We start from the raw sequence: 72,089 nt of genomic DNA, 5'->3' as shown, positions 1-72,089 counted from the left end.
TAAGGTAACCCTTTCTTGAGTCAGAATTACTCTTCCCTGATAGCCTTTGGATAGAAACACTGGTTTTGCTCCTGCCCTTGGTCTTGAGCTGAAACCTCAGCTCTCTCTGGGTCCCCTGCCTAAAGGCCTTCAGAATAGAGCTACACCATTGGGTCTCCTGGCTCCCAGGCTTTCAGGTCATAACTGCAACTACACCATCAACTCTCCTGATTCTCAGTCCTTTCAACTTGATCTGAAACTAAACTACCAGATTTCCAGCATGTTCACTGTGCCAGCTCGTGCTGCAGACCTTAGAAACTGCTAGCCTTCACAATCACATGAGCCCATTCTTTATGATAAATCTCTTTATGTAAATTTACACAGCCTCTTTGTTCACTTTCTCTGGAAAAACTCCAGGACAGCTTTTGATAGTGAGAGTGGTGGAAGAGAAACAGAATTTTAAGGATGTGTCTTCTGAATTGGTTCTGGGATTCCTAGAATTGGCTCTCTAATATGATTAGATAAGACACTAATGACCATTTTCAGCAGAAACTAGAACACTGGTAGTTCACAGTATGACTTGCAGTGCAGATAAGAAGCAAGTATAAGAATGACTGATTATATGATCCTTATGAATATTTTCATCCAACTAAGATGGATAATAAAACTGGTCAGTTGCTCCTAATGTTACAGGCAAAGTGAAGAAAGAAAGGTCTGACCTCAAGGATTAAAGTTCCCATACCATGTACTATATAATTGACCTTCTATGTATGTCCTGGAGTAGAATCTTTTCTCCTGTGGCCAAAGGGCTGAGATTGCTGAAAACTGAATCCTGAATCCCTCATTACTACTGGCTGGATCACAATGCAAGATGGACACCCAGCCTCACAGGTATCTACTCTTAAAGCAGGGACACGACTCTGAATGTTGGAATATGGGGTGTGTGGAAAGACTCCAGTGTGTCTAAATTGGGATGAGCCAGCAAGCTGCTTTTAGAGACTAAAATGCTGATGCTATATCAGCATCTGGAGAATTCTTTCCTTTTTCTTATTCTTCCTACCTTGTGGGTCCTTGATGTTAGAGAGTCCATTAATCAAGATGGCCCCAAACCATGTGCCTCTTGGGTATGTCAGATTTGCCCCTGTGATATCAGCTCACTCCTAAGCTCTGTCTCATAATATTGTGCTCAGATTTTGTATGGAGAGCCCTGCTCTATTTCAAATATTGTGTGATTTGTGACTCCTCTTTTTTTTATTATCAGAATTAGCCAATTAGTTTTGAGTTCTATTCTGCATCTGGTGCATTATTGAAACCATTGCTCATGCTGTATCGTTCTGTTCTGATGATTTATTTATATTTTCTTCTCTTATAATATAGAGATTCCTTGAGGAAAAATAAAGATAGTGACCTATTTATTTCTGAATTCTCCAGGTAACAACATAATGTCCACTTCATAGATGATTTCTTCCAAGGTGGTAGAATTTCTACAGTGGTGGTAGAATTTCTTCAACATTGTTGTACCAATAGATACATAAAGAGCAAATTCAGTGGCTTCATTTAGCACCGTTCACTTGTTACCTTGTTAAAGATAAACATATAAAATGGACAATTTTATAAATCCCAGCCTGGTCATAAAGGGGATCATGATGATCTGACTGTAAAAAAAAAATAAAATACACTCTGTTCATCTCAACAATAAGGAGAGGCTTTCCTAAAGAATAGAATGAGTTTGGACCAGTTTAAAGAAGGACTTTTCTCATGAATTTAACATCTGTTGATTTTCATCCATGCCCTCCATCCAGGTAGGAAGCCATCACTGACCCATCCTTGGCCTAGTGGACCCCATAATATTTTTTTTATTTTTTTATTTTTTTATTGGATGTTCAAAACATTACAAAGCTCTTGACATATCATATTTCATACATTTGATTTAAGTGGGTTATGAACTCCCATTTTTACCCCGTATACAGATTGCAGAATCACATCGGTTATACATCCACGTTTTTACGTAATCCCATAATATTTTAACTGACCCACTCGATCAACTTATGCCCTTCTCCAGCCTGCTGCTTGCTCTGTAGTCCCAAGAGTATTCCCAGCACATTGCTCTAGTCATTGCAAACACACTTCTCTCTGTCTGTAGAATGGCACAGTCCTCTTGGTCTGTGGCTGTCCAGGACTACTCTCAGAACACCAGCTACACTTGTTTCTTTTTGTTTTTTCTCCAGGGCCCCCATCCTTGCTGATCCATCTACTGTGAATCCTCTTCTTCCCAGTTCAACTGTACTAACTTGTGCTTATTCAGAATATCTCAACTCTCTCAGGAAAACATACCTGATATTGCTGGGTAGCCGTGACTCTTAGAGATTAATATCTCGTGTCCTATATGTACAGCATCCATGATGGCAACTCTGAGGTTTCCTCCTGATGCAAACAAAGGACGTGCACACCCTGGGAACCTAGTGAGTATGTGTTCAAGGGAAGAAAGGAAAACAGAAGGAAGTAAGGGGAAAAGGAAGGGAGGAAGGAAGGGAGGGAGGGAAGAAGGGAGATGTTAAAATGAATAAATTGAGGATTCACTTATAACTTTCTACATCTTTCTACTACATCATATCACAGCTCTAACACATCACATCTCTTTTGAAGAGGTGAAGCTACATATAAATGGCTAAACTCAATTGAGCTTGGGTTGCAAAAGAGTCTCCCAGAGTCCTGTTTTGTTGGTGCTTCCCAGAACTTTCCCTTGATCCATGCTGATTCCGACTCTCAAAGGGTTGGTTCTATGATGCAACTGGAGAACAAATCTGGACATTCCTCAAAAAATATGCAGGGAAAGAACAAAAAGCTCATGTGATGGGGGTGTAAACCAAACCAAGCCCTAAAAGAAAAGACAGTTTGAATCCAAGTAAAACAGAACAGCATCTGCCATCGCTGAGAGAAAAAGCAGATGGATTTATCTGGAGGGCAGGGACACACTGAAGTATGAAATCTGGTATCTCAGAAAAGGGTTCAAACATCAGCATCACACAAACAGGAGACCCCAGAGAGTGGAAACCACCATGACCTCATGCTTCTGCCAGTAATTGCTAGATTCTCAGTAACCTTAGTGAAACATTATGTAATATTTGCTTTTGGCATGGATATGATATTGCTTTAAAATAAACAAGACAGTGTATTAGAATAAATCTGTTCAAAATTACCCTGTCAAGACAAGCTGTAGAAAATGAAAGCAAAAGTAAAACATATTGGGGAACAAGGAATATACTTCTGGATCTGCTCAACACCAATCTAATAATTCATAAGGTCCAGTTGATAATATATCCATTCATCCACCCCTGTCTCTTCCCCTCTAGTCTGAATTCACACTCCTGGGGGATGGTCAGATGGGGTAGACCAATGGCCTGTGGGCTCCACAACAAATTTATGAGAGTGGAATGTGAATGGCCCAAGGTGGACTAAGCAAGGGAAGACATGTCCAAAAAAACCTATGACTGAATAAAAACACCAGACCCAAAGGAGAAAATACAGAAGAATAATGAAGTCCTATGGAAATATCCCAACACCCATGAGTGTTTGACTTCACTTTAACTATCACATACATGGTATTTGATGTCAAGTGGCTTCAAACTCCTTAAAATACATGTGTGTGGTGGGTGAACTTATTACCCAATATGCAGCCATCTTCCCACATTTCCACATGTGCAGCCATCCATTTAGTCCTATAAGATTAGGAGACATGGGCCAGAGGCCAAGCAAGGGGCCACTGACCCAGCCCTGTTCACCTGTATCCATGCCGGACACACCACTGAAAACCTAGGAAAAGACCAGCCATTTTGTACTGTGGTATTAGCTCTATTCTGGTCATCTGCTGCATAAGATCATTTGCTGAAGGAAGGAAATTTTTTCGTGGTAGCTAGGTTAGGCAGTGTAATTGAATCGCAACAATACATTGGTTTGAAGCCACAAAGTCCTTTGGAATGAATTCCTACCTCTCTTTCGCCACTGTCCCAGCTTAGATCTCATATTTTCCCATCTGGACAAGCCACTTAAATGAACTCCATGGAGTTAGATCCATTTTTCTCTAGTGCATTCATTTCTGAATGCACTAGAGAAAATGAAACTTGGCCGTTCCACTTCCAAAGTGTTTAGTGATTCCCCAGAGTCTCCTCAGTGAATGAAGCTCTTCAACCTGAGAGTAGCCCACAGGCTCTGCCTGGGTACTGTCCCTCATCAGCTTGCTTTCTCAGGGCTCCTATACTCAAAAGATTTTAAGCTTTTCAAATTCTGTGTCATACTTCTTTTCATTTTTAAAGTTTGCTTCACCATTTAAACAGGATTTTTGGGAGATGTAAGGTTGTCCACACCCAGGCCTTAATGAATTCCATCTAGCCTACACTGGGCCAAAGGCTTGCTGCTATGACACGATTTGAGAAGCAAAAGAAAACAAGGTGCAGGTAACTTTCCACGTAGAAGGCTAACTGAGATTCTCCTCCACACCTCAAAGCCCACTTTAGCAGTTAAAGCATCCTGAGAAAGTCTCAAGGTAAGAACTGACCCTATAATGAACATTTTTGCTATAATGTACATTTCAGTCCTGGCAGCAGTATGTGAGGGTGGAGATTCCCAAAGAGTGGAGCCACAGTTTTTCTAGAAAGTACTCCACCCATGTGCCCTATCACAGCCTGCAAGAAGCTATGCTGTCTGATCAATGCATCTGTGAAACCTCATTCCTATTGATTCTTTATTAGTATTATTATTATTGCCACTCAGTATTTATTTTTAATTTTTTTCCAAGTTTTACAACTAGTTTTATTTTTTTTCTCTTAGCTTGGTCCAAAGTCTTCCTCTGTCTCTTAATAACTGTGTGGCCTTGGGCAGTTGCTTAACTTTCCTGAGATTCTATTTTCTCATGGCAAAATGAAGATAATCATAGTTTGGTCCATAATTTGCTTTCTCTTTAGTCCTTCCTTCAGAATCCTGCCTCCTGATCTTCTTGCCTACAGCATCTCTCTGTAAGCTCTACATAAAAGGAACCCCTTTCTCCTCTCTCTAATACATTAAGCAATTCTAGAGGACTAGTCCCCTGATGGTTCTGAGAGTGTTCTCCACCACAAAAAGAGGGGGGGGGGAGTTGGACTCCAAAACCAATGGGATGGATTCAAACACAAATGATCTCTGGGGCCCCTCATGTGCCTAAGTTTTGTGTCAAGCATATTTACATTTTGTAGTTAAACCACATTTAATTTAATTTAAGCCCTCCCATCAGATTAGTGTTATTGTACCCACGCAAGGGGAAATGAAGGCTTCAAGAGGTGAGTGGCAGTTCAAATAAGTGAAATATGAAATGTGCTCACTTTGAAGAGAAACTTGGGTTCAAAATCTTCCTGTCTCTTAATAACTGTGTAGCCTTGGGCAGTTGCTTAACTTTCCTGAGATTTATTTTCTCCTGAGAAAATGAAGATAATCATATCCATCTCAGAAAATGTGACCATCAGCGCATGCGTATGCAGGGCAGGAGCCCAGCCCCTCGCAGCCGCTCTATCCATCTCCGGCTGCAGTGCTTGTGTTGGGATTTATTTCTCAGTTTCACAACCCAATAGATGATACATCAATGAAAATTGAAAATCTAACAAGAGAAAGATGAGGACAAAGACTTCATGGAATAAATAATGTGATGCTTGACATCTCTCGATGGTTTTCTGGGAAAATGTCATGCTGGGGTTAAGGGAGCTGTTAAAGGGCTCCCTGGTTTATGGAGAGGGAAACAGCTTAGCAGCCACACCTGTGTTCCAAAAGCCCTCAGGAGACTCTGGCCGCTGACTCTGTAACTAGAGAAGCTTCAATCTAAAAACTCTGTGTAGGTTCTGAAAGCAAAAGTCTTGGTGTTTCCACCTGTCCTAGCAACAGGGTGTTCACAGCACACGTTGATGCCAGAACACCAGCGCTTCTGTCACCATGGTGTTCTCAGGTGTCTGCCACAGAGCTCCATGATGGAGGTCCAGTGCTGAGTCTTGGAGTCTGCATGAAGGAGGCTTCTGAGGTTTGTATTGAAAGAATTTATCCTAGGGAACAGCCCTGGAATGAAAAAGCATGGCCTCACACCAGGAGGTGAATGAATAAGATAAAAGACTCCCGTGATTCTTCCCTACCCCATCCCTCTCCTCCATACCATTCTCACAATCTGGTGAATGGTCTGAGACTAAAACGTGGCATGAACCAAAGACCAATCTCAATAAAATCCCTTTTAGGACTAAGTAGGGAATGCATACTCTTTTACTTTACAGTGTGAGAACAGAGAGGCCCAGGAGACTGTTCTAGGGGAAACCATTGTTGACTCTCCTGTAATGAATGAGCAGAGTCTGAGATGAAGGAGGACTGCAGCCCAGCTTGAAGTCATGCTGTAGCAGTGATACGAAGGTGAGAGTGTCTGAATTACCAGCGTGTCTTCAGGTAGGAAATGTTGTTGTGCGTCTGTAGTTATTTTTTGCTTGTTTGTTTGTTTTAAATCTCTGGGCCAGGTACATTTCCAAGGCACTGACATGTGAATTGTTGGACGATTTGCAGATGGAATTTTATCCAGCCATGAAGTGGCAACTCTGTAGAAGTGTCTGCTCACTTAGTAAAATAAATACTTAGGACAAATTGTTGGCGGCTGAGTCGTGAGTTTGAGTAAAGCTCCCTAGAGGGAAAGTAGGGACTGAAATCACACTGGGAGATGAACTGCTGCTCTTCTATGAAACTGGGTGCCTGGGCCTTTAAATAAATCCCTTGCAGAATTAGTCAGCTTTGCATCACTGTGACCAAAATACCCAACAAGACCAACACAGAGGAGGAAAGTTGATTTTGGCTTATGGTTCCAGAGGGTCAGTTCATACTTGGTCAAGTCCATTGCTCTGGACTCAAGGTGCATGGTGAGGAGTGCAGCTCCATTCGCAGCAGCCAGGAAGCAGAGAGGAAGGGGAAGGGACCATTGGCTGGATGCCCCCCTCCAGGGCATGTTCCCAGTACCTACCTCCTCCAGCCCCAACCCACCTGCCTGTAGTTATCGCCTAGTCGGTTCATTCACATTAGCCTGGACTGCTTAGGTTACAGCTCTTACAGTCCAATTATTCTACCTCTGAACATTCTTTCCTTAATGGGAGTTTTAGGGGACACCTCACATGAAAACCAAAACAGTGTCCAGCACTCCACATTCTCCTGAGTAAAGGTGGACCACTTTTCATCTCTGTCATGCTATCCTGGTGGCTGAGTGCTCCAATCTCTTTCTTATGTTTTATTTTTTATTGCCAGATTGAAAACCTGACTCTCATTCAAGACTTGGACTCCGTTATCTTCTCAACTAGATTCTCTGTGGCTTATGCCCTGACGCCTAGAAACTGACTTGGCTTCAGTGTTCGTCTGTGACTGATTCCTAGTTGTTGATGTTTGCCTACAACCCAGGTGGAACAGCAACCACTGGATTCCCCTGTATCTTTACTCCTCTGCATTTGAAGCTCATCCCTTGCATGCACATTCAATTTCATGTTATCTAAAAATCACAGGATGAAAAGAAACTCAACATTCTATATTTCTCTTCAAGATGTCCCTCTTTGACTTCTTTCTCTTTTAAGACTAATGACAAATAGTCTGTGCTATAGTATAGATATAAGGTGTCCTCCTAAAACTCATGTGTAGACAATGCAAGAAAGTTTGTAGGTGAAATGATTGGATTACAAGGGCCTTAACTTACATCAATCCACTGTTAGGATTTAACTGGGTGGTAACTGTAGGCAGGTAGGAAGTGACTGGAGGAGTTGGATCACTGTGGGACATGCTTTGGGGTTTATATTTTGTCCCTGTGGTGGGCAAAGTTATTTTTGTCTCTCTGCTTCCTGATTGTCATGTCCTGGACTGCTCTCCTCCTCCACACACTTCTGCCATGATGTTCTGCCTCGTCTCTGGTCTAGAGCAACGGAATTAGCCATCTATGGACTGAGACCTCTAAAATTATGAGCCCCAAATAAACTTCCTCTCCTCTAATTGTTCTTGTCAGTTTTTCTGGTCACAGTGACAAAAAATAAAATAAAATAATAAAATAAAATAGAAAAATCTACTGAAATGGTCTGTGTTGACCTATCTTACAACACAAAATTGGAGAAAAGTGGGGATGGCATGGTTTTTGCTGAGAAAAGAACATCCTGAAGAGTAATTCTATTAATGAGATCTGATCAGCACACCTTCAGAAAGTGGGGAGATTTGATCAGTTTTCAAGGCAGAGGAAACCAAAACAGTGTGGGAGAAAATGAATGGGATGTGGGAAATCTCATTGACTTGGTCTAGGGTAGACTCTGCTACGTCTGTCTAGGTGTCTCTCCTAAGCAAGGCAGCTGGCCCCAGAGGATGGCCCCAGAGGATACCCACAAGTACACACAGCTCAGAAGGCAGTTGGGGTCTTCTTGGATGAACAATGCCCACTGCTAGCCAGCGAAGAACCAGTTTCAATCATGTCTGAAACCTTTAGTTTTCCCACCTAAACAATAGAAACAGACATTTGTATACATGTCTGAAAGCCCTGAAACCAAGCATGGTATGTTATTAATAGTTATGGAAAAAAAAACAGTGGGGTTTCCAGTGAACCAAGGAACACTTTAAAGAAGACTAAAGACCTAAGAGAGGTTTCAAGGTGCTCGTATTTCACTTCCAAGTCTCCCAGGAGCACCAATAATCCTCAGTCCATTTCAAGCTATTTCCTCAACTATTACTTCTCTACAGTCTATAAAAACACTCTTTCCTCTCACCTAATATCCTTATTGCAATTGATTTATGTCTCAACAAATTAAATGGAGTTGGCATCTGACTCTTTTCTTAGGAAAGCCAGGGTCACGTGGAACATCTGGCGGTGCCTTTGCAAAGGGGACATTAAATACGTGGTTATAGTAGCTGTTAAGAGCTCTGTGAGGGAGGCTGTAAAATTCTCTCTCTCCTGATCCTCATCCCACAGGCTGTAAACAATTTTCCATGATAAACAAACATTTTTTAAGTGATAGGGCCTAATATAAATTTTCTTTAAATGTCAAGGCAGCTTTAGAGATTAGATTGAGGTTTCCAAAAAAGATAGGGCATTCTTTCTGAATCAAATTGCTTAGAGGCTGTGAAAGCCAGAATGAGCTAAACAGAACATTTACACCAGTGTTTTAAATTTTTTTTAGAGTTTTTACTAAGGAGAAAATGAGGCTCATGCACACTATAGTATTTACATATCATTGTGTTGAAAAAAGTTTGAACAACTGATGCTTCAGATAATACAGATAAAAAAAGACATTCTTACTTTTTCAGATCGACCCTTAGGTTATTTTATGATGTCTATTCCCTCTAGTGGCTGGAACATCCTATACGCATATTCATATATATGCATTAGTCATCAAGTGAAAATTTTATTTATTTCTTATGCATTTGCTCAACATGAATCTGTAAGACCTGAATACTTAATTTGGGCAAGACTTGGTTTTTCCAGCACTCCAATAGGTTGTTTGTTGGGAGCAGTCCATGGGTTACCTGTGGGTCACTGCTTATGGAAGCTTCATGAATACAGACATCTGGTGTCTGGGACTGACCAGTGGACAGTTCCTCTGGTCAATTGCCCAGGGACTGTGTGAATCTCTTTCCCACTCTTCTGTGGCCCACACAGCACCTGAGATGGGTGTGACCTGCCAAAATGTCAATCAATCTGCTGATGGCAAGGCATCATAGAGCAAGATTTTGCCCTTGAAAGCTTATCCCTGCCTTTGATGTACCCCCTTAAATAAACCACCAGAGCCATTTTGGTTTTTGTCCAGTTCCAGAACTAGATCTATCAGGGGCTTCACATTCTGTAAATATATTTGTGAGTATTTGTGCTTTGTTACTTACTAATTATCTGAGATTGTAAGTTTTAGAATAGCTAAATGAGACACTGGCCATCAGCACCCCCCGCCCATAGTTGTTGGTTTGTTACTTTGCTTATTTTAATTCAAAACCAGTATGTCTCTAAAGCAGTCTCTGATCTAAAAGCTCATTCTGTCTCTGTCTTCTGTACCTTGTCTAGTGGCACCCAGTGTTCTCTGCTCACTCCAACACAAAGAAGGATACTTTGAATTCATTTTGATTTGAAAACTTATTTCTTTCATGCATTCTCAACCAGAAGAAGATCAATATTTCTTTTTTCTAAATTGAAAACATAAATAGCAGGACAATGACATTTCCAGTCTTCCTATCATACATTGCTATGACCCACACTCAATCACCCACAACTGGAATTCAGGATGATTCCATTTCAACATGTACTGCCATGTATGTTAGATAGAACTCATATCATTATACCAAAAATCAACTCACTACATGTGTGCATATATATATATATATAATTATTTCTGTAACTTCCTCCTATTTCTCTTCCTTTCTTCAGTTTTTAATATTTTCCCCAACAATGTGCTGTTTTAGTTTTTTTGTTTTTAAAATTTTCAAAACACAAGTTAGATGCAGAATTCTAAGTTCAGAGTTTTTTCAGGGATTTAAAGATAACTTTTTATTTTCTTCTGGTTTGCCTACTATTTTATGATTGTATCTTGGTTTAAATATAGGTTATGTATCTGGCTTTTTGTAAGATATATTCCTATGAATTATTTTCTAAAATTTTATTATGATGTTCAGTATGATTTTATCTGTTCTATTCGTCTATCTTGAGGTTCATTGAGTCTCTTGAAAGTGTGGGCTTATCGCTGGGCCTGGTGGCTGAGGTCTATAATCTCAGTGGCTCAGGAGCCAGAGGCAGAAGGATCTCAAGTTAAAGGCCAGACTTAGCAACTTAGTGAGGCCTTAAGCAATTTAGTGAGACCCTGTCTCAAATTAAAATAAATAAATAGACTAATAAAAAGGGCTGGGGATGTGGCTCAGTGGTTAATCACCCCTATGTTCAATCCCCAGGACTCAAAAAACAATAACAACAAAAGTGTAGACTTGTAAATTCTATTTAATTAGAATAATGTTTGTCTATTATTTTAATATCTTTCATTTTACAATACCAGCCATCTAGATCTCATATTAGCCCCTTCCAACTTTTTATTCCACTATTCATCTCATGTGAAATGGTTTTCATTTCTAGCATTCCATTTGATTGTTTTTTTTGCCTTCTATTTAGTCCCCCTTTTTTATTTAAATAATATGACATAGTATCTCATTATGCATTTTAACATCTTTACTATTAGTTTCATTTTTCTTTCATTTCTTTGTCTGCTTCTGTTGACTATTGTTTCTCCACATTGTGGTTTATTCATTTCTGCTTTTCTAAATGTTTAGTAATTTTGACATCCATACAAATCTCTCAGGAAAATAAAAAGTAAATACAATAAAAAACAGAACCCCTCTCTCCATTCTGTCTCTTTGGCCATCAGCCCATAGGATGTGGTCATAACTTCAAAATTGTGTGTTTCTGTTTCCTCATCCTTAACTTTATCCCCTATAATAATAATAAGTGTTATCATTATTTTGAAGTATGGACGATTGAATGTGGTGCCTCATGCATTGTAGGTAAGCACTCTACTCCTGAGCTATATCCCCTGTCCTTCACCTCCAATTATTTACCCTTGTAATGTAAAGTAATCAAGCCTTTGAATCTGGAGCACTTTTTTCTTCTCTTATTTAAAATTGTTCTAATTTGTGAAATAGCTGTGATTGATAGGATGCCAATGATGTCAACTTTTACAGGTGGAAATCACCTTTTACAGGTGAAGTGAGATCACAGTGTATCACACAAAGGCATCTTGCATCCTTCACTTTACACTCAGTCCACGCCCCAACACTGTCCCACACCTCATCTTCCAGATCCAAGCCTCTGTCCCACCTCCATAATTTTTTTCCTTTCTGTTCCCTCAACCAGGAATTCTCTAGGGAGAAGTGCTGGGTTAGATGTTCTTCTTGTGCTTTTCTATATTTTACTTGTTACAATGTAATAAGTTTAGCAAGCACTTACAGGGTTGCTATTATGTACATTTGTATAGGTACATTTCCAGCTATGTATTTATTTTGTTTTCTAGTCACTGAGTTTCTATGAGTAGTATATTCTCCTTATTCACCATAAGACTTTTAGTTTTTCTTCTAAGTTTATATTTGGTACACCTCACCTGATTTCTGGACCCAGGGTTTCACAAATATTTATCAATTGAATGTATGTGTAAACACCTTAATAGTTTATAATGAAGGCCTAACATGAGTCAACAGGTGGAACACAGTTACAAGTAAATATCAAGCCCTCAAAATACCTATCAAAGTTTAATACTATCCACTTGACATGGAAACCGAGTCTAAACAAACCTTGATAACTTCTCTATTTTGTTTGCTTGGAGTTATGTATATAACTATGACAATGGGTAGTAAGTAGGCCCTCATTCTTATTTTCTTTGTTTGCCTTCTGGTCATTTCCTTAATAATAACTGACCAAACATCAATGGTATGTATTTTTCCAGGTGTGTAAGTGTCTCCTATCTCCAGCATGAGATTTTAAGTTTGTCTTATCCACAGCATAGTGTTGTCAGTTTTATTCACTGATGCGTAACCAACACCTGGTATCCCACACAAGCAAGTGCTCAGGATCAATGCAAATTCTATTTGTCCCTTCTTCAATTTTTCCACTTTCTAAACACAATTCTATTTTTAGAATGAAAGGGAGCCCGATGCAAAGGGCAGAGGCCTTTAAACCAAACTGAGCCCAGAGAGCTTTTCCACCAATTTCACCAATGGCTCTGAGTAAGGCATTGAATCTCACACTTTTCTTCTATGAAAATGATCCTAACCAAGCCTACTAGTGTGCTGGTATGAGAAATTTATTCAATCCACACACAGAAAGTAATTAGTCTAGGTTCCAGAAAATCTTGTATTCCAATCCCTTGTAGGATCTTTAATACCCCGTACAAAGGATATGTCACATAAATTGTGAAAACAAAATAGTTATATTAAGGATAAAAGAATGCCAATGAAAATTACCTGAAAGAATTTTGAGTCTTTAAGCTGATTTCATGAAATGAACATTTACACATCCCTCTGCCTGCATTCTTGCCAGAATTAGTGAAGAGAGGGACATTTTTAAAAAAGAGAGGGAAAAAACCCAAAACATCCCAGCTGGCCTAGATTTATAAGTTGAAGGAATTGCATGCCAAGAAGCATATGGCAATTCATTTAGCAAACACTTACGGGACATCTATTATGTGCATGGTGCTATAATGCGAACCGAAGAGGAAAGCAGATGATGAATTGTCTCTGATTCAAGGATGCTTGTCATGTCTTCGAAAAAGATTGGACTTTACAATTACTTTCTACAAGCTTTGGGGCAAATGTGTGCATTCTATTGTCTTTAACTTTTTGCATTTGTAAGAAAGAGAAAAAGAAGAAAAAATGCTTTCCCAGTCACCTTCACAATAGTGTGGAGGAATCCAAAGGAGATGTATGTGAAAGAGCCCTTCATCCATCCATCCAATAAATATAAGCTCAGGACCATCTATGTTCTAGGTTGGCAATAAAAAGGCTCATGAAGCCTACAAGCCCCTATCTTCACTGGGTTTATATGCTTTATGATCTGGAATGCACTTGGTGAATCATAAATACTTCAACAAAGTTTCAAGGTCCTGGAAGAATTTATCATGGAAGTGAGAGCAGCAATGGTAGTTCATTTGCTCATAATGTTACATTGAGGACCCACAATGAAACAACTTTGAATTGGATAGAAATTTTAACAAAACAGTTCTCTAAGAAAGTAGGATTAAATTCTTTTTTTAAAAAAATATTGTTCTTTATTGCAGATGCACACAATGACTTTATTTTATTTATTTATTTTTATGTGGTGCTAAGAATTGAATCCAGTGCCTCAGACATGCTAGGCGAGCACTCTAGCACTGAGTCACAACTATTTAAGTGTTTTTTTGTATAGTCCAAGCTCCAATGAACTGGTCTAACATCTGGGATGGATAGAATGAGATTTTATAGATTCAAAATATCCTTAAGAATTGTTCCGAACTAATAAGACCATTAGTTCTGACTTTATTTTAGCAGAAAATAAATCTTTGGTGTTGACTAGGGTGATTTAAATATATTTTTCCAGGCCTGAGGTTTTTTTTTTTTTTTCATGATTAGTGACTAATATGCTTCTGGCTATTAGTATTAAACTGAGACTTAAATTATTTATCAATTACACTCTAAACAGAGCTTCTGAATTTAAACTTCAGTTAATTTTGTCTTTTAACAGATGGTTCTGTGAATCAGCAATACAGCCATTAACAATTGCTCTGCACATTTCACACTGACTCATTTCCACATAGACAAAATTTCATCTCCACTGTAGTTATTACAAGGCGGTTACAAGAAGACCTTCTATGGAATTTATCCTATCTCTTGCATTCTGTGTTTCCACAAATGTATTTTAAACTCACAAAATTAATCCCACTGTATTCTAATCATCTATTATTAATGTCTGTCATTCAAAACTTTATCTCCATTATGGACCACCTGTGCAATCTCTTATACCATAGCAGGAATGATATGTGTCCCTCAGGCTTGTGACTGTGAAATAAAGTATAAAGTGCCCAATCACAGAGTGATCACGTAGCCATCTCTTTTGTTCATGTTGTTTTTATTGTGCCACAAAATTTTGACTTTTGCTAAAGCCTGTCTTTCTGCAAAAGATAGCTCTGCTGCCCTACAATGGGCTGGCCCCTGCAGGTAGCCAGGGTTGCTTATGGGATCAGTGTTCAAGCTCAAGGATTCTTAATATAAACAGGAGGAGCCAGGTCTTTGGAACTGCACTAGGTTGTGAGAGTTTTGGGTCCTGAAATGTGTCTGTTCACTCTCAAGTCTCAGTTTAGGATAAGCCTGGCACATAACTCAATAAATATTTGTTAAAGGATTTTAATGAATAATACAAGATAAAACAAAATGTAACTGCAATGGCTATTTTTGTAAATTTAAGATGCTATATTTGAGAAACTAGGTTATTCTGGTAAATTCTCTTTGTTACATAGCAATTTGCAGTTTACCAAAACCAAGTTCATTTTGTCTATAAACTTCATTGTGTAGGACCAAGTTTAAAACTTTTTGTATGTTTTGTCTTATAGTTGGAAGTCAACACATGTTCATTCTCTCTCTCTCTCTCTCTCTCTCTCTCTCTCTCTCTCTCTCTCTCTCTCACACACACACACACACACACACACACACACACCCCTAAGTTAATTTTATTAATTTTCCAGAAAAAATCCTGGACTTACTGTTAAACCTGGGTGTGAAGTCCGTTCATTTGCCAAGTGCTTCTTGACAAGTTCTTTGGAAGAAGAGAAATAGAGAAGGGGAATTTGGGTTTCGTATTTAGGAAGGATAAGAATCAAATTTTCTTAAGTGACAGGTTCCTCATTTGTAAATGCCATTTCTAATTCCTGCCTCATAGGGTTACTAGAAGGATTAAATAAAATAATGTCTTGTGAAATGCAATTGACACCAAATAATTTATCTCTCTAAGAGGAATTTTCTCCATTTATAAAATGGAGTTAATATTTGTATTATAGCATGATAGGAATTGAAGCAATATATCTGAAATACCTTTTAAATAATAAATTGATATTGAAATATGCCATCATTAAAACCGAAATTATTAATAAGGCTAAAAATTTTTTATTCCAAATATTTTAAAGACCTCATTTATGGTATGCTGAAAAATTATTTTGACAAAAATGGATTTGCTTTAAAAATTGAAAATAAAAGCAGTCTGGAATTAGATTCCTTGCACTATTTTAGAGCTTGTAAAATACATGTTCTGATCAACAATGTGGGCACCATCTTCCTACCTGATAAAATGATGACTTCTCACTTTGAAGTCCTACACAGGGACAGGTTTTACTTCTGAGTTAATGACCCCTGACTTATCAATAGAACTCTGCTGAGAGAACAGAAATCTGTTTTTTTTTTTTTCATTTTCCTACCACACGGGCAAGGGCTTTATTTAACAAATCAACCTTTTAGTACTCAACTTAGTAGAAGCCTGAAGAGTTGACCACTTCCCCAGTCACGGAGTAGTCTTTTGGGCGCAAGTGAGCTCTATTCTACAGTGCATCACATTTCCACATCACTGGTCTATTTGACAAGAGCTGATTTTGACAACTACTGAACGCTATCCTTTCAACTAAGCTTGGTTAACTCTTTGGTGGAAACTAAGGAAGTTTAGTGTCTCTCCACTGTTAAGGGAAGCGCTACAGTTGTCGTGAACTGTTGAGTTTCTGGTGTCTTCCTGGGTGTCCATGTGAAAGACTATGTGCCTGATCCAAAGGGCCCCAGATCGCTGCATCTCTTTCTGGTGACTGGATCCTGTTCTCGTCGGGTTTTCCTGTCTTAGCTCTGTAGGCCCCATATCCTGGGAAAACCTTCCATGTGACATTAGAAGAAGTAGATCAAGGTGTAAGCCACCAAGCAGCAAAACTGAGAGCAGAGCTGGTTAGAAGCCATTGTAATGGAGGAGAGAATAGAAATCAAATGGGTGACTGGAGGCCTCCTCACAGGCAGGATTAATGAGTTTTGTCACATGGATTTTCCATAATTTTAAAGCCATATTCTGTCTCTCTCTGAATTGTCAGCTCATTCATGAATGGTCACAATTACCTTACGTAGCATTTTTCTCTCTCTGTTGAGTAAATATGGTCTAAGCCGTGTTTTCACAATAACAACTGGTTTAAGAGTTTTTTTTTTTTTAAACAATCAGCCCATAGAAGGAATGACATTGGGATTTTTAATTGGAATCACATTGAATCTGTATAGCGCTTTGGGTAGTATGGCCTTTTGGACAATATTAAGTTTCTCTATCCAAGAACATGGGAGAGCTTTCCATCTTCTAAGGTTTTCTTCAATTTCTTTCTTTAGTGTTCTGTCATTTTTATAGTAGAGGTCTTTCACCTCTTTTGTTAAGTTGATTCCCAAGTATTTTATTTTTTTTGAGGTTATTGTGAATGGTGTAGTTTTCCTAATGTTTCTTTCAGTAGATTCATCACTGATATATAGAAATGCATTTGATTTATGGGTATTGATTTTATATCCTGCTACTTTGCTGAATTAATTAATTAATTATAGAAGTTTTCTGGTGGTGGTTTTTGGATCCTGTAAGTATAGAATCATGTCATCAACAAATAATGATAGTTTGAGTTCTACTTTTCCTATCTGAATCCCTTTAATTTCTTTCATCTGTCTAATTGCTCTGGCTAGAGTTTCAAGGACTATGTAAATAGAAGTGGTGAAAGAGGGCATCCCTGTCTTATTCCACTTTTTGGAGGGAATGGTTCCAATTTTTCTTCATGTAGAATGATGCTGGCTTTAGGTGTAGCATATATAGCTTTTACAATGTTGAGGTATTTTCCTACTATCCCTAGTGTTTTTTTCCAGTGTTTTGAATAGGAAAGAGTCCAGTGTCTAAGATTTTTATAGACACATAACTCAACATCATTTGGTATCTGTTGAACGGATGATGAATAAATGAATCCATGAACAGAAGTTTTGAGATAAACTTACCTGTAGAGTAAATTCTATAGATTGCTGTGGTTGAGGGAAATCATGATTCTGGCCTTTTCGTTGGGGATGCTGAGAAGGAAAATACAAGCACAGATGGACAGATGCACATATAGCATTAGGCAATGGCTCTGCCTCTAGCCTCTCATGTGCCATGCTTGATGCTCAGCATCATTGGACTGTAGGAAGACTCTGCCTGCCTGGCTCACCTCACAGTGCTGCCATCTGGGGAGGTAGGACAATGAGTGGAAAGGGGACTTGATGACGCAAAGGGTTGCATAAGAGGATATTATTTTCAGATGAAATGTGATAGCATTCTGTGTTTTCAGAGTCCTCCCAATGAGGTAGACATGGTCCAGGTGCAGGAGGAAAATACTATAGTCTTTCAGTTTAAGTGTTTATTTCATACCTTTGTAATTACTGTTTTAATGTTTAGTTTACACTGTATGTTCTGTATAAATTAAGTTGTATCTATCTCTCTCTCTCTCTCTCTCTCTCTCTATATATATATATATATATATATATATATATAATATATATATATATATATATATATATATATAGAGAGAGAGAGAGAGAGAGAGAGAGAGAGATTAGAAAATGCATTTGTGGAATCTAAAGGTACATATATAGATTAAAAATATATATGTGGAACATGTTTAGAAAATTTTTTCTTGATGAATGTACAAACAATAAATCTCAGAAAGCATCATTTTTAGCCATAATTAGTATTAATTAAGCAGTGTGTTTCTGCTTCAACTAACTGCAAATTTTATGTAATTAATAGTAAATGCTGGGCTGGGGATGTGGCTCAAGCGGTAGCGCGCTTGCCTGGCATGCATGCAGCCCAGGTTCAATCCTCAGCACCGCATACAAACAAAGATGTTGTGTCTGCCGATAACTAAAAAATAAATATTAAAAAATTTCTCTCTCTCTTTCTCCCTCTCTCTCTCTCTCACTCTCTCTTTAAAAAAATAGTAAATGCTTATACAGAGCTCAGTACGTACAATTGTAAGAACTTTCTAAATATTGACTTGTGCCATGTGAATGAAAAAATGTAAATTTAAAGTGGAATTGCCATGCATTTTCAATGGGGAGAGGGGTATCATCCCCACAGGGGTGAAAATTGGTTCTTTGTTGGAGGTAGTGTGAATGCTACTATTTTTGTGTGAAAAGCATAAATATATATACACCACATAAACTTAAACAGTATATCTGTGGTACTGAATTCTCATGGGGATCAATTAGATGAATAATGTCTGAAAAGATTCATTAGGTGGTATTGATGAAACAATAAATAGTTAAAAGGAGGAGAAGCAACAGCCTAGCCACTAGTGATATAGGCTATTATTAAAAATCAGAGGCTCAAGAAATCAGAGGCATTTAAGATGGATCCAAATTGTATGTGAGTACTTCAAAACTGTGCAGTATTTCCAGAGGGAAATTTAGCATGAGACTTTCTTGGAAGAAGTAAAGGACAGCAATAAGATCTCAAAAATATTTACAAGGGTGTTGATCCACAAAACCACTCCAAAATGGTTCATCTGTGCAAGGAGAATCAACTGCATGTGCTAATAATGTTTTAGGCCTTCACAATGCTTGTGCATCTATAATACCATTGGGTATCAACAACCACTTGAAGGGAATTATTATCTGGTATTATCTTTTATAAGTGAGAAAAATGATACTATAGGAAGTTTATAGGAGAACTGAAGCCCCACATTTTCTCAGAATGCTATTGTTTGGAATATAAACATTTAAAAACATTTTTCTTTCTTAAATATGTATTATAACATTTTAACATCAACATTTGTACTGTATCGTAATCTTCTAAACAAGAAATTTGTTCATTATAATTTAGAACAGTTACTTCTTTCAGGGGTGTTTTAAATATTTCAACATGATTTTTATACAGTAACAATAGGACTTCAATATTATTATTGCTAGTTTGAGTACTTTTTCTTGTGGTAAATGTTGAAATGTTGCAAAATTTTCATCAGAAAAGTATATTTTCACTAAAACCATTGGCTTCTTTTATTGAAATCTGGCTGTCATCCATTTTATCAATAATGCTTGTTCTGGAATCCACCTAGGGAGCCTGGAGTTGGCTCCTAATAAGGCCATTTGAACCCCTGCTTCAGTACTCTTGTTGGCCAGGTGAGTTGGGTGAATTCTCTGCTCCAGTGTTTCTATTTTAACTGAGTTTCTTTAGTAAGGAATTGGAAGATTAATTGAGGAGAATCACAATGCCAATGATGTGTCAACATCATCTCATCCTGCAAGTCCTCTGTGAATCTTTTCCTTTTCTACCTAAGGGGAGTTCATTACTGCACAGGGAGCCTTGTGTGGTGGTTTCTAGAGTATTCTCTACTAATGTTTATAGTTCCAAAGCACAATATGTATGAGGTTGCTTCTCTGTTAGCCTGAAAATTCCTTGAATCCAGGGCTATATATTTTCTGACTATCCCAGTATATCTTTGTATGAGTTTTCTGGGCCTGAAGAACAAAAGTCCTACAGAATAAGGAGGCTGAGCAACAGAAACACACTTCCCCATAGTTGTGAAGCCTGGAAGTCTGAAATCAAGTCATGGGCAGCATTGGATTCTCCTGAAGCCTCTCTCCTAGCTGGTAGATGGCATCCATTCTCTTGGTCTTCCCACTGTGAAGTGTCTTAGATTCCATGTCTTAATATCATCCTCCTCTTATGTGGACTCCTGATACAGTGCATTGGGACCTAACTTAATCCTAATTACCTCTTTAAAGACCTCATTTCCAAATGCAGTCACATTCTGAAGATCTGGGGATTAGGACTTCAGCCTATAACAATATTCCAAACCAAGTCCATGATACACTTATAATGATCAGGTATTAAAAAAATTTCAACTTTTACAGAACAGATAGCAGAGTATTTTCTTCAATAATCATGATTCCTAGAACATCATACATATGCTTATTTTGTAAGTTTGTAGCTCGATCAGGTATTAAAATATGGGCAAACTCATGTCACCATCATGACCAGTCAAAACATATAATAAGGTCAGTACCTCTTACTCTAATAAATAGTTCCTTCCGACTTGCCACCATTTTGACTTTGAGTACCACAAATGTGTTTGTCTGTGTTGAACTTTAAAATAAATGAAGCCATGAGCATATATTTCTATGCACAGGCTTCTTTTGCTCTGCATAATATTTGTGAGATTTTTTCCATGTTAGTGCCTGCAGTATGAATTAGCTTGTGTGTATTGCTATGTAGTATTCCATGTTATGAATCTGCTGTGCTCTTTCTTTTCAGTCTATGCATTATGGATTTCAGGATTGCTTTGGTTTGAGACACTAAGAATAATGCCTGCAATATGCATTATTATGTATGATTCAGCAAATATCTAACAGGAAAAAATGCTGAAAAGCATGGTATTTTATATTCAGTTTAATGACTAATCCTAGTTTTCATTTGTACCAGGAACTCCTTCTTTTTAAACAGAATTCTGCAGTGTCTGTGCTTCTACTAGTGGATGTGTATCATCTCACTGAAGCCTTTTTTTTTAATTTTTTTGATGATTTCTGAGGACAAGTGTGTTTTCAAACACATTGAAATTTGAATATCTATTGTGAAGTATCATTTGTTCATTTTTGTTGACTCATCTCTTTCATCTCAATTTGTTTTTGAGTTTTATGTACTCTAGATGCTAGGCTTTGGTTAGTGGTGTGTCTTACATACTTCTCTTATACTGATTTACTTTTGCATGTTTCAGTAGAATTATTGAACATTACCATTGGCGTGTGTTAAGCTGCATGATTTTGAAGCACACAACTTGACATATACATTACAATATAAGTCACTACCACTACAGTCAGATTGCCCCCATCCCTCAATAATTCCTCCCTCGTGTAACCCCTTGTCCCTTTGACTCTATATGTTTTCCAATGCCTTTCTCTAGGTAGGCCTGATCTACTGTTGAAAGGATTGTCAACTATCATACCACTGATGGCTTGGGCTGGATAGTTCTTTGTTTGGTGGTTGAGCGGGTTCTCCTGTGCATTGCAGAATGTTCAACAGCATCCTCAGCCTCTATCCACAAAAGGCCAGGACCATCTCCCATCTGCACAACCAAAAAGGTCTCCAAACATTGCCAAATATCCCTTGGGGTGGGGGTATAACTGTGTTGGTTGAGAAACTCTAAGCAAATCTGTTGAGTTCAAGATTATAATTATTGCACTTTCATATCCTAGAATTTCTTGTTCTCTTTTGAATTACTTTCCAATTCTTTAGTCACCCTATTTTTTATTTCAATTTCATTAACACATAATAAGAATTATTATAAAAACAAACAGCTAGAAACTCCAGAATTAGGATCTCTACTGGTTATTCTTCTATCTTGGAGTTTGGTCAAATCTTTGTCTATCTGTACATGTGTGGTATCTTAAAAAAGGCAAATTTTAAAATTTTGTTTTACTAAGAAAAGCAACTTTATTATGTTCTCCTTCTGCCCTTCTATTTCTCTTCCCTGGGGCAAATCATTCTTCTACTCCAGGATAAAACTTGGGCAAGTCCCATGCTCCCATGACTTGTTTTGGTATTGGGAATTGAACTCAGTGGTGTTTTAAAGTCCCATAACTTTTCTGATAAATTTTAGTTAACAGAAAGTGTGATCTCAAAACAGCTTGCAGACAGTGTTGATTCGTTAATAACACATTCAGCTGAAAATTTGAACCATTTCAATCTTTGCTTGAAGGTACCACTTCTATCTGCTCTTTCCCATCAGCACTTCCTGTGGTAGTGCTGTCTCTTATGGGGGGTGGAGAACATTGTCCTTTTTTTCTCTTTTTTTCTCTTTTTTTTTACCTGGACCATGTCCTTTTCCTCAAGTTTGCTCATTTTAATTCCGAAGGCAGATATTCTTAATCCAACCGAGGACTAAGGTGGGTAAGCCAGGCATGGCTCCTAGTGAGAGCAGGATTATTTCATGTTCTCCTTACTTCTCAGACACAGTGCTCCAAGTTATCTTAAAGGACGGGTGGTCTTTCCAGGGACTCTTCTCTCTAGTGGGTCCTGAACCTCAGCCGTGGCGCCCCGGGGGGTGTGATGCAGGCCACATATGCTCAGATTTTACTCTTTGGCCTCTGCTTCAGGAGCAGGCCACTGTCTCAGGGAAGTTCAACAAGCACAAGTCCACTTCTTTCCTTTCTCCCCCAGGGTTGATTCTTCAATTCCCCACAGCCTTCAAACAGATGTTTTCGTCTATTTTAAACAGTTTTCCTAGTTGTTCTCAGAGGAATGGTTGTTTCTAAACAACCTAGACAGCCATAGCCAGAAGCTTATCTTTTATTTTTCCTTTGTTTACAATCTATTTAGAATGCTGGAATGCTTCGGGGCTTGGAGATGGACGTATTTTTTTTTTTCCTTTTCTATACTTATTTCCAGGCAGTTAGTTTTAACTCACAGGCTTTTGTTTTGCTTTGTTTTCAGAAATAATTACATGAAAATGGCAAAAAGAGGAGGCTCTGGTAAACACTGTAAATTAGGTAAACAATTAATAATAGTCCCCTCAATATTTACCTCCCCAGTTCCCTAAAATAAACCGTGTTGATATATACCAGTCTATCACATTACAACTTCTCCAGGTACCGTGCACCTGTGCAAACATATGTGGTCCACACAGCCCCCACAACAAAAAAAGAACTCTGTAATTGATCATTTTGTTAAAAATCGACTTCCTTAAGTGTGTTAATGTATATTTAAATTTCATTCTCTTGATTTAAAATGTATCTTAGTATTGGTAGGTGATACATAGTGGATTGATAGAAGGATATATAGACATTTGTAGAAAAAAAGAAAACTTTGCACAGTTGAATGACCGGGTCAGAGGATCTATGTATTCTAATTGTGACATGCACCACTCCATCATTTTCCAAAAGTTTGCATTCATCACCATTATGATTAGCATTCTTTGTGAACCACCAGCTTATCAGACTATGAGTTGTCCAGGACAGACTTAACTTTTTTTTTTTTTTTTACTTTCTTCTTCTCTTTTTCTTTCTTTCTTTTTTTTTTAATTTTAGGCATCCTGAAGATAAAATGATGTATTTCAGTTTCAGTGTGAATTTATCTGACCCATAGAAGACAACTAGAACCTGAAATCTACGTATGTATGCGTACATATCAAAATATGTATTATATATATATCTAGAGAAGAAAACTACTTTAATATTATTCTAAAATATGTAAGAGCAATCCAAAGTGAAAAATACCTACTCTAAAGTGCCAAGGAAATGGCAACATGATCTCAGTGCAAATCTATGGAGAGATCATTAGGATGTCAAAATGAAAATTTAAAAAGTCAATACATGCCTAATGTACTGACATCTGAGCATGACACTTACTGTCAAGTTGAGGGGGATAAATGACTGTCAGGAGAGTTTGCTCAAATCAGCTTGGGGAATCAACAAAGTAGGAGGCACAAGGACCGCCCCAGCTGAGCTACATTATACAATCCCAAGATTAAGATAAAAACAAATGCACATGCTTTCTCTGCTTTAGGGATTTATTCAGTGCGATGTTCTAATGCTATGTTTTTCATCATCTGTCACTCATTTGAGAAGAGCAGCATCCTCAGGCTGTGTTCATTTTGTGATTAGAGAACACACTTAGAGGGGCTTCACTGGGTCATATGCAGGTTGGGCATCTGAAGTTTTTCCCTAGTATCCATTTAAAATAGGCAGCTATTTATAACAACACCTAGAATATTATTGCCTCAGAACATCTACTTGTAGAAATGACTTTAGTCCACATGCTGTAATGAGAACTCTTAATTCTTTCTGGTGAACATTAACAAATAAACATATACTATAAATACTATAGGGAAGGGTCACATTAGTGACGCCATTTGCTAAACACCAAGTGTGGCTACAGGAATGCCTCTGTGCTGGACAGGTCTATACTTCCTTTTCTACAGCTCATGCTATTTTGGTCTGACAGTGTGGTCCATTATAATGGCTAGACTTTGCTTTATGACCTCTATATTTTATTTTTGCTTAAACATTTCCTTATAGTTTAAATTATTGATCAGCCCCTTTTTTTCTAAATATTTTAAAACTCTCCTCAACTGCAGCTTGTTGTACATTTTCTTAGTGCCTGGCGTTCTCTGTGCTTTGTGGTTGCCACAAGGTGGATAGCTTTTCTCCACCTTGCCCTTGTGTTCTGCCTCACTTGGGTCCAAGGCAATGGAATTAGCTGATCATGGACTGAACTTCTGAAACTTTGAGCTCAAAATGAACTTTTCCTTTTCTAATATGCCAGTGCTATAGCAATATAGGCTTTCTTTTCTTCCTATTTGTCTCAGGAATTCACTCGGGTGTGTATCAATGATGTCTACCATGTTGGATTGTGCAGCTTGCATTGGTGGCCTAATTTTTTTTTTAATATTTGCCTGCACCTACTACTTTTCTATGTGACTTTGTAGGTTTACCTTGTTAAGAAGTCAGGATAAACTTTCCCTTACTTAATTTTGGGTTCAGATACAGGTCCTCTTCTGGTCTTCCTAAACATGATTATGGCAGTTTCCTCTTTTGAGCCATTGACATCTCCTTGGAAAGAGCATACCCAGAAGGGTTACTGCTCCTAACAGCAGAATGATAGACAGACAGAGGTAGACAGCTGAGCCAGGTAGGGCAGCCAACCCCCAGAAGACCTAGACACAAAAGCTAAGTGATGGCTCATTACACGCTTTGGAGAATGTTGCTGTTGTGTGTTACACAGCAGTATTGTGACTGCAGGTGAATGACAGAAAGATTCAATGAGATAAGGAATCAAAACATTGAGCAGAGCCTACTCCTTTCCCTGTCTTTCTTACCTGGTGAGTTTGTGTGAAATTACACTTTGCATCTTTGCGCTTTCTGAGACAATACCCAGCTGAAACATTGATGTCTTAGTAGGATAGACAGACTGCCACTTCCAGCCAGCTAGATAGTCGGAGGAATGCACTCATGGTGGTGTGGGCAGGTGCTACCACTCATTGTATTTATTGAACAGCCACCATTTTCGAGTTTCATTGGTCTTTTTTTTTACGGTGTCTTTGCTTACTTGTTTATTTCTCCTCTTTTCTTTATTATTTTCCCTTTTCTTCTTTAGGTTTACACTGTTGCTGTTGCTTTGTTGTTTTAAGTTTGCTTTGTTTTATTTTTCTTCTAAGTTCTGGAGTTGAAGAGTCCATTTTAATCTTTCATCTTTTCTTGTATGAATATGCATGGTTACAATTCTTGTCTATCCAGGATGGTACCTACAACAGTAACTTTCATTACATTCCCCAATTTTTACATATGGTGTTTCTTTGTTATTAATTCCTAAATATTTTGCAAATTTATAATTTCCTTTTTGACTTAAGAATCATTCTGAAATGCTTTGTTTTTGCTGTTGCTATGTATTTTATGGGTGTATTTAAATTCTTCTGTGTGTTATGATGTTTTGAGTCTTGAGAAGCCTTTCCTACTGGGGAGAGACTGCCTTCCCTGCACCAGTCAGTGCTTGGAGATAGCATAGAGCCCAGCCAGGGGCATTCCTCCTCATGCAAACTAACCACCCCTTGTACTCTGGGAGGCACTATTCCTCAGCCTCATTTATCTCTGGGCCAGGTACCGAGCAGCCAGAGACAACCCTCCTGCCAGAGCCAGATGGAATCACTCAAACTTGCTAATCCCAGGCTGTTCATGGGTTCTGCACTGCTGTTCCACTTGCATCTAAGTCCATTGGGGCTGATGCTACAAAATAGCACAAACCAAGTCATTTATCAACAGCAGACATGCGTTCCCTCACATTTATGGAGGCTGGAAGTGCAACAGTAAGGCAAAATCAAGTTCACTGTCGGGTGGGGACCTGGTATCTTAAACGGGTGGTGTCTTACATCTGTGTTCTTGCAGGATGGAAGGAGAGGGCTCTAGTCTGGAGGGCTCCACCCTCATGACCTGATGACCCCTCGAGGCCCCACCTTCTGATGCCTCCAGGGACATGGAAACCACAGCCTCTGAAACCACAGGTGCCTTTCCTCGCTCCTAACCTGCTCCTGCTCTCCCGTGGGTCTCCCCATGTCATCCTTGCTGGCTTGCTGTGCCTCCTGTCCCTAGGACCTGGGACTACAATGATTCTTGTGCCCCTGAAACTCTTCTCTGTCTGCTCCTGTATGGCCCCAGTTCACATCTCATAAAATACCAAAATGAGCACAAACAAGCAAAAAAAATAATAAAAATAAATTATGATTACTTTGGGACTGAAAAGATCAGTATAGTGTTTTTAATGACTGCATTGGTTTTCATTTGATAATGACTCCTTTCAGATATATGACATCTTCATTGTTCTTCAATGTTTACTGAAATTCTGAGGCAGGTATGTTTTTTTTTTTAATGACTTTTTTTTTCCAAAACTTTTCTGCAGTTATTTTTCTCTCTGGGAATACACACTTAGAATTTTTGTCAGAAAATAATACTACTGACACTTAATAGAAATTTTATCTTAAATTCATCTTATCAGATATAAATAGTGTTTTGTCAACTTTCTTCTGGTTATTATTTTGACATATTCTTTTTCTTCTTATGCTTTTTACACTTACTGCTTTATTATCTTGCAGAAATCTTTTGTACATAATATGAAGCAAATTTTATTGTTCATAGATTCAGCCTGAGAATCTCATTGCAGATGACCTTAAACTTTTTTCTCTTTTATATATTTATTTGAAAACTGTGGTTCTTTTTATTAATTTAATTGTTATCTTTACATTTTTAACATGTGATATTTCACTTAAATTCAAGCATTAGTCAGTAAAGCAATCTGTTAAGTTTGGGCATCTGTTTTAGCTCACTTCATAAAAGTTGTTCTAAGCACGTTTACGGTGTAGAAGACCTTACACATTACTGAGATCTGCAGAATTTTATTGTATAAAGATTTCCACATTTCCTGTAAAAATTTCTGATGATACTGATTTCAGGAACTGGGAAGCAGCTCCTTGACAACTTGCTTATTCTGTAATAAATGTTCTAAGATACTCAAGTACTTTAAAAAAATGTTGAATTTTATCTTTCTTGTTATTATTCATTTTATCTATATAGTATATAAATGAGGAAAATGTCATGATTCCTATTTAAAAAATTTTCACTGGTGCATTATAATTATACCTAATAGTGGGATTCATTGCTAAATGATTTATATTTATTTTTTGTGCAACTTGGATTAGTTCATCTATGTAATTTACTTGACACGTTTGTATTTTCCCCACTTACTCGTTTTGAAATGTTAAAATTTTTCTATACTATTTTAATTCCTAAACCACTGAGTCTGTTGTGTCTATTGGCTCTCCCTTTTTCCACTATAACCTTTTAACGGGTGTAATTTTTTATTGTGAACTCATCTTCAGTGGATATTTTACATTCCTTAGGAGTGAATTTATAGAGCAGTTCTCTGAAGAGCCATTCAAGGCCTAGAACATTGGCAAGATTTCTCCATCGGTAATATTGTAGAAGCGTTTTGTCAACATCTACGTTGGGGGTAGTTAACAGTCTAGGTTTTTAGCAGTTCCTTATCTTCCATGGTTCAGAAAAATTTTGTTTTACCCCATAATGGCTTTAGAATCTCAATCTTCAAGGTGTTCTGGGTTTTAATGGGAACTAATGTTTTTTATTTGTTTACGTATTAGATGGTCATTATTGTAGTTTGACATGGAGTTATCTACATTTCTTTAATATGTATATTTTGCTTTATTTCTTTTGAACTTGAATATAAACATATATTCCTATAGAAAACTGTTTTATTCTGAAATTTGGTTTTAACATTTGAAAATATTTATATTTCACCAGAGTTTTTATAAAATTCATTGTAGGATTAAAGCAGGGGAATTTGTTGAAGGTTGCTGTATTCAGATGGCCAGAGATTACCTCCACTGACTTTAAAAGTAAGAATACCAAGGGTAGGCTGAATGAAAACTGTCCTGTTCAAACTTAGCTATTAAACATAGAAGACTCTCATTACCACAATGCCCAGCATTGGGCCTGACATTTAAAGGTTCTCAGTAAATGCTTAATAGTTGGATGCCTAATTCAAATGAAGGAAATAAGAAATGTTTCCTTTCTTTGGTATGACCATTAGTGATGGAGAGGGTCAAGATAATAATGTTCTTCTTTTCTGAAATTTGCAGTTGAAGGGCATCTTCAAGAAACAGAGGTGTCTCGGACATTTCAGTACTTGAGACTCTGTCACCCAGATACCTAAAGGAGAAATGCTTAATCCTGAATGCTGTCTCAGTCAAGGCAAGGCCTTTTAAGACTGCCTGTTAGGACTGCCCAGTAATTTATCATCCAAGTCCCTTGCAAATGCTATACCTTTCCTTCCAAAATCCTCCCGATCCTCCATCTATCCAGTAGTCACGTTTTGAACAAATCAAATGTTAACAGAGGACTGAGCAGCCAGCATTTTAATCTAACTTTAAATTCTGGCAGCATTTCAGATGATTTACAAAGAGCTTTAAAGAAGAAAGATCTATTATACCTGTATTATTTCAGGAGAGGAAATAAAAACCCTTTAATTCAGTTATACAAAATGTATTAAATTATTCAGTGGGGAAATTAGATTGTGATTTCCAAAACAAATATTTTATTTACAACTTCTGGTAGAAGTTCTAACTTTTCTAGTACTATTTGAAAACACCACCCTGTTCTCTTGCCTTACTTGGTTCAATGGTTCTGATCTTTTCCTCCTACATCAATAGGAAGCAAAGCATCCAGACTGAGGCTGTTAAAATATAGGTTAGACTATGTCACTCCTCGGCTTAACAACAATTAGTAGCTCATAATCCCAACAGATTAGGAGCTCAACTTCTAACAAGGACCATATGGTTCTACAAAGTCTGGCTCCTCCTAGATTGCTGGTCTCATCTCCTTTGGCCTCCCTCTGCCCCTTGGCTAGCTGTACTCCAGCCACAGTGACCCCTTTTCTCTTCCTCACTAGGCATCTCAGGTGGGCTGCACTTTGGGCCTTCATTCTAGCTCTTCTCTCTGCCTTTAGTGTTCTTCCTCTTGTAACTTGTAATTTTGTCTTTCATGCAGCCTTGGTCAGATGTTACCCTCCCCATGAGACATTTCTGGACCATCTACATTTATAAGTGAGATTTCTTTTTTGCCCCTTCTGTAGCAGTCAAAATTCCTCATTCCTGTTTTGTTTTCCTTTTTTTCTCCAGAGAATCATCTAACATCACACATACACACACATGCACGTGCACACATACTCACACACACACACACACACACACACACACACACACACACAGATATTGAAAATATTATTGGGGTGGGATTGTAACTCAGTGGTGGAGCGCTTGCCTAGCATGTGTGAGGCACTGGGTTAGATCCTCAGCACCACATATAAATTAAATAAAGGTATTGTGTCCATCTACATATTAAAAAAGAAAAAATATATTATTTATTGCATGAATGCCATTATAATATCAACTTTACAAATTTTGTGCCTCTACCACCCCATGTAACGTCAATTACTAGGCAAGAGTAGATTCTTGATAAATATTGGACAATGAATACATGAATGATGGGATGCAGTTATCACTGATTGAATTTTTAAGACAATTTTTGTGCACTTTATATGTATCCATTTATTTACTATTTCAAGGTAGGTCCTCATATATTTCTTGTGTTATTATTTAGGAAACAGCAGCATGAAGAGATTACATAACAGCAGTATGTAGAAGAGAATCTTAAAGTATTTTCTCTACTAGTCATTGACTGATTTTCCCATTGTCTGTTGAAAAGAATACAATTTTTGAGCTTTGGATTTAAAACTCTCTGAAATCTGACACGGCCTCATCTTACCAGGTAACTGGTTACTTCTCCAACTATATCAAAAAATTCCAGCAGAAAGGAAGAGGAAAGAAAAAGCATGCGGAGAAGAAGAAGAGGAAGGAGACTGTGTATGACCCCTCTGACTGAGCTCTTTCCAGGTAGCAGGAATCGTGCCTTATCTGCTATACCCTTCATCTCCTTTAATCTTCACCACAACATGCAGGAACACTAAGACTTGGAGAAATCAAGTTATTTTTTGAAGTTTTCACAGGTGGTCAGGAATTTGGAGTTTGTAATTGACACAGGGTTTTTGGCCTTCAATTCCAAGACCATAAACACACATTAGTTTCAACAGCATTAACCCCTGCAGAGTGACCACTGTACGATACTCAGGGAGCAGCCGGGGTGGAATTGCTGTCACAGTGTCAGCTTGTCCTGTGTAGTAGTTTTCTATTGCTGTGTAACATTTCCCTCACATTTAATAGGTTGACGTGGCGACTATTTGTTAAAGCAGAGTTCTAGGAGTAAAAATCAAGCCCAGCATAGCTAAGTGCTCTATTAAGGGTATCACACAGCTAAAATTGAGGTTGCTGGAGCTGAGTTCCTTTATGGAGGCTCTGAAGAAGAATCTGCTTCTGAGCTCATGTAGGTCATTGATAAGGTGGCTGTAGAACTGAGGTCCTCATTTCCGTGGTGGTGGATAGCTGGAGGCCAGCCACAGCCCTTGCCATATGGGCCTCTCCATCTTCAGAGCCAATGGTCACATTTTTAAATTTTCTCATGATTTGAATCTCTGACTTCCTTTTTTCTAAACTGGGGTCTGTATTCCAATGGATCATGAGATAAATTCAATCCTACAGAAATAATCTTCCTATATTAAGTCAAATGATTTAGGAGACTAATTACATTTGGAAAAAAGTCCCCTTTGCCATATCAGGAATGATAACCACGGCAGTGATATGCCAGCATATTTGCAGATCTGGAGACTGTAAGGGCATGTGTATAAAGGGAATGTCAGGGGACATCTTAAAATTCCACCTATTACCTCCTCCCCTTCACATCCCCTTCGTTCCACATCAAATATCCATCCATTATCCTGATAATTGCTTTGCCTCTTTTCTAGAAATATACCATTAGACCCCTGTAAATTCTTACCATACACTAAAATAGATCTGCAAATATCATGGAATATCACTCCCATGGTTATGATTCCTTATATGGCAAAAGGGATTTTTTTCAGATGTAATTAATCTCCCAAATCATTTGATTTAATATAGGGAGATTATCTTTGTGGGATTGAATTTATCACATGAGCCACTGGGATATAGATCCCAGTTCAGAAAAAAAAAAAAAGTGAGTCAGAGATTCAAATCATGAGAAGGTTTTAAAAAATGTGATCACTGCTCTGAAGATGGAGGGGCCCATGTGGCAAGGACTGTGGGTGGTCTCTAGACATGAAAATGGCCCCAGCTATCTGCCTCTGGTCCTCCTTCCCATCTTGGTCTTCAGGGCCTTGAAGGTAGGCAGAGAAGAAGTCAAGTCCCGTGTATTACAATGGTCATAGCGTATTTCCATAACTTAGTGGTTTAATACAAATATGCCATTTTGTGGGTATTTAGTCCAGACATTTGGCATAGTTTCAGAGGCATGCTTTCCTCACCAGAGGCTTTTCACCTTTACAAGCCTCTGGATGCTGCCTATACTCTGGATTATGGCCCCGTTTCCTCCATCTTCAAAGACAGCAGCCTTGCATCTCTCAGACTAACGATCATCAATCTCTCTTCCTTTCTCCCTGTCAAGGGAAGGACATAGTTGCTGAGATTTGATAATCCAGAGATAATACCAAGGTTGTTATTGTTCTGTAAATTAGCATGTTTGTAGTTTACAGTGTTACTTTGTGCATATTTGGGGTCTATGTCTGTGTGGAGAGTGTGCACTGTTCTGTATTACATCATGTTAAAAAACTATGACATTTTTTTCTGAAAGCAGATAGAATCACTGAGTTTGTACACAAAGTAGTTAAGACAAATTTGCTTTTAGAAAGATTGCTTGGGTGTTGAATTAGAATTTCTGAACAATCTGTGCTGGTAGAATGTGTGGGGAATGGCCATATTAATTAATCATTACTAATTCAGTGTGCTGCATCTATCACACTTCTGGTACTGTTTGAAGTGTGTTGCAATCCTTAATTCATTTAACCCTTATTGGTTTGATAATATTATACTAACAATATTCCCATTCTATAGATGCTATAGTTCCCATTCAATGTTCCTATTCTATAGGTACACAAAGAATTTAAATAACATAGCTCAAGATTTTATAATTAGCTAGGTCCTGAGCCAGAGTTCAATCCAGGCATCCTGGGTTCGAGAACCAGACAGCAGAACAGCCTGAAGCAGTGCAGAGAATACTCCTCCAGCCTTTGAAACAGGGAGGAACGCAGAGAAAGCATTAGACAAAGTACAGCATCCCTTTATGTTCAAAACATTAGAAAAACTAGGGATAACAGGAACTTACCTTGACATTGTAAAAGCTATCTATGCTAAGCCTCAGGCTAGCATCATTCTGAATGGACAAAAGTTAAAGGCATTCCCTCTAAAATCTGGAACAAGACAGGGATGACCTCTATCACAACTCCTATTCAATATATTTCTCGAAACACTGGCCAGAGCAATTAGACAGACGAAAGAAATTAAAGGCATAAAAATAGGAAAAGAAGAACTTAAATTATCACTATTTGCAGATGACATGATTCTATACCTAGAAGACCCAAAAGGGTCTACAAAGAAACTACTAGAACTAATAAATGAATTCAGCAAGGTTGCAGGATATAAAATCAACACGCATAAATCAAAGGCATTTCTGTATATCAGCGACAAAACTTCTGAAACGGAAATGAGGAAAAACACTCCATTCACAATATCCTCAAAAAAAATAAAATACTTGGGAATCAACCTAACAAAAGAGGTGAAAGATTTATACAATGAAAACTACAGAACCCTAAAGAGAGAAGTATAAGAAGATCTTAGAAGATGGAAAAATATACCCTGTTCATGGATAGGCAGAACTAACATTATCAAAATGGGGATATTACCAAAAGTTCTCTATAGGTTTAATGCAATGCCAATCAAAATCCCAACGGCATTTCTTGTAGAAATAGATAAAGCAATCATGAAATTCATATGGAAAAATAAAAGACCCAGAATAGCAAAAGCAATTCTAAACAGGAAGTGTGAATCAGGCGGTATAGCGATACCAGATTTCAAACTATATTACAGAGCAATAGTGACAAAAACAGCATGGTACTGGTACCAAAACAGGCGGGTGGACCAATAGTATAGAATAGAGGACACAGAGACTAATCCACAAAGTTACAACTATCTTATATTTGATAAAGGGGCTAAAAGCATGCAATGGAGGAAGGATAGCATCTTCAACAAATGGTGTTGGGAAAACTGGAAATCCATATGCAACAAAATGAAACTGAATCCCTTTCTCTTGCCATGCATAAAAGTTAACTCAAAATGGATCAAGGAGCTTGATATCAAATCAGAGACTCTGCGTCTGATAGAAGAAAAAGTTGGCTCCGATCTACAGATTGTGGGGTCGGGCTCCAAATTCCTTAATAGGACACCCATAGCACAAGAGTTAATAACAAGAATCAACAAATGGGACTTACTTAAACTAAAAAGTTTTTTCTCAGCAAGAGAAACAATAAGAGAGGTAAATAGGGAGCCTACATCCTGGGAACAAATTTTTACTCCTCACACTTCAGATAGAGCCCTAATATCCAGAGTATACACAGAACTCAAAAAATTAGACAATAAGATAACAAATAACCCAATCAACAAATTGGCCAAGGACCTAAACAGACACTTCTCAGAGGAGGATATATAATCAATCAACAAGTACATGAAAAAATGCTCACCATCTCTAGCAGTCAGAGAAATGCAAATCAAAACCACCCTAAGATACCATCTCACTCCAGTAAGATTGGCAGCCACTATGAAGTCAAACAACAACAAGTGCTGGCGAGGATGTGGAGAAAAGGGTACACTTGTACATTGCTGGTGGGACTGCAAATTGGTGCGGCCAATTTGGAAAGCAGTTTGGAGATTCCTGGGAAAGCTGGGAATGGAACCACCATTTGACCCTGCTATTGCCCTTCTCGGACTATTCCCTGAAGACCTTAAAAGAGCATGCTACAGGGATACTGCCACATCGATGTTCATAGCAGCACAATTCACAATAGCTAGACTGTGGAACCAACCCAGATGCCCTTCAATAGATGAATGGATAAAAAAAAATGTGGCATCTATACACAATGGAGTACTATGCAGCAATAAAAAATGACAAAATCATAGAATTTGCAGGGAAATGGATGGCACTAGAGTAGATTATGCTTAGTGAAGCTAGCCAATCCCTAAAAAACAAATACCAAATGTCTTCTTTGATATAATGAGAGCAACTATGAACAGAGCAGGGAGGAAGAGCAGGGAAAAAAGATTAACATTAAACAGAGACATGAGATGGGAGGGAAAGGGAGAGAAAAGGGAAATTGCATGGAAATGAAGGTAGACCCTCCTTGCTATACAAAATTACATATAAGAGGTTGTGAGGGGAATGGGAAAATAAACAAGGAGAGAAATGAATTACAGTAGATGGGGTAGAGAGAGAAGATGGGAGGGGAGGGGAGGGGGGATAGTAGGGGATAGGAAAGGTAGCAGAATACAACAATTACTAATAGGGCATTATGTAAAATTGTGGATGTGTAACCGACGTGATTCTGCAATCTGCATTTGGGGTAAAATTGGGGGTTCATAACCCACTTCAATCTAATGTATGAAATATGTCAAGAGCTTTGTAATGTTGTGAACAACCAATAAAAAAAGTAGCAAAAAAAAGAGAACTTAGTAATATGAACAGTATTTCTTCATGCCAAAAAAAAAAAAAAAAGAAACAGGGAGGAAGCACAGGCAGGCACAGTGGTCAGGGAATGCTTTATAGATGCAGTGGGACATGGAAAGAAAGAAGCCATAAAGAAGAGGGAGGATTTGAAAGAGTGGAGGGGTATGGAGAAAGACGTCTGGTAAATACCTTAAATGCAGTCAAGTCTTTGTCCTCCCTAGCTTATAAAATAGGATCCTTGGCCCCTATAATTGCTGGACTCTTTAAATGTTTGAAAGAGTAAATCAGGGATATTTCTGAACAATCGGTGCTGGTAGGTATAGCCTTCCCCTTTGATTGCTACTTTGCAAGTTTCACAAATAACAACTCTCATGAGAAATTGCTTCCCTCCAAGTGAATTTCATTTTTTTTCATCTTTCTTGATCTTTATCCCTTTGTGCCAAAATTGTATTTTTCCAAAGATGATTTCAAAAGTGTTTTTGTTCTGATTTAATGGGCTGAGTTTTCAGTGTTTGGGTGGAAACCGAGGAGGTTCCTTGTGCAAAGCGAATGCATTTGAATGGTGAAGATTCCTATGAACAGAAATGAAGTATTGTTCTCTTCTGAAGTTGCCTCTGTTATTTTACTTCTAGGTTTCCTTCCATCTTCTTTAAAACTTTTCAGAATGACATCAAACAGCCTTGCTCTTGTTATGAAATGGAGAAAGCCCTTTCATCTGTCAGGAGGCTGATGGTGTGGGGATGATCAAGCAGGGACATCCATGGCTATTGTTCTTGTGAAATATATTAACTTAAATCAAAAGAAAAACCCTCTTCTCCAGCTACCTGGGAAGCACCTGCTCTATGTCTGTAATCCTTAGAATCAGAGATGGACACAGAAATATGCAGAACATCAATAACCACAGGAAAAGGAGACCGTTTGAATGCATTTCCTTCAAGGGAAGAGGCCATGATGGCAAAGGGGAAAGGGGGTTGGGCAGATTTATTGGTCGATTATTTTGTGCTAAGAAAAACACTGTGTTATGTACTTTATGCACCTTAAGTCATTTGGCCTTTTAAAAAGCCTCTGAGCAAAGTGCTCTTATCTCCATTCTGCAGGTGAAGAAACGGAGATACCGAGAAGCCAGGTGACTTATTCATAAGCTTTGCAAATCACAAGGCCAGTATTTGAATTCAGGTGTTTCTTGCAGTGATAAATGACGTCATTTACCTTGTCAACTTAGCATCATTCTGAGTAATGATCATTTATGAAGGTTTGTTTCTTTTAAGAGATAAAAGAGAAACCAGGATCTTTGTAAGTGCTGTGCAGACAGAAGAGTAATAATTCGTTGAACATCAAACCAATTGATGTGTTGAATATCTGACACGCCCCTAGACTTATCCCATAAAGTGTGGCCTGGCAATATACTACATGGATTCCTCCCATCCGAAAGCTTCTACTATAGGTTGAAAAACTAGCATTTCATATCCGCAGTAGAGTTAGAAAACTACATTCACATGGGCTAAATTCTATAGCGCAGACAATGATGGCGTCTACTATTTGACCAGGATTTTTGAGTTTGCAAACATGTCCCTGCAGTCTGTCAGTGAATTGCCTTTCCTTCATGAGATGGGTGTGATTTGACCCCTTGTTCTCTTATTAAACTGATGCTTGGAACGAGTTCAGCAGCATGACTAAGATAACATGGTCAGTCATTGTGAATCCAGATTCAGACACTGCTCATGAGCTGCCAAGGCATGGTTCTTCAGGCCCCGTGGGCTAATGTTCTCTGTAGTCTGTGAATAGACACACTGAGGTCTTATAAGAGAAGGCAGTCTCTGCAGAGCAATGTAGGCAAACTTGCCCTCAGGAACTTTTCATCCTCCAGCCGTACAAAATGATTATTTATGTTTCTCCATTTAGTTGTGTCTCTTCTTTTGGGACCCTAACTTCAAACTCAGGTTTGAACCCTTTGGAATTAGTGTGCATAGACACTCTCCTTTGTAATTTTGTCAGCTTTTTTGCTGATGTAACCAAAAGACCTGACAAGAACAATTAGAGGAGAAAGTTTATCTCAGGGCTCACAGTTTCAGAGGACTCAGTCCACAGAAGGCTGGTGCCATTCCTTGGGGCTTAAAGGTGAGGTAGGACTTCATGGAAGAAGAAAATGGTGAAGAAAAGCAGCTTAGGAGGTGATCAGGAAGCAGAGAGGGTTCTGCCCAATCAGGATGTATACCCCAAAGGCAGGACCCCAGGGACCCACCTCCTCTGGACTTACCCTACCTTCCTGCAGTTACACTGATTAGGTTAAAGCTCTCCTAACCCAATCATTTCACCTCTCAACTTTCTTGCATTGTCTCACACACGAGCTTCTGGGGGACACCTCATATTTAAACTATGACAGTACTGTAGGTATCTTTTCATTTACAGCTTTCAGTTGGCTTATACCTCTTCCCACCAATGTCCCCTATGCGGTTGGACCTTGTTTTCTATAGACTTGGGCTCTCAGAATTCAAATGCCACCTACCTAGATCAATTTTGGCTTCCATTGCAACCAAAAGTAGGGCCACTTGCAAAGAACAGAGAAAGAAGTCATAAGGGGAGCCGTTCAGCTCAGGGGAGACTTGAGCTGGGATTTGAAGGATGGGTAGATAATGTGAGATTAGAGGCCAGACATGCGGCATGAAATGAGGAAACAGTGAAAACAAGGGAATAAAGGCTGGGTGGGCCTACAATATAGGGGAACTGGGGAAGAGCAAACTCTTGCTAATAAATTCCAAGGTTGCCACACTACAAACCCATTCTCTTTCTTCAGCTCTTGAATTATTTATTTTCAAGTACATACACATGTGTTCACATGCAGAGAGATAGAGCTGTTACTAAAGGTTCACAGAATTTTTACTTTCTTGTTAGAAACAAATGTATACAAAGAGTTTGGGGGTATTTTAAAAAGAAGTAATCACACTGCTGTTTTGTCAGTTCATATTCACAATCAAAGTGCTGCACATATTTCAAAGTAAATACAGTCTTTGTTTGTAGGATGTCTAGATGTCTCAGAAGTCACTGTCTTAAAAAGGAAAGTAGGGACAGTTTCAGCAAATAGTTACAAAAACCATAGTCGTAATGTTCTGATGTGTGATTCCCATTGCTGATACTCTGGACCCGTGACAGCCAATGGATAGCATCCACACTCCATGACCCACAAAGACAAAGGGAAAGAGAAAAGGTGAGCAAGCCACCAGCTTCCTACTAAGTGACAAGAACTGTGCTTGCTTGGTATTTTATAGATCATTACCTTCCCAGAACAGCTCTACACTAGAAATTCTATGCACATTTGCCAGATGGCTAGAATGAGAAACAGAGGTTAAATGTCAAGGTCAAGCACCTCTTACTTTTTGGAATGAGGCTTTGACCTTAAATCTGTTAGTTACCAAAGTCTTTTATTATTTTCAATGACTGAGTCAATGTATATATTACTTTAACCTTGGAATATATATAGATAGATTCAAAAAACAGATATAGTGTGACTTCCCTAGATTCATTCATTTGTTCTGTTGACATATTCATGAACAACTTGAATGTACTTGAGTACTAGTTTTGTTTTTCATTTTTGCTGAGATTCAAAGATGAAATGCACTCATTTTTACACACAGTATTTGTCACTTAAATATCATGAAATTTATGTTTACAAAACCAAAATGAGAAGAAAGGTCATTTCCTCCTCTTGCGTTAGTCAGAATTGGCCAACTTGTGTAAAGAAAAGCTCTGTGTCAGTGGCCTGACATGACACAAGTTCATTTTTCTCTCAATTTATTATCTAATTTATTTTTCTTTGCCATGTAGGTGTGTAGGGATAAGAGCTCCTTCCTTCTCAGAATTCTACCATTTGGGGTAAATTTGATTCATCAAGAAGAGACCATGTGCAAGACACACAGGTACCTAGAAATAGCAACCCAGGAGGGCTGCATATCACTTCTTATTGTACCACCTAGGCCAGAATTGTTCACATAGTCTTACTTTGAAAAAAAAGGAAAGGATGGAATCTGTTCTCAATTATAATTCTAAGCAATGAGAAAAGCCAGTTAATGCTTGGTTATCAGGAAGCAATGTCTTTCACTATCCATCCTTCTTCTAGTCACCAAATAGCCAAGAATAACTATATTGGACTGTTATTACTGTATAATAAATTGCAACACCCATAGAGCTATAAATCCACTATCTAATGTTTCTGTAGGTCAATGGTCCAAGTCACTAGCTCAGTTCTTTGCTTAGTTTCTCCCAAAGTTGCAAAATGTGGGTCAGGGTTACAATGTCATCTAGAGGCTCAACTCATTCTCATAGGGCATTGGAGTAATTCATTTCCTACAGCTATAAGATTTATAGAAAATTGCTTTTTCCAAACCAGAAATGAAGAGAGAAAGAGGAGGAAGTAGAGAGAAAATACAGAGTGTTCCTGTAAGTAAGACTTCTATAATGTAAATTATTATGGGAGAAAGCATCTCATCACCATCGCCATGAAACGTAATCATTGGGGTGACGTTTTACTACCTTGGCTACTGAGTATTGGTGATCCCTATGGAGCTGCTGCTTAGAAGGAGATCGCACAGGTTCTACTTAACCACATTCCATGGAAAACTGTACAAGGGTGTGGATCACAGGACATAAGGACCATGGAGACCACCAGACCCAATTTCTTGCAATCATCAAATATACTCAGTTTTTCTCCAATAAAGAACTTAGATGTTGCAGTTAGCCACTATATTTAGATGAAAGTTCAGGATTTCTGGATTAAGTGTAGTCCTTACTATCAGATCTGGGCATGGCTACCCTGCATTCAGCAACCCATGAACTAAAATATACATTACCTGTACCTTCACACCTACACTTATGTCACAAAAGTTCAAGATTAAAATACATCTAGGATAAACATAATAAATATTTCCTTCAAAATGGAGAAGACCAAAAGATCCACAATAGCCACCAGCCACCAGCAGGTATGGGGTCCTGCTAGGTGGACAGTGTGAAGATCACCTGTTTGGGGGGTGGGAAAGCTACTTGACAGGGCACTGATACTTAACTCTAGAAGGGGATGAGAATTGCTGGGCCATCATGCTCTGTTCCCCCTGATTCTGCATTCCCTTGGACACGTGCGGTACAGGAATGGGCTGTTTTGGGGAATAAACCCACATCTAAAGATCTCTTTTGGTCTAAATTAATCATGAGGTTTATCCTCAAATACTTTTCCTTAGATAACTTGGTAGGCTTCTGGTTTGTTGGCTTCCAGTTGATTCCATGTGTTGTATCTGGAGACACACCCAAGTCCTTACCTTATCCATAGTTTTCAAACTTGCTTTTAACCCTCTTTTTTCTTTATTTTTAGCCCTGCTCCACCCACCTCTTTCTCTTTCCCTTTCAATAGTGATTTTAAACTATCAGAATTGAGAAAAAAGTCTTCACCCTTGGTCTGATGCTTATTGCAATGCTGTATTCTAATTGGCCTTTGTTTCACAAAGACTTTCTCAATCTTATTCCCTGTGGCTTTAAGTCTAGACAAACTTTTGTGGGTTCCCCCCACCAATTCAGGGTCTCCACTTTCTGGACTATTCTTTTTAATTTATTCTTACAAACTTGTTAATTCTTTCCTAAATTACTGAATTATTGTCTCTCTTACATATGTGGGTGCAGTCAGTAACTACCAACACATATAACTAGTGTTTGATTTTATCACTTCTCATCCTAGAACTACAAGTTATTTTGTCACATTGTGATATGCTCACCATCTTTCTAGCTTATAGCAGACATTTCTTTGCAAGTCTTTATGACAGTCTCATAGAGAGAGATATGTGTTTTCTTCAGCAACTTCCTGTGTCTGACACTCTATATTCAGTCCGAGTTTGATCAGGAAAATATAAACCCCTTTAGGAATTTTGAACAAGATAATATTTAATAAGGATTTAAAAAACATTTGAAATAGTTGGGGACATTGGGAGTTAGGATTTTTACATATGCATCTCTATATTACTTGGTGAGTGTTAGTGGCACTAAATACAAAAGACAGATTTGTATGGCACATAATAAATAATTATTGGATTAATTAGTCATGGAGCCATGACTCTATCCCAGAGGCTTGGGGATGAACTTAGAGGTCAGGATATCTTCCAAATGACCTGCAGAATTAACTCAATTCCCTCTAAAGAATGTCTCATAGAAGAGAAATTATAATGAGGTAAATGCAAAATAATATTTCTCATGGTTATTTTACTGTTGTCCTTGCTATTTCTATGGAGGTATGTTTGCATTGATGTACTTTTGCCAAGGGGGAAAGAAACATCCATGATCTCTTCTTAAACTTCCTCATACCTAATGAGCCAGAGGGAAATTTTTATTCTTTGTGGCTGAGCAATGAGACTCAACTAAACAGAAAAAGAAAGAATGGCCCGAAGGCATCTAGAAGCTGCAAAGGCCCACACTGGCAAAGATCACGGTTCAGCTAACCTCATAAGGAGGGAACCACTTTATATTCCTTCATATCCATAGAAACATGAGTTTGAATGACTCAGCCACTAATGAGCTATGTGATCTTGAGTAAGCTACTTAAATTTTTGAGCAAGTTACTTTTATCACCACAGGTTGGAAATGTACATATTTCAAAAGGGTAATAGAAATTAGTTAAAATTAATAAACTGAGTGCTTAATAAAAGGTAGAAGATTTTACTTTATTGAAGGATAAAATAAAAAGTGGTAATAAAGAAAAATAAATGATAAAATGATAATAAAGAAAACAAGAAATAAAGAAAACAGAAAATCTTAGGCTTAAATGTAAAACAAATAAAATTTTAGCAAGTGGACCTAAGATTAATCTCAATCCACCTACCTGTTGAGTGCATTCTCATATTGTCATATATGTAGTTGTCTTCTTTCCGCTATATTGCTTCAATTCCATTCAATGCAGGGAACATTTATTGGCTGTCTCTTGTATATGTGTTAGTCACTCTTACAGGTCAGATGCATACCTGCTATTGAGGGGCTGGAATTGGGATCCAGATGGCATAATGGGTAACTATAGAAATTTCTACCAGTGCAAGAGAATGATGCTTGTTTAAGCTTGTCATCGGATTATTGATGCAGGAAATAAATCGTGATAAGAATGGAGTATGGAGGGATTTTTTCATAACCAACCAAGTACACATTTTTACCAAGACTGCCAACATGAGGAAGCCACCAACAAACAAGCCACTGCTTATAGAATATTGTCCTAACTGTAAGCTGTGAAAAAATTTCAGTTTCTAAGTACAAGATATTGTAGACTTTGGCAATCATAAAATAAAACAAATAGAAATAATAGAATGATAGTCATTCACTTTGAAAAGAAGATCATTATGGTTCCTAACAGTCTAAGAACCATTTCTCCAATGGCTTCAAGATATATTTTAAATTATAATCAATCTGCTTACTTTAATAACATTTCCCATGGCTTCTCCTAAAAATATTCAGGAAAAAATAACACAACAAAAATTATATCCATGAATGTTTTGGAAATTGCCTAAGTGATCCATAGATCCTTTACAAAACATGTGTTTTGCTCCACAAATGTGTTTTTCTCCAAAAAGAAAGATAAAATGTGCAATCATTGGTTTTGAACGCAGCTAATTCCACATTCTAATTTTTCTACTTACTACCTTGAAGTCCATGAAAGTTTCACCTAAATGTTTTCTGTACACTGTGGAAGAAATGGTGCTCATGTATCTGAACTAACAATGAAAACATGAAGAAAGTGAATGTTCAGCGAACTATAGCTGTTAAAGCTGTTATCTGAGTTCTGATTCCATTTCAGATTCTTCAGTCTCATCACCATGTGATATCCACTAAGACTCACTTACAGGGAGACCAATACAATGGTTAGTATCCACCCCTGGTGTGTCCTTTTCTGTCTTATTTTCTAACCCTCTATCAGAAAAGAAAAAAAAAAACTTATTTTATCTGTTCATCCCTAAAAGACCATTGTAGAACTATCACAGTCTCCATGGCTCAGAGAAATTTGGTTCAGTTGAGAGACCAAGAGAAATCATGCTATGTCATACAAGAGACCAACTCTTCTTATTGGACCACAACAGAAAATGTTGGAAGTAAAATAGAAAATGATTTATGATTTATTAAAAATAAGAAAGGGTTCACCTCTGTAAGAAATGAGTCTTTTGTGTACTTGTTAAACTCCTGGCATTTAATTGTGTTGATGAGTACAAAATCCACTGAGTCATAAAGTCTACAAATAAAGAATTAATTCTTTCATTATCTTCACTGGGTACATAGGTAGCCGTTCATTATGGTCTTGAGATAGTGTTCCCAAATATGAACAGGTCCATTAGAAAACTCAAATTTACAAAATAAGATAAAAAATGGCTATTTGATGAGAAGTCCAGGCTTCAACATAGTTGGGCGGGCTTCTCTGGGTTAGTCTGTATACGTATTGCCTCCTCTTCCTCTTTTCCTTCAGTAACTTTTTAAAAGAGGGATTTAAACTAATGGCTTCAGCTCCCACACTTTTCTGAAAGTTTAAATGGAATCTCTGTGCCACCAATTGTGTAGAAACTCTTTCTCATATAGTTCTTGGGTTTTATTCATTGCCTAAAATGAATAGATTGTAGAGATTTCTCGGTTTGACATTCTTCTTATAAAACGATCACTTTCTTGAACATTCATGATATTGTTCATTTGGGGGCCTCTTTATTTAAATATTGCTTCTCCATTTCTGTGAAATTTCTTTTTTTTTTTTGTCCTTCCTCATAGCTTGCACTTATACTTGTGTTTCTATATTCTCCATCTTTCTCTCTGCCTCCTCCTTTACCCTCTCATTTTGTCATATCGTCTACTCTCAATGTGTTTATTATTACTGTTACATAGATAAAATGAGGAAATTCCAATTTGAAACTGTCCATATCTGTAGACCTACACGTCCAACCACATTCTCATCACCCTCACTTGGATCCCTCGGAATTCTTCATTTCTTCTTCCCTGGAACTTTCACCTTAAAAAGGACATCTTGTCACAGCTCTAAGAAATCCCCAACTGTTAGGTTGAGTCCATGGTGGTCAGGGATTGGGGAAGAGGGCTTTTCTTTTCCTGTTTATACTCATGATACCTCATCCAAGCCGACTGCAGGAACCCTGCTCTCTTGGAAGGCATGGTATTCACAGTTGTTAAACCCCAACATTGTGACCATAAAAATCACATTCTACTGTTTTAGAATCATCAACTTTCTCATTCCTTATTTGTTTAATCCATGAGTATCTTTTTATTTTTTTAATTTGTTCTAATTAGTTATACAGGACAGTAGAGTGCATTTTGACATATTGTACACAAATGGAGCATAACCTCTCACTCTTCTGGCTGAACATGGTGCAGTCACACCAGTAGTGTAATCATACATGTATATAGGGTAATAATGTCCATCTTATTCTACCATCCTTCCCCATTCCTACAGCCCTTCCCCTCTCCTCACTTCCCTCTACCCAATCCAAAGTTCTTTCATTCAACCCTACCCCTCACCCATTATGAATCACCATCCACTTATCAGAGAAAACATCGGGCTTTTAGTTTTTGGGTTTGGTTTATTTTGCTTAGCATGATATTCTCTACCTCCATCCATTTACTCTTTATGATTGAGTAATATTCCATTGGGTATATATACCACATTTTATTTATCCATTAATCTGTTGAAAGATACCTAGGTTTGTTCCATAATTTAGATATTGTGAATTGAGCTGCTATAAACATTAACATTTCTATGTCATTATACTATGCTGACTTTAAGATCCTTGGGTATAAACTAAGAAGTAGGATAGCTGGGTCAAATGGTGGTCCCATTCTAAGTTTTCTAAAGAATTTCCATACTGATTTCCAGAGTGGTTGTACGAATTTGCAGTCCCACTAGCAGTGTATGAATGTGCCCTTTTCCCACATCCTTGCCAACACTTGTACTCTTTTTTTTTTTAATTTTATACTTGTACTCTTGATAATTGCCATTCTGAGTCCATAAATATCAAGTTCCTAGTTGTATAAGTAATTGTGCTAGATGTTCAATTAATTATTATTGCTTGGACCTTCAAAAAATGTTTTGCATTTCTTATCATATTATCATAAATAATAATCAATTGTCATGTTAAAATTATTTATATTAATGTACTGTATCTCCACATATTTTATATATTAACAATATCATTTTTATGATAGGCATATGCCTTGTCTCTCTTTATATCCTTTGTAGCAAATATTTTCCCATTGCTAAAAAAAAAGACACTTTTCACTAATTGGAATTTAGTGAAGTATTTGATAGTGATGATCATCAGTAACTTGTGGGATATTCAACCCACAAGTTACTGACACATTTACTCTGAACAAGAGAGGTATCAAAGGTCACAGGATTTCTTCTATTATGTATCTGATTCTTTTAACAAATTGTTTTTCTGCCATTGTATCTATGTACTCAAGAAAGACAATCCAAATTATGTTTGGGGAAAATTTTGTTTACTTACACAAGACTGGGCAGAATAATTACTTGATCAAAAAAAATTTTTGTCACAATGGCCTCAAAGAAAGTTAGAAAATTAGTATTGCAATATGAAGGACCCAAATGTGTCACTAGAAAATCCATATGTTGAAACCTTAATCCTCAAAGTAATTATATTTGGAAATAGGGCCTACATAGAGGTAATTAAGGTTAAACAAAGATATAAAGGTAGAACTTAAGCATCAATGTCCTTATAGATGAGGAAGAGACACCAGAGATCTCCCTCCACAGAAGAAAGGTCAAATGAGGACACAGGGAGAAGACAGTGGTCTACTAAGCCAAGAAGAGAGCCCTTGCAGAAATCAAACTTGCTGGCTCCTTGATCATGGACTTCCAGTACCAGACAGAACTGCAAGAAAATAATGTCCATTGTCTCAACCACCCAGCCTGTTTTTTTTTTCTTTTTTCTTTTAGAGCTGCCTTGTAGACTAATGCATGCAAAATAGCACCCTGAGAGCAGGGAGATATATTGAACTTCTTTAAGAATCAACAATATTCTCAAAGTCAATATTTATTTATTAGTTTTTTATTCATTGTTACTGTTTTCTGAATCTAGCCAGTATGTTCCTTGTAGAAAAATCTGGAAAAGAATTATAAAAAAGGAAAAACTGAGCCTAATTTCCTATTAAAATCTCTAGGACACAGGAAAATATCACCTGCAGTTTTGAAGGCTTATAACCCAATCTAAAAATGAGAGAGAAAATTTCATTAGTTGTTCATCCTACTGAGCAGAACCTTAGTGTGTAATTGGTGGTCTATCCACACTGACTGTAGCAATTGCCAAGAGACAGAATATTCCCTCGTCAGGGCAGGAAAACATGTGTGCCCTCTTCTCTTGCTTCTGAGGAGAAGTCCTCGAGTTACCTAGCCGTGTGCTTTGCTTTAGTCATCTTTGCATAGCTGTGACCAAAACCTTGATGAGAACAATGTAGAGGAAGAAAAGTTTATTTTGGGCTGTTTCAAGGATCTTAGTTCATGAATGGCTGACTGCATTGCTCTGGGCCCAGGGTGAGATAGCACATCATGGCGGAAGGGCAGAGTAGAGAAAAGCAGTTCAGGAAGAGGCAACAAGGAAGCAGAGAAGGCTCTGCTCACCAGATGCACACACTCCTAGTGAACCACCTCCTCCAGCCACACCCTACCTGTGTACAGCTGCAGCCCAGTTCATCTCTCAGTGTATTAGTCACTGATTAGATTACACCTCTCATAATTGAATTGTTTCACCTCTGAAAATTCACACATGAGCTTTTGGGGGGTACCTCATATCTAAACCATAACACCCTTATTCACATTTTCCTTAGGGAAACACATGCTCTCTTCTTCCACCTGCCTTAGGCTTTATGAATGCAGCACCAACAAGGAATGTCTTGGCTTTCCTTGTTCTTTCTTTGAAATAGGTCCATCTAATTCAGGTTAAAATAAGAGCGATTCCACTTGGCTATAGACCTCAATACAAATTCCTTTATTAAAGGAGTGACTGGTAGTCTCAGTATGCCTTGATCCCATCCCCCTTTTATTTGTTCATAAATTGGGCAGAGAAGATAATACTGCTTTTTAACAGGTCTCTTAAAATAGTCAGGGATGCCTTTTGTCACCCTTGGCTGACACCGTTGATTTTGTAAGAAACAACTATATTATTGTCACCTTTATTTGATTTCTTATCATGTTCACTGTCTTCCAATTCAGAAAATGCAAAACCAGAAACAAGAGATTTAACAACTGGGACAGGGGTGTAGATTTGCATGTGGCTGGCAGTGTTGTATGCAGTGTATTCCATCTTGAGAAGAGGAGTAGGGAAGGAAAGGATTGAATTTTATACGAGAAAACCTCCTGAGTGAAGGATCTTTAGTTGCTGTTCACTAGACTAGGAGACGAGAATATAGACTCCTTTTGATTTGGAAAGGAAATATTATTGACCCCCAAACACGCAAAAGTTGGAGGTCACCGTAAGATACACCTTGGGTATAGCTGAGTACCCTAGATATTGAGGAAAGTACTTTTCTTTTTTTCTTTTTTTTAATTTTTTTTTCTACTTGGCCAACGTTTGGTCCGGGTAGATATCATACTTTAAAAATGAGCAATAATGTACAATTTTGAATAATTAGGCAATTGTGATAGAACATGAAATGTTCACTTAAGTGAACAATGATTTAAGGATAATTAAAATATGCTGAAGAATAAGGCAAAAATGAATACTTGGGTCAAGATTTGTGGATAATTTAACTCTGAAAATTATATGTGAAGGGAACTATATTTTGTTTTTTTTTTTTTTAAATTTTTTTTTAAAGAGAGAGAGAGAGAGAGAGAGAGAGAGAGAGAGAGAGAGAGATTTTATTTACTTTTTAGTTTTTTTGGTGGATACAACATCTTTGTTGGTATGTGGTGCTGAGGATCGAACCCGGGCCGCACGCATGCCAGGCGAGCGCGCTACCGCTTGAGCCACATCTCCAGCCCCTATATTTTATGTTTTTAGTTAAGAGCTGTAGTACTCAGTCAAGCATACTTCTAGCAGAAGACATTCTCTGAAAGAAGAATTTCAAATAATGAGAGAAAATGGCAACACAAGAAAATTTAAAACATTGTGGAAAAGATATGACCATGTTCTAATTGTGTGTAAAAAAAAACAATAAAAGAGAAGATTAGAAGTATGGTTAGTAGATCATGAGGAAACAACCTAAAAATCATGCTATCTTTTGGAAAAATTTAAGAATATTTAAATAAGAAGAAAATCAGGGATAAATTTTCCCCCAAGATCCTGAGTTTGAAAAATAGGACAAAAATACAAATAAATAAATAAATAAATAAATAAATAAAATTATACAGTAAATAAATTAAATAAAAACAAAAATCCCATATCAGTCATATGCTTGGGAGATATGTGAGGTAAAGGCAAAACAAAAATCAACAACTTCAAAAATTAAAACTATTAAGAAAACTATTAATAAAGAGATACTGCTAGAAAGAATTGGGCTATTGTCAGATTTTTCCATTTCTTTGTGTCTCTAAACATTAGTAGCCAAATGAATAAGATTTCAAAAGTTTGGAAGGGATATAACAAAGCCAAAGAATGTTCTATCAAGCAAGTAGATATTTAGACTTGAAAACAATAGAAAAAATTTCAAATAATATACAAATATTATTCTCCAAAATATATGGTAAAAATTACCCGAAAACTCACAATATGCTTCAACTGAAGAGAAATCAGAATTAGAAAAAAATTATAAGGGAATATTTGTGATTTTAAAGTATCTGTAGGTCTCTCCTTGCCACATTCTATAATAATTTTGTCTCTGGGAAAACTTAACCCTTTTGCTGTTCTTTCGGCAATCTCAACATTCTTTCTTATGGACCAGGTTTACTCTTGATGGGTTTCATACCATTGAAACCATTGGCAATGCTGTTTCTTTCCATCATTTAATTATAGTCAAATGTTTAGGATGCTGTGCCAAAAAAAAAAAATGATAATGTCACATAAACCATCTCTTATGTCTGTTTTATCTCTCACTAAAGCAGGTAACATTGAGTTGCATATATTAATTTTCATAATCAAGGAAATGTAAAAGTACTTTTCTACAATTATGAAAAACATTTGAATTAATAGTCATTTTTAAACCTTGAAAATAAACCAAACAGTTGTAAAAATCCCGTTATCATGCTCTATTTCACTGTATGTTTTTAATGTCTATATATGCTTGCTATTATTCTAGATTTTAAGACTTTTTAAATAAAATAGACATAACTGTAGGAGAAACTTTATAATCTAGTGGATAATATAAACACCCTAGCAATTGTAATAGAATGTAAATGTTGGGGTTAATCACAAGTGTTTTCAGAGAATCTGTCTCCTGTGATTAATCTTGTGTAGGCTTTATTCCCTATTGTCAAAATATCCTTATATGGAGCCTGATTTCAACCATTTAAAATAATGCAATGAAAGATATAAGACACATCTTAAAAGGTTAATGGTATTCATCTGGGTAGTGAAATTATGAGATTTCTTTTCTTCTTTCCTTTATCTTTCATTTATGTTGTTCAAAATATTCAAACTGGGAATCAGAAAAATACACATGGAGAGATTTGTCTGTACCATGTTATAATGATTAGAGGAAGCCAAGTAATAGAAAGTTCATCACTGTTCTTCACCTTTTTAACCTTGAAGGTTTTTTTTCCAAGTTTTCAAGATGGTTATGTAACTCTTTAAAATGGAAAGGGGGTTTTAATTATATAAGAAAACATGAAATTAAAAATGTTGATAGTCAATATATGTATTTTTATATTTTTAAATTGCAAATATATTTGCATTTTTATAGTTATATTACTTTTATAATAATTTTCCAATTTTTACCAGAGATACCAAGGTATAAGTTGAAGTGTGTCCATGAATGTTCTCCATGTAAACTTGCCATTATTTACCATTTCTCTGTCCTTAGACATGTGGCTGGTGACAGCACTTTTCCCTTCCCAAATGACAAGCCCTTGAGAAGTTTGGGTCTCAATCTTTGCCTGGACCAGAATATTTCTTTATGTTGGAGGTCCCAGACCTTGGGATACTAGATTAAATGACATGAATTTTTAGCCCTTTATTGATATAGCTTGTAACCACCTATGAATGCTTTACATTTTTATACTATGGAAATGAAGGCAAGCTCTGCTATAGACTGTCAGTACCATCCTGAAAACTAGCAAGGTAGGACTATTACCACCTTATATCTGGATGAGAGATGAAGTGAGAGGACGCTCTCACAGGGTTTCATACAGTACTGAGCACAGCAGAGGAGCAGCCTTGCTTTCTCCCCCCACCACCCCCTCCCACTCCCTTCTGGAAGATAACCACCTCAGCTGCAATCTCACTTTTCTGCCCCAAATAATCTTTGCAGTTGGCTTTTATCCCACACTCAGGGCTGACCCTCCAGCTCTGCTCTGTGAAGCTCTGCCTTCCTTTTTCATATTTCTTATTCCCAGCCACAGTGCCTGTGTCCTATCTATATTAGAAAGGGCTTATCTTATTTCTCTACTCTATAAATAACACACTGCTGATAAGAATAATAATGAAAAGTCCTATTGCAACTGAGTAGAATCAGGGGAAAATAAAGGTAACATGGAGTGAACTTCAACAGGGATGAAAGGAGACATAGTAGATAAATGTTTCCCCATCCAGAGGTGCTGAATGCCATCGAGCAATAAATACATGACACACACACACACACACACACACAGGTCATTGTGAATAAACAAAGAAATCAAAAAACGGTGAGAAAGCCAAACAGTGTACAAAAAATAAAAATAATAACAGGTCCTAAGTTAAAAAAAAAGTTGATGGATAAGGACTTGGATTGCAGATAAAAATTCAGAGAGCACAAGGGTTATGCAAGATTTGAGTCCCTTAGGAGAGTGTTTCAGGCTCAACAGAGAAGTCCAGGTCACCGAAAGAGCTAGTGACGCCAGCAGAGAGTGACCTTGGTAAGGTATTGATGCCCAAGTACCAAGAAAACCAGAGAGGATTTTAATCACCTGGAGATGGGTACAAAGAAAAAGAGAAAGCACACACAATTAACAGTTAGAAGCAACTACCAACTCAGGTGAAGCAGGTGGCTGTGTATAGCACTCTGTGTCATAGGCCTAGTTACAGTTTTAAGAAATAAATGAAATTTTAATGGTGAGTCCAGCTTTGAGGTATGTCCAGTACTGCATGGCTTGGATACTAACTGTCCATCTGAGTGATATTATAAGTCTTATGGCTAACTTCTTTGACTGTCCCTCTACTTCTAATGGTGGCTCTCTGGTGGGTTTTTCTGAAGCCAAACTTACAATTTCTGTGGCTCATCACTACTTGGAGTATCTGAGTTCCTGATATTGACATCAAGATCTCTATCACATGGCATCCACTCACCCTTCCAGAAGATTCTCCGTATTCCCCATAAAAGACTCAGGCCCTAAAGACTTTTGCCTCTTGTGTAGGCTGATGACACTGTTTTCCATCATGTGACATGTTGAGAAGCAGAGCCCAAAGGCCAAGTTAAGGACCTCACATGCTATGGTAATCTTCACAGCAGTTCCATGAGATAGAAATCAGTCTCCTCATTTTATAGATGAAGTAGGAATCTTGAGTCTCATCTCTTCACGGGGAAGTTAAGAAATGTGATCAAACCATATGCGGTGGATGTCTGAACAGTCTCTATAGCAGCCATCTAGTAAAACCTGTGGTTCAATGATCATGGATTGTTTCTGCTTCCAGCCAATGTATTCTTGAAACATTTTATACTCTACCAAACTGCTGGTTCTTCTTTGGGCTTTTAACTTGGATTTTGATCATTTATGATGGCTTACCTCTTACTGGGTCTTTAAGATCTCCATTCCCATACTATGTTTGGGAATAGTCTATTCACTTTGATATGAGTCTTCCCCTTGGGATGTGGAATCAGAGCTGAATTCCAATCTCAGTTGTCTCAGTTTCTTGACACAGTTGCCAATGATTGGGTAAATCCACAATAGTGTCTATGCCTCAGTTTCCAGAGGGAATGGAGTAAAACGGGTATGGAGGTGATTTTTCTGTCTGCCTCCCAGGGTTGTTGGAAGAATTGGAGTTGATACGGAGGGGAAGGTGATCTGTAACACAGAATGTGCCACACAAAGGTTGAGAATTATTGTGATATCATTTTTCCATCATCAGTTTTGGGTCACTTAATCCAGGCACAGAGCAAACCCATTCCTAATATTTTATTGCCCTTGTGAGGCACTTACTATCATGAAAATACCATGAGGTCGGGTGATAATCTTCCTGGTATATTGAAAACATTTCTGAAATGCTTCACTCCTGGGTTCAATTAAAGTATGGGGATTTTCTCACCCGATCCAAAGGGCAAATCTCTATGGTGAGGCCAAATATGACTTCATATTGTCTTCAGCCTTAAGATTTTTACCTCCATACATTTGTGAAAAAAGGTCAATAAAAATACCTAATAATGCCTCGTGAAGTGATTTGTTTTCAGATCCAACAGAATTATCCTGAATACAGAGAAATCTATTTTTACTGATGTATTGCCTTACCAATTAAAAAAAGATTTAGTCAGGCTTCCTTATACTTCCCTATTGTGAAGACTCCAGAGGAAAATTTTTAATTTTTTAAAGGATAACATGTTTTATCTCATTTAAGAAGAACGGAAAATACCAGAATTTTCTTTTAAAAGATTCAAAGGACCCTCAAGCTTTCAATTTCTATTCTACCAACCCCCAAACCTCATGATAAAGAAACTTTACTTCTTGGAGACTGCTTTATATGGACCCAGAAGATGGCCAGGTTATCTCAGAGGAAATATGAAAAATAAATCTGTAATCAAATGCTCAGGACAGTCATGTTTGGTTTTACCCTTGATAGCTTTGTGTGTGTGTGTGTGTGTGTGTGTGTGTGTGTGTGTGTTCATAATTACTGGTTTGTTACAATGGATATTCTAAAAGATAAAAATAATCAGCCAGATGAACAGATACACAGGGGAAGGTCTAGAAGGGTCCCGAGCTTCTGTCCCTGTTGAACTGGGCTGTGCCACCCTCCTGTCTTGTGCCTGTGTGTCTGCTCAACTTTCTGAAAGTCCCTCCCTTTACAGTTTATATAGTCTAATTTTAATTTATTCTCATATTTACCAATGTGAAGTAGATGACATTAATCCTGCTTCTTTGGAGGAGTGAATTAAGACTGAGGGAGTTGAATCCAGAATTAAAAGCCCCCAAACCTGAGGGAAGACTGTAAAGATTGTAGCACTAAGTTGTATGATACTGTCCTTCTGCACAGAGTATCTCACACCTTCCTGGCTATGGGTCCTGCAGTTAAGATCATTGATTTCCCTTTGAAAACTTATCACATGGTGGCTGCAGGAATCAACCAGCCTCCCTTGTCTCCCAGGCACTGAGCGGCACATCCAGTGATTAACCCAGGTTTTCTGCCTTCAGAGTCTTCCATGTGCACTTCATTTCTGGAAACCAGGAAAAGGCCCAAAGATACCATGAGTGGAGTTTGCCTTCCAAGATGGGAGCATGTCATTGTGACCATAGCAGAACATTCATAGGGTGCCCAGCAAGAGAGTTATATTAAATGGCACCTGGCTTCCCTGGATGTCTATTCTAGATGTTTTTTGACCCCAAAGCTCTGAGATCTAAGGAGTTTACCAGTTGTCCAAAAGATCTCAGAAGAGCCCACTGGGTCCAGTGTGACAGTTCTGTCTGCAAAATGGAAGAGTCTTTCTGCAAGAATCAAGGTACCAGCATAGCCACAGGGGAGCTAAGTTGGAAAAGTCATTCATAATAGAGGCCACAGCCAACAAGGGGGCTTTCTTGCTGGTTGGGTGGCCAAGATTTAGAAGAGAGATAAACCAATTTCCCTAGGAAGAGTCTCTGTTGCTGTTGAAAATGGTGTATTTTCTTCGGTTATCTTGTTGCATAGAGACATGATTTACAGCATCACTGTGAAACCCTCCAGTTTTATTTAGGAGATTCTCTGTAAAACTTCTGATTTTTTATGTCCATAATCAAATAACCTTTTGAAACCACGATAAATTCCTTGATGTCCTAGGCATGTGTTTGGGGACCTTTGTAATTATTTAAATCTTTCAAACTGGGGCTGATATGGATCTCTCAGGAGAATTTTCAAGATCAACTGGGCTAACGTGTCTAGGGTGCTTGGCTTGGTGTGGCTCCTGAGCTGGGCTGGAACCCAGTCGCATGGCCATAGCCAGCTGTCAACAAGGAGTGTGTTCTAGCTGCCTGCTGAGGAACAACAACAAAAAAAGGGACAATTTTTGCCACAGTGCTTATGTGAACTGCCCTTTAAAATTTGAAGAGATTTGACTATTTACAAGATTTTAATTTGGATCTAATGATACAAGTGTTTTTGTTGCATTGTCGTCTCCTTTCCCACGGTGGCATTTCTGCTGAAAGGGAATTGGAAAGGATCAGGGGGAGATAAATCAACTGAAAAAGACTCTGGAAGTGGAATTTTGTCACCTTCATCTCTGCTTCCTGAGAAAAGGTGATGTGCATGCATACACACACACACTAGTATATACACATGCCTATACACACACACTCATACACACACATTGGTATACTCATATGCTCACACACACTGGTGAACATATGTGCATACACACACACTGGTGTACACACATGCATACATGCACATTGGTATATACACATGCATATACACACATTGGTGTGTATCATGTTCAGTCCAAACCAAAATGTACTAGTGGAATAATTTTAGTGGACTTCCCATTTCAGGTTCAAATATAAATATGGTGACTCTAACCTTAACCTGAAAAGGAAAGCTAAATTTAGAAGACAATTCATAATCAATAGGGCAATGAATATGGATTTATAAATCCCATAAATATTAAGGCTCATTCACCAAATGGGTTCAAAATGGAGCAGCACTGAAAATGCGTAACTGCCTAGGAAATGCACTGCTGGTCCATGTAACGTGTGACTCTACACCAGATCTTCTTCCCCACAAAACACTCAGATCTCTTCAAGTACACTGAATACACCATTTAACTCTCTCTGCTCAATTCACAGCCTGCAATGCAGAATTGTACTTATGGTTTCACGATGCTTCATGTACATCTATCTAAGAATGCAGAGCTGCTCAGCAAAAAAACATGCATAATTTTCATCAAGCACACATCTTTTACAAAATACATAGAATGCAGGTTTTCTTGAATTAGCCATTCTTAAAATGCATACTGGAAAGAACTATAGAGCCTTGTCTGTTGTATCTGTGGCTGGAAATGGAGTGCACCAACTGGGAGCCATACACAGTACTAGCTGATTTAGAAGCACAGGTTCTCTAACTCAGGCTGACCAATGAGATTCCAAAGGATTGTCTTCAACTTAGAGGTGAGGAAATGCAGGCTCTGACGGGTTTGGAGTACTTAGCAAAAATCATGCTACCAGGCAGCACTTTCATGAATTAAACCCAGGCCTGATTGCAGAGGATGTTTTATTTTCCTTTACACTGAGTGCCCTGATGAATAAATTCTAGGCCTGGACACAGAACTGAGTCAGGAAAGCAGTAGATGTTTTTAAGATGTTTTTAAGACTCAGATAGTAGTTCATTGTGGCTGATATGAAAGACCCATGAGAACAAAAACTAGTGGGGAATACAGTCGTAAAAGCAGTTTGGAGTTCTTGGGGAGCCATATGAGAAATTACTAAAATTTAGGAGAACCCTGTGCTATTTTTGCTCAGGTTCTAAGGCATAGTATCAGAGGAATCCAAGTTTGAATCCTGATTAGCACTTATCAACTGTGTGTTCTCAGATCTGCTGCTTGATTTCTCTCCACCTCAATTTCCTCCTCTAAAACATGATGCTAATAATGCCATCTTGCTGATGAGAAGATCAGTTAATGGAGCATTATTATTACCATTATATATTAGGTGAAAATATCTCAACACAACAACTTGCAGCGTGGAACAGAATCTGGAGTCAAGAGTTGAGAGTAGTGTGCTCTGTCCACTCATTTCTGGCTCTGTGTTTATTCCCAGATGATTCATCTCTCTGGCCTCAATTGATCCAATATAAAATGGGGGATGAGCATAAACCATGCTGTATCCACTGCACGTGTTTGTGAAGATCAAATACGATCGCAGGGAACGAACATTATCTAAGATATAAATTTTCACTATGTGACTTTATATCACATTCCTTTGAACTGAGAAGTTTCCCTGGACATAGGACTTTCAGTGCTAGGGTTACAATAATCCCTAGAAAACTGGGACAAGGGCATCTGAATCTTCCCTAAGAAGGATCAGATGAGCTAAGGAGACATTGAAAAGGATATATACATGGTCTAAGTTGTGGACTGATTTCAGGACAGCAGAGAGGAAAAGTTGGCTTTCTCCATGCAAATAGGCACCACTGTGACCCGATGGAGCCTGCCTCTGGGGTGGCTCAGTAGAGAACCTGGCTCATGTCTGTCCTCAGTTTCTCAGAGTCTGGAGCACTGTTAATATGGGGAGTGCTTAGATAGATGTGATGGGTGACAGTACATGTCCCAAACAGCAAAAGCCTCCAGAATGTCTCACTCTAGAGCCCTCTGGATGCTGCTGAAAGGTCTCTTTCCATGGCTTATTGATGACTGGCCCCAGGGGGTGTTTTCAAAGAAAGGGTGTTCTAGGACTGAAGATTCCCTGAAGTCCTGTACCTTTGATTCAAGACACGGATCTCTTCTACCATCCTTTTTCCGGGGTTTTCCTGTGTCGTTCAGGCTCTCGTCAGCTCAACAGACATAGTGGGATCATAAATCCTGCCCACCCTCTTCCCTCAGCTTCAGCCTGTAGCACTGGGCAGCTGCTCAGACCCTCCATGTTGCCCCTCACACCTGTTCCACCTTTGTCCATGGGACTGAATGATCTCAACCTGCTTATTTAATTTTGTATGCACTTGGCTTAAAATAAAGACCAAAGAATTAAAATAGGAATCATAGTAAAATGTAACAATTCCCTTTAATTCTCCTTCCTATGTCTATACTGAGTCCTCAGAAGTGCACAACTACTTAGTGTTTTTATATTGCTCTTGCTGGCTTTGTCAATGCTAGATGCATCTTGCTGTGATGGATGTTGGTCTGGCTCCTTTAACCCCCTCTGCACTTCTCCCACTCCCTCCAATTTTCAGTTTGTCTCTGGGTATACTTTGTCACTTCATGAATGTATCTGCAACTTCATTTCTGATTCATCAAATATAAATATGTCCCTTGACCCCCGACTTTAGGATAAGAATGTAAATGCCACTTCCCTTTCCTTCACCCCTTTTCCTGCTTCCCACAATCCAAATTTCATCTTCAGTTTTATGTTTTTCAATATCAGAGTTAGCACTGCTTCATCTGAGTCTGTAGCACTTTTCTTGCTCTGTCTGAATGTGGATTCTAAATGTTAACAATAACTCCCATACATAATTCTAATTGGGGAAATATGAATACAGAGTCCATAAGTTATATCTTTTCTTAATTTTTTTTATTACATCTTAACTTGCCTTGGTTATTTTTTGTTTCTTTGTTTTTCCTGATATATCACCCTCAATTTTATGTTCTTTTTTTTTGATTTTTTTTTCAAATATATTTTCAGGTTTTTAGCAAAATATTGTTTAATGAAAGCAAATCCCAGAGTCCATTCATGTATGAAAAATGCTGTTAGTGCTTCTTCAAAAGGAAATGTTGGTTTGGTCAGGTATTGAGCTGCCATATCAATTGTACATCCCATGCACGTGCAGACCCTGGCATCCACTGTCTTCCAGGACTGCACTGCTGAGTCCTGTTAGCAGCAAACATGAACATCCAACAAGCTTACTTTCTGTTAAAAGCACAGTAGTATACGTCTTGCCAGAATGCAAAAAAAGTTCAGAATTCCTCATCTATTTTCCATAACTACATTAAAAGATGAATATTTTTAAGTCCAAACATCTTCCAATACAGTTTAGTTTTTATTCCTTTTATTTAATTCTCGCTTTTTGTTTCTTAAACTTTGTGGGCATAAGAATTACCCTGTATGGTAAATATGGAATTTTTTAGCTTATTAAAAGGCTAAACAAATGAGTTTTTAGAGATATTTGATTAACAAATTATATTCATTCTAAGTTGCATATTTTTATAATTAAATAGCTGAAATCAACATGAGACTTATAAAACAAAGACATTTTTATAATGTTATTTGTCAGTGTTTTATTTTGCATTTTGAAGTGATATTAAAAATGGAAAAGCTTATTAAAGTCAGTAGAATATTATATTCAAAGAAATATGGTAAAATCTACAGTAGAATTCAAGAGAATTTTGGAGGCATGACATTTTAAAATTATTCTTTTATGTACTGTTGCTCATGAAAAATTGGTGTCATTCTTGTTTCTTATTTAGGTGATGTTTTATTTTTTATCTGTGTAAATTTCACAGTGATACTCCAAGTGAGAATCTTTCCTGATTTTTCTTCATAATTAATTTTTAAAAAATTGTTCTTTTAGTTATACATGACAATGGAATCTATTTTGATATATTTACACAACCATGGAATATATTTTATTCTAATTAATTTCTTAGTCTTGTGGATGTACATGATGTTGAAATTAAGTGTGGTGCTTTAAGGGGAAACTTACTCTAACTTGTAATTATTTACTGATTTTTCATTCTGATAATCATATTTGTGATACTCACTTTTTCCTAATTTTCAAATTGTCCTTTTTATCTACAGCTTTTAATTTTTTTTCCTGATTTAAAGGTGCAAAATATGTTCTAATATTCTTGAGGATACTCTCAGACTTGTTTTTAAGTTCTTTTCTGTTACCAACTGTCCTCTATTTTTCATTAGGATCATACTTTTTTGTGTGTTTATCTTGATCTTTATATTCTGTGCGTATTTCAATTGCCTATTGTTTCCCAACAAACTGACACAGAGCTTAGTGGTTTACAATAACAATTTATAACCTCTCATGTTTCTGTGCATTGATTGGGTTCAGTAGGGCAGTTTTTGCTTGGTGAGTCTCACGCTGTTGCAGTTATGTAACTTCTGAGTCAGATAAGGAATTTATTTGTCTTTCAGTTAAATATAGATTCTTCATTCAGATGTGATTCCTCTGCTAAGATGATAGGAATCATTGGTGATCACCAGGAATTTATCTCCACATAGACTCCCCACTTGGCTACTTGACTTTACTCACAGAATGGTAGGGTAGATTCTCAGAAGAGCTGTTCTTCTTACATGGCAAATGACTGACCCCAAAGTGAGTCATCAAGAGCCTGGCATGCGTGCGGCCCGGGTTCGATCCTCAGCACCACATACAAACAAAGATGTTGTGTCCACCGAGAACTAAAAAAATAAATATTAAAAAATTCTCTCTCTCTCTCTCTCTCTCTCTCTCTCTCTCTCTCTCTCTCTCTCTCTCTCCCCTCTCTCACTCTCTCTAAAAAAATAATAAAAAATAATAAAAATAATAAAATAAAAAAAATGAGATACAAAAAAAAAAATTAAAAAAAAAAAAAAGAGTTCCAACCAGAAACTTCAAGGATTCTTTGCAACTAGCCTTACAAGTACCAGGTTGCTGCTTCTGTAGCACTCTATTGGTCAAACAAGTCACTAATGCCAGCCCATCTGAAAGGGGAGGTGACTTAGTCTTCACCTCTTGAATGAAGCTTTAGCATGAGCCCACAAGAGGAAAGGTCCTCCTGGAGGCCAGCTTGGACACTCTCCACCAGTGATGTGTGTCCTCTTGCCTGGCCCCTGTGGTGTCCCATCTACACTGAACAGTGAGCAGTAGAATACAAGCTGACTTTGAGCTCCTGGGGAGGGGCATGGCCATGTACATGGTAGGTCCCATTTTCAGAAGTCTAGACGTGGGATGCCAGTTGGGTCTTTGGGGGCTGTGATTGTTCACAAATCGCTTGCCTATATTTGTAAGAGAAGAATCTTTGATTTTTTTTTTTTACTTTTCTTTAGTTCAGATCTTTTTTTTTTTATTGGTTGTTCAAAACATTACATAGTTCTTGATATATCATATTTCACACTTTGATTCAAGTGGGTTATGAACTCCCATTTTTACCCCGTATACAGATTGCAGAGTCACATCAGTTACACTTCCACTGATTTACATATTGACATACTCATGTCTGTTGTATTCTTCTGCCTTTCCTATCCTCTACTATCCCCCCTCCCCTCCCCTCCCCTCCCCTCCCCTCTTCTCTCTCTACCCCCTCTACTGTAATTCATTTCTCCCCCTTGTATTATTTGATTTTGTTTGCTTTGTCCATTTGCTTGTCTTGCTGAGTGTCTGGGAGTTCTGCACCTGGGAATGAGGTTGAAGAGTTAGGGCACTGTCCTCTGCCCAGGTTTTAATATGACAGTTTTGTTTTTCAGACCCTTTTCTCCTCTTGTTCTTTGTTAGACTTCTCAGTTCCAAGTCCCAAACTACCACAGCGTTCTGCTGGGACCTCCGTGTTGGTTCCTTGACTCACTGTAGCCCCTAAGTAAATACCGAAATCAAAGTTTAGCCTGTTCTTCCCTGTTTCATCAGCCTCCTCCCTTCCAGTGACTTTCCGTTACCTAGAAATTCTTTGAAATTTCTTTTCCATTGATTTCCCCAAATCTTATTATTTTTATTGCTCTATTCTAATGCTAGAATTTTTGTGGTGCCTCTGGAAGGAGAAAGGAAACTATTGTGTAACAGAGGTGCATCCTACCCCCGGCGCCCAAAGCCCGGTGCTGCCTTTGTCTGTCTACCAGGGCTGAGCTTCTGCCCCTGGGTCACCCATATCTGCTCTTCATCCAGGCTCTCCCATCTAACAGGTGCCAGATTTGCCACTCTTCCAGCCAACCCCCTCTCCAGTGTCTTCAGCTGTTCCTAACTTCAGCAATCACTGATGTCCACTAGAATATCAACTGTTTCTCACTTTTTTTTTTCATTTGCTGAGTCTTAACAAGTCTGTTTTCCAAATAACTTGGGTTTTCTCTAATTCTATCTTTACTCTCTCCATTCTTTTCAATCCATCATCTCTCCTTGATCTTTCCACTGATTGTTTCCCTTTGACCCCTAACTTGAAGTTTTTTCATATTGTCATAAACCTAGTTTTAAATTTTTAGATTTTGACTTGTCTTTGCATTAAAGCTTTAAAAATCTTGCCATTATTTTTCAAAAGAAAATACCATATATTGGTACTGGCTTCCTTTTCCCTGGAGAATCTCAATCTTGTTCCTATCTGTCATCTCCTTCTTCCTCACTATCTATTTTTTTTTTAAATCTGTGTTAGCCTTGCTTTGTTTCACAACTGATAACAGAGACATGTGTGTTTTTGTAGGATCTGGCTTCTCTTTCTTACCACAGTTGAGTTTGAACTGCTGATCCATGTTTAAATCTGGTGTATTTATATTTTCTTATAATATGATCATATGAATTTTGGGGGAGATACTGGGCATTGAACCCAGGGGTGCTTAACCATTCAAACACACGCCCAGCTCTTTTGTACATTTTATTAAGAAACAAGTTCTCGATGAGTTGCTTAGTGCCTCACTAAGTTGCTTAGGCTGGCTTTGAACTTGCAATCCTCCTGCCTCAGCCTCCTGAGCAGATAGTATTACAGGCAGGTGCCACGGCACTGGGCTTCATCATATGAATTTTGCCATGTCAGTAGAATCTCTTCCAAAATTGTTTTTAATGTTGTTCAGTTCTACTGGTGTATCCCTAATAAGATGAATTTCATTTCCATGTTCTTTTGAAAGCACCACTTTTTGACAAGAATGTGTAAATAATATCTGTTTTGTATGTTTGTAGTGTAAATAAAACACCAATCATTTTAGGCTGCCTTTTTCCCTTGGCTTAGTAATTTTGTTTTCTGTTGTTGAGAGTATGGTTTAAAATATTTTTTTCCCCCAAGAATGGGCCCAGGGGCCATCTTCTAGAGCCTTCCTATATAAAAGATTGATTTTCTCTGCTTCTCTCATAAAAAACTACTTGTCAAGATGAAAGATTGCCACTTTCTCTAAAAATTCACCAGATGTTGTGTTGGTTTCTGTTTTCAACTGTTGCAGATGATAAGTCTGAAATGTTGATTCTATTTCTCTGAAAATAACCTACATTTATCTACCTAGAAGCCCAGAGAAAGTTTTATTTTTAATATGTCCACAAACTGGCCCATTCATTGAATTTCCTTAGAGCACATTGATCTTTTACTTTTCTATTCTCAATCTACCCATTTTCTAGGTAACCTTCTTCACTGTGGATCTCAATGCTTCTTCCACCATTACAATAATATTTTTTTTCTTGACCACATATCTATTTTTTCTTCTCCGAACTCCTAATTTTTTTGGCACAATTTTCACCGCTTTGTGCTTTTATTCTATTCTGGTAGATCATTTTCAGTTTTCCCTGCACAAGATTAATGCACCATGATGCAACGTTGGTTTTGCTGCTGCTTGTATCCAAGGTAGACTTCATTTTGTGTTGTGTTTACTCTCACTTTTGTGTCTACTGTGGATCTCCTTCACTGTTCGTGGTTCTCCCTTCTTCTCCCCATTTCTTCAGTGTCCAGCTTTTGCTGACACTCAACACTGAGAGCCTGAAAAGCCACTGGGTTTTCCTCTTCTAGTCCTCTAAGCACAGCTTTCTGCTTGCTCACCGTGGTGACATTGCAGTGGGAGAGTCACAGGAACACAGACTTTAATTATGTGAAAATTTCATATGGAGTCCCCTTGGGGAATAGATTTCCATAATAATTAGTGATGTTTGGGAGATGAGAATTCAAATTCAAATCAGCTTCTTCGTCCATGAGATGCGGTATTGAGGAGGTTTTTGCCAATGATAATGCCTCATAGAAGGTACAAATGAGTTTTTTAATATTGAGGCAAACAAATTAGAAATTATTAGAAAGGATTCATGAAAAACAAGGGGAAAGGTAGATAAAGCCAGTGAAGAAAACAAACCATTTGTCATGTAATTTTGGTGGAGGATATAAGGAGGAAAAGTGTCTGAAAACTCTAACCACCTTCCCTTCTCCCAGCGTGGTTTTCTGACCCTCGTGCCCACTGTGCACAGGTTTCATGATACAGAAGGTGGTCTAATAAAATGTCTACTGATTTCAGTTCTCGTCTCTCCCAATATGTCTAGTAACTCTTTGTTTTAAAGAGATTAAATGGTGTAACTTCAGTGTCCTCCTCTTCCTTAACTCACAGCTTCACTGGCCCCGGCTGCCCGCACCTTCTCCAGAAAGACATCTCAGCCCTTCCCTCATGCTGTTCTGAGGAACTGCTGTTGTTTAGTTTTCCCCCCTCCCCTGCCTTCTTGCTTATTTTCTCTTTGTCAACTTCACCAACCGTCTCTCAATATGAAGTTTCAGGCTCTCTCTGTTGTTCACCTCAGCTCCCTTAGTAAGTCGTCTTTCCATCCATTGGCCTCAGTTGTACCCAGGGGATTCACCAACGGGCTCTTCAAAGCGCACAACTCTCTTCTCAAACCATGGCCTCATACACAAAGGTCTACTTGACATCTTTTGTATTTTAAATGCACCACAGGTTTATAGTCTCAAGCTGAAAGCTTCATTATTCCCCCCCAAAAAGCAGTTTTCTCTTACTATTTTTTTTTATTTCACTAAAAGACTGAACTGTCTATTGAGTAAAGAAAGCCAGAAATCCAGATGGCATCCTGATGCAGCCTTTTCTCTCTATTATAGAAAGGCCATAACCAAGAACTGTCCCTTTTCCCCCCTAATAGGGCACAAATTATGCCCCAAGTCCAACTCAACCACTACCTATCTCCAATGGCCAACATGGCTCCCCTTCATATACAGGCTCCCACATTCTAGCTTGTAGCCAGAGTGACCTTTCAAATACACATCTGTCATGCTCTCTGGCTTACCTGTTAAAGATTTTCAGACATTTAGCTTAGAGGATAAGGATAGGGCTCCTTGGTGTCACTCACAAGGCCATGCCTACCTCCTCAGAGTCATCTGCCACATCTGTAGGCACCCACAACACTTTCCCTCCCTTCTCCCTACTTGCCTTGCTACCCCTTACATGAAGCATTTATGCTGTTTGTTCTCACTTCTTTTTTGTTGTCTTACATAAATCTTCTCTTTCACAATTCAGATCATTGCTTTCTTGAGAAACCTTGGCAGGAGGGGGCCAACATCTCATAAGTCCATAGCAGTGCATGCCTCTATTTCATAGCACTTTGTCCAGTTGAAATTTCCTGCTTGCTGGTGTGATCATCTCGCGCTCTACATCCTTCCTCCATAAGGTGCAGGACCATGTTACCATTTTGATCTCTCAGCAATCATTTTTATGCCTAAGTCCACAGCAGGAATTCAAAGATGTTTATTGGAAAAATAAAAGAATTGAATAATATGACTAAGTGAAACAGCCCATGTTGCTTAACAATCCTCAATGCATGTCTGTGTATGGTAATAAGTTCTCACATATTAACTATAGAGCTTTTCATCTCACATTATGGCTGGGGAAACTTATCCATATATTACATTCTTGTGGGGACCAGTCAAAGCTGTGTTTCTATAGAAGCAGAAAGACTACTGATTGTATTTCTCTGCACTTCTCCCTAAGGAACTAACATTTTAAATAATATCTATCAGGCTTCAGGCATGTTGCTGGACAGTTTTATATATGTCCTATTACTTATTATTCAAAAGCAGTATTATAATCCTCATTTTATGGTTAATAAAATTGAAACTCAGAACCTCCAAGAGTCTTGACCAAGGGCATGCAGCCCTTTCCAGGAGCATTGCAAGCCATTACCTGGAGCGTGACATTAGGCTGTTGGGTACAGAGACTGCAGTAAGTCTTATATTTCTTCTGGGAGATGCCAGTGGCCAATGCACAAGCTATTTTACTGTCACTGAGAACAAGCCTCACACCAAGTTGGGCTGCTTTCCACTGAGCCAAGATGGGCTAACTAAGCTCTTATTCCGACAGAGGGTACCTCTTCCTTCCTTCACTTTCTAGGTTCCCTCAATATAAAATGGGAGAAAAAATACATAAATCTCTGATCATTGATTATGTTGTGATATAATGTTTTTTTGATGCCACCTAACCCCTAGGAAAGCACAAAAAGCTCAACTGGTATAATCCATTAAATGAGTTCCTAAAAGTTATGACATCAGTTCAAAAAAGAAAGGCCCCCAAACCAGAACAGTTGCTTTGGCCAAGGAACATAGCCATGGCAGAGCTCCACTGTCACAACCACATCTGTATCAGGACTTGAGTAGAATAACATCCATCAGGACCTGTGCTGGTGACAACCCAGCTATTTCTTTATCTCATGACTTGGGAAAAATTCCCAAATGAGGCTCCAGATATTTAAATATGGTACCTGAACCCAATGTGGAAGATGAAACCCTAAGGCATAAACCTGTGGGTCATTCACAATCAGGAACTGACAGTATATTACCAATTTGTTTAGAAATTGATTTCTTTTTCATATGTAGAAGGAGAAGTGAATATAAGATCTGACATCTGTTTAGCTTTGTTTCACCTGTATGCCTTATCACAAAGTATGTGACATAAGTGATCAATCATTGAAAATCAAGAAGCAATAATTCCCAATTCCTCAGGGATTAGGATGGGGGATAGCTCCTGAATATACGAAGTCCCTCTCCCATCCTTTTCTTTGACATGCAATTAGTAGTCTGTGCAATTCAAAATCACAATAGCAGTAATAATGTTATATTGATATCAACCTAACTAAGAATGGTTAAATCCTGACGGTGTGCTGGGTTGCACTTTATCTCATTTGATCCTCCACACCCATTTGAACTTGATAGAACTACAGTAGCCTTCCTTTATCTGTGATTGTGCTTTCTTATTTTTTCAGTTACCTATGATCAACAACAGTTTAAAAATATTAAATGGGAAATCCCAGATTTAAAAAAAAACTCCTACGTTTCAAGTAACTTTCCTTATATATATATTGCTATAATTATTCTATTTTATTATTGGTTTTGTTGTTGATCACTATGGCTAATTTATAAATTGTTGTTACTATGGCTAATTTATAAATTGAATTTTATCATAGGTATGCATGCATAGGAAAAATACCTATATAACATTTGATATTATCTGTGGTTTTCATCACGTATTTGGAATCTTAGAAAGTATCCCCCATGCATAAGGGCACTACTCTATTTTCAGTTTGCAGATGAAGAAACTTTAGTTATAAAAAGAAACTGGTTTGCCTGTGGTCTCCCAGCCACCGCCAGAGATGGGACTTCCTCTCTATATCAGTACAGAGGTAGGGGTCTCAGTTTTCTCTTCTTGAAAATTAATGTAGATCAAATAATTTATGGCTGGGCATTTGAAATGCTTTTAATATAAAAAGAAAAAAGACACGCATTTTGCCTGAGATCTGCACAAAGAGTTCTGTGATTTCTATTTCTATTGGAGAGGAAATTTGCTGCCCCAAACCTCCATGAGCTCCTTCTGGGGTTCTTTTAGCTGAAGAAGAAGATTAAGCACCTGATTGGACATGACACAGCCGGAGGGCTGAGATGGACAGAAATTAACACCTTTCTTTATGCTTATCCATAAATGGGTGTTCTCCTGCCCAGGGGTCCTTATTTGTTATCCTGAGTTGTGCTTTAGAGACATCAGGACCCTCAGAGGTCCTTTCCCTACCTTATCAGAATTTATCAAACACCTATTTGTTACATTGTCACTTAGCAACTGGACAGGGGAAAAGAAGCCTCCAGTAGCCACTTGGCATGTATTTATTGAAAGGTTTCTTTGTGTTCAGGCCTGTTAAGTTGCATCACCTATGATCCACCAGGGGCGAGTTTATCCAGGTCACAGAATCTCACATTATAATCTCCCTTCCCTTCCTTGTCTGCATGTCATTTGATGAGACCTCCATCCAGCACTTCAGGCTTTCAGGATCTTGATATTCTCAAGAAAATCCAGTTCTATCATCTTTTGTACAGCCTCTCCTATGATGACACCTCAAGCTGAGTCAAGACCCGGACCGGTTTAGCTTCTGAAATCCTGAATTTTAGTTTTAAACTCTTGGCTCAATCTCTGTGACTTAACAACTTTATTTATTAATCTATTTATTTATTTATTACTTATTGCTTTCCTCAACCCATTACTTCTGTTCTTTGACTCAAATAGTCGTTAATCTCCTCTATCCTTCTACTTCTGCCTATCATTGCCTTTTATCTCACATAATTCCATGACCAAGCTGGACTTTGTCTTTAATAATTTAATTTTCTCTTTTAAAAATAGGTAGCCTCAAATTCAACCCACCCTGTATTGTACTACACCTGCCCAACAATATCCCAAGTCATCATTTTCCTTATAATGCTACTTCCTCTTTTTACAACTTGGTCAAATGAAGGAAATGCTAAGAGCAGCAGAGAACATTTTGGAGAAAGTGACGGCATGATCAAGGCACCTGCACCAGCTGAGCCCTCCTTGCACCACCTGTACCACGGGTCATCTCTCTTGTTCATGGTCAAGTTCTGCTCCCCCAGACCTTTCTATATCATCACCATTTTTTTGAGTCTTGACTTAGTAAACAACCACTGACCCCATATAAAATGATTTTGTCCTCAGCTACAACCATTGAGTATCCTCTGCCTCCTGCCCCTAAGTACACAGTCACCTGTCTTTTCCGTCTTCACTTCCTTCCCTGTAGCTCATGCATGGAGATCCTTTCCCTGGTGCAGCACTGACCCCTCTCGTGGGCTGCTCATCACTCTTACTCTTATTTCCTCCAAGCCCTTCCTTCATTGATGCTGTTACCAACAGCTAGGACTTTTTGTGCCATCCATAGATTACCTTCCAGCTGATCTAGAGAATCCTCATTATGAGGAACTTAATCTCTTATTCTCTTAAACAGATTCCTATTCCTTCTAGTCTGATGTGTTTACATTCATAAAACACAGTCTCCTCATCTCATCCCTAAACTTCTGGGTTGTGCATCAGACTTGCCTGAGGGCCTGCTCCATGTACTTTTATCCATTAGCAAAATCTTACTTGGGTGATAGTTTCTTTAGGCCTGTTTGTGTAAAAACAACCAAGGAGTGAAAGATCAGCATCTCTTTCTTTGAGAAATTCCTATGTCAGTTGGCTATTGCTTTATAGTGAACAACCCCAATCTTGAGTCACTTGAGTATTTATTTAACTTATACTTCTTCAGGTGGGCATATTGGATGGAGGCAACTAGGCAGTCCTTCTGGTATTGGTCAAGCTCTTTCATGCAACTGTGGTCAGTTATGGGTATGCTCAAAGGTTTTGCTGATCATCTCTGGAACTTCCCACATGTCTCCCTGGGGTAGTTATACTGACTCACCTCTAATCTGCATGCCTCATTCTGCAGCAGGCTGTCTGGAGGTAATTCATATGACATCTGAAAGGTTTTTAATTAAGAGAATGGAAGTGTGCAAAGCCTTTGAGATTTGTCACAAGGTCATTCCAACAGATTCCATTAGTTAAAATGAATCACAAGGTCAAGAGAGCTGGGGATAGGTTTCACCTTTTGGTGGGAGCTACTAAACCTCTTGGCAAGGATGTAGATTTAAGGAACAGGGGAGATCCATCAGGCTTTTTTTGCAACATCTCAACCACATCTTTAGTTTTTACTAATAGTTTCTTTGTACAAACCTCACTTAGTTTTGAGGGGGAACCATGAAGAGAGGAGGCAAAGTATCATGCTCTTCTCCCTAGAAGATGTCTCTTGGGTCTTCCTCCCACTCCTTGCATTTCTGTGAGTTGAGCCAAAGGCCAGGTAATATGAGCAAGGTAGAATTGCACCTTTCAGTAACCTCTGCAACTCGAAATTTACCTCTAGCTTTGAATTCCACCTATGCAGACCGAGTATCTATGATGTGCCAGAACCAGAGTGCTGGGCAAGTGTGTTGAAATGGCAAGCCAGAGAATGGCTAGACAAGGCTTCACTGAGAAGGTCAGAGCCATTTGCAACTGAAGGAAGTGAGAGAGCTAGTTGTGGAGATGCCTGGCTGTCTGTGGTGTTCTAGAAAGAAGGCTAGGAGGTAAGAGACTGCCCAGCATGTGAGGGGTGAGCAGGAAGGCTGAAATGGTGGGAGTTTAGTGAGCAAGGGAAAGACAAGTGGTGAACTAAGTCAGAAACCAGAGCAGGGAAACAGGAAAGAGTCCATAGGGGAAGGATCAGCAAAAATTCTGCACCACATGAGTTCGGCTCTGGGACAATGCTGTGATGGAGGAGATGTGACACCCAAGCTCACTTGGGCTCTTTATATCAAAAGTCTGATACTCAGCTTTGCTATCTAAATTCTGCACCTCGATATGGCAGCTGAGAAAGCAAGTGCCTAATTGCATCTTCTCCACTCTGCTGTGAGAACTACATATAATCATTTCTGTTCAGTGATGTCACCCTAATTTCTAATGGACATAGATGACTTTGAATAAATACAATTCATGGATGATTTTTCTCTGTGTTATTTTTCTTTTCCAGGGGAGGCATTCTCTGATCTGAATGGGGAGGGTATTTCTGTTTTTCTACAGCCACCCTAGAGTCAGCAATGTCCTTAGTTCACCCTGACTGGAGGATTATCACTTGCTAATTCGAAACTTTTTCAGACTTGCTGGGAGGAAGAATCAAGCAGTATCACAGGCTGGGCTGGGAGACTGCAGGGAGGATATCCTGATGTGGATTACTCATGAGGTGCCACCTAATCAGGGTCTGCAGACAGAGATAACAAGTGCTAGAAGCCAGCTCAATTAGAGAGCTGTGCAGTGAGACAGGCTCTGCTCAGGACAGCCAGAGCTGCTCTGCTCCTGGAAGCAGGGGATTCCTGGGCCCACTGGTCACCCATTCAGGGGCCTGGAAAGGGGTCGTTCAGGATTGGGGAGGCAATTTGGGAAATGGGAGCAGGAAGTGGAATTTTTTTTTAATGGGAAAGAAAATAACTTGCTGAGCTCTTAATTTGAAAATGGAAACTTTCCCAAGCTTTCTAATGGTGCAGTGAAGTAGGAAAACTAAACGATGTTGTGAACAAAATTGCATGTCCCTGCTTTTCCCTTGTCTCTTTTAAGAAGTTCCAGAGGCGTGAACAGGTCAGTAGAGTGTGACTTTAATTTTATAACTTCAGTACTATATTCCTTTCTGATTTTCAAGGCTGTGCATGCTCCAGTAAAATTCAGAATCATGAAAGAAAATGAAATTTTCTCTCTTATCACGGAACCCGTACCCCGCCACTGTGAATATTTTGGTGTTTTTGTTTCAACTTATTTTGCATGCATAATTGGTGGACCCCAAATTTGTGAATAAAGTTTCCGGTGGTTTTCCACAGTCACGTTTCTTGGAAGACACACATTTCACAGAGCTCTCCTCATAACAAATTTAGTCACCTGTTTGTTTCATTGAATTTTTATATTTCATTGGATAATGACTTTTTTTCCAAAGAAATAAAGTCATTGTTTCAAGAGTTGCTTCCTTGCTCCAGAAATTGACACAACAAAACTTTGTGACAATGAATCAGAAATGTTAACCAGGCTTAGTAATCATTGCAAAACACATTATTATAAGTATTTTTAGCAACATTATATACTAGTACCTGACATGGCCCTGAATTTCAGGTAGATGCAAACATCTATCATCATTTGTACACATGTGTAAATACACACACAGAGATATGAATAGCTAGAATTAATCACATATATGCAATTTTGTATCAGTGTCCCCTTTGCTATCACAACTGCAAATTGGCCATTGTGTCACTAAGCCATTACTCACTTACGTTAAGCCTCCATTGCCAAATATTTCAAGGGCTCCAGATTTCGGTCACTATATGTAGTGTTGTAATTTATATTGTTGCAAATAAATGTTCACTGTGTCTTTAGTATTTTCCTTAGCATGGAGACCTACTAATAAAATTGATATCTAAAAATGTAGAACTATTTTTAAAACACACTTAGATGTAAAGATAGATTGTTAGATAGATATGGATATGTTTGGATGGAGATAAAGAGACATGGAGATAGAGTCACAGAGAGAGATATCCATAGACAGTCTAATTACTTTTAAGAGCAGTTTTAAGAGCATGTCTGCAAACCCCCACTGGGTTCATTGTGGACCTGTTCTAGGTCCCATCCCCACCAACTCCAGTATGTGCCAGTGATTTATTAAACTGCTATGAGAACTTGACAGGGAAAAGTTATTTCATCTTTCTTTTAGATTTATTTTTGTCACACTGGAAAATTTGAATTTTATTATCCTTATGTTTATTAGCTATTTTTTCCTACAATGATCTGTTCAAGTCCTTTCACCATCGATATTCTTGAGTTTAAGTGCTTCTCTAATTGATTTGTATGAGCCATTTGAACACTAGTGATATTTTTTTGTGTGCTTTTATGGCAAATACTCTATGAGGTTGTTTCATTCTTAATTTTTCACATGGCATTGTTGACATTTAAAATATGCATGTGTGAAAATCTCTCACAAGTCCATTCTGTAACTTCTCTTAGGATTTTCAAGCCACTTTCATCTGCAGAACACTGAAGTCTTTGCCTCTATATTTAAATACTTTTATGCTATATGTTTGGCATATGAAGGTGGGGTAAGGGCTCAGGAGAAAGGGCTGAAGAGGCATCTACAAACCTACGTGTAAGGTGGAGTTCAGCAATTATTAAAGAAGAGTGAGTGATTAATGTGGGCTCCCTTTCTTGGAGGAAGAGGTGATCCTTGGTTGTAATGCTCACTGCTCTAAACTCATTCCCTACCATCTTACTCCTGGACCATTGCCCCCACTTCCTAATTTCCCCACTTCCAGTCATCTCC

Source organism: Spermophilus citellus, assembly GCF_964194105.1.
Source record: "Spermophilus citellus genome assembly, chromosome: 8".
Taxonomy (NCBI): Eukaryota; Metazoa; Chordata; class Mammalia; order Rodentia; family Sciuridae; genus Spermophilus; species Spermophilus citellus.
This window is presented reverse-complemented; position numbering follows the sequence as displayed.